The 72,089-nt window shown below is 34.8% G+C and overlaps 3 protein-coding genes and 2 long non-coding RNA genes across 9 annotated transcripts; all 5 read right to left on the bottom strand.

Moving 5' to 3' along the window:
* Positions 1-15,294: 15,294 nt before the first annotated feature.
* LOC147537616 (putative myosin-binding protein 5) lies at positions 15,295-18,406 on the bottom strand. The gene is made up of 2 exons (XM_086644623.1): positions 16,999-18,406; positions 15,295-15,537 (listed from the first exon to the last, which is right to left on the bottom strand). Exons 1-2 carry the CDS (start codon positions 17,781-17,783, stop codon positions 15,534-15,536), a joined length of 789 nt encoding a protein of 262 aa, XP_086500749.1. The 5' UTR covers positions 17,784-18,406; the 3' UTR covers positions 15,295-15,533.
* A 5,283-nt stretch (positions 18,407-23,689) lies between these two features.
* LOC147537615 (uncharacterized) lies at positions 23,690-24,565 on the bottom strand. The gene is made up of 2 exons (XR_015226313.1): positions 24,327-24,565; positions 23,690-24,005 (listed from the first exon to the last, which is right to left on the bottom strand). It is a non-coding gene; the product is annotated as an uncharacterized LOC147537615 (long non-coding RNA).
* A 2,802-nt stretch (positions 24,566-27,367) lies between these two features.
* On the bottom strand, positions 27,368-32,202 carry LOC147537614 (uncharacterized). Of its 3 annotated transcripts, none has more exons than XR_015226310.1 (6): positions 32,101-32,202; positions 31,948-32,009; positions 29,261-29,350; positions 28,207-28,330; positions 27,920-28,007; positions 27,368-27,764 (listed from the first exon to the last, which is right to left on the bottom strand). It is a non-coding gene; the product is annotated as an uncharacterized LOC147537614 (long non-coding RNA). The 3 variants fall into 3 exon arrangements; XR_015226312.1 differs by having other exon boundaries at positions 31,948-32,024; positions 32,101-32,198; XR_015226311.1 differs by lacking the exon at positions 28,207-28,330.
* Positions 32,203-42,224: 10,022 nt separating this feature from the next.
* PWD (phosphoglucan, water dikinase) lies at positions 42,225-57,470 on the bottom strand. Of its 3 annotated transcripts, none has more exons than XM_086643320.1 (32): positions 57,057-57,392; positions 56,083-56,173; positions 55,899-56,008; positions 55,730-55,808; positions 55,529-55,620; positions 55,262-55,415; positions 54,428-54,751; positions 53,977-54,087; positions 53,795-53,890; positions 53,586-53,720; positions 53,053-53,141; positions 52,738-52,872; positions 51,977-52,139; positions 51,803-51,892; positions 51,542-51,727; positions 51,343-51,405; positions 51,205-51,267; positions 51,000-51,059; positions 50,763-50,915; positions 50,574-50,657; positions 49,993-50,169; positions 49,773-49,879; positions 49,407-49,620; positions 49,233-49,336; positions 49,010-49,139; positions 48,177-48,302; positions 47,884-47,994; positions 47,460-47,558; positions 43,930-44,103; positions 43,751-43,843; positions 43,037-43,152; positions 42,225-42,557 (listed from the first exon to the last, which is right to left on the bottom strand). In XM_086643320.1, the coding sequence occupies exons 1-32, from the start codon at positions 57,086-57,088 to the stop codon at positions 42,353-42,355; spliced, it is 3,966 nt and encodes a 1,321-aa protein (XP_086499446.1). In that variant the 5' UTR covers positions 57,089-57,392; the 3' UTR covers positions 42,225-42,352. The 3 variants fall into 3 exon arrangements, with proteins under 3 accessions (XP_086499446.1, XP_086499448.1, XP_086499449.1); XM_086643322.1 differs by having other exon boundaries at positions 56,083-56,480; positions 56,603-57,378; XM_086643323.1 differs by lacking the exon at positions 56,083-56,173 and having other exon boundaries at positions 57,057-57,470.
* An 8,436-nt stretch (positions 57,471-65,906) lies between these two features.
* LOC147537612 (putative mannitol dehydrogenase) lies at positions 65,907-70,218 on the bottom strand. The gene is made up of 5 exons (XM_086643841.1): positions 69,874-70,218; positions 68,272-68,385; positions 67,063-67,576; positions 66,828-66,981; positions 65,907-66,281 (listed from the first exon to the last, which is right to left on the bottom strand). The coding sequence occupies exons 1-5, from the start codon at positions 69,969-69,971 to the stop codon at positions 66,076-66,078; spliced, it is 1,086 nt and encodes a 361-aa protein (XP_086499967.1). The 5' UTR covers positions 69,972-70,218; the 3' UTR covers positions 65,907-66,075.
* Positions 70,219-72,089: the final 1,871 nt, after the last annotated feature.

Below are 72,089 nucleotides of genomic sequence, written 5' to 3'. Positions count from 1 at the left end.
AGATTTTCTGTTTTTTCCTTTAACAAAAAACATGTTGGCTGAATGGTCTGGATTCCTGAATGGGTTGAATAAAGGCAGCTCTTGTTTCAGACTTTAAAACAAGTCTAAAAGAGAAGGCCAACATCAGAAATGTTGCAAATGACAATTTTACTCTCATAAAACCTAGAAAAATGCTTATCTACCTTTTCTTTTGTTCGCTTCACCACTACCGACCACTACACCACAGCACCACCCCGCCCACATCGCACCACCACCATGGCACCATAGGTTATTCCTTCTAGTTCTCTTGCAAGATTTGGAGAGGGTATAAGTAACAAATACTTGAGGATTTTTCTTTTAGGTTTAGTATTTGACTGTGGTGAAGTATTTTTTTTGAACCCTTCACCAGGACCCCTTAAGGTTATGGTTTTCTACTTGTAAAGTTGGAGAACAAAGTAATATCGAAACCCTAGACATTGGTCATAAACTAATCGAAGATCATTGACAAAAAAGAATACGATATAATCTGTCTGCATGAATTCTGTACTTGTAAGTTTAGAAAAGAAACGGACCATAAACAAGAAAAGTACACATTTTTCTTGGATCGAATTGTCTAAAGATAATGAATAGGGACTCCAAATATATGTATATCCCAACTCCACCATAGTTCCATAAATTCTGTCCATCAAGGAGAGAGAAAGGAGATAGAAGATAGAACATGATATAAGAGATAGAGAAAAGATGAATATGATAAAAAAAAAGAGAAGGACCAAAAGAGTCATTCACTTGTGAGCAAGAGTCATACTTTCTGACTTGTACTCTTGCTCATAAGTCAGAAAGTATCCTCCCAGTTGGGAGAGTTACCAGAGATTGCTTTCAGATCATATCCTCTCAGATTAGAGAGAGATAGAGATCAGAGAGATGAGAACAGAAAAAGGTCAGAGAAAGAGAGATTTCTGAAGTGGTTCTTTCAAGAGAGATTGAAATAGAAGAATATTGGTTTGAAGAAAAGAAGATTGTTAATCTTGTGAAGCCATTTAGTTTGTGGTTATCTTCTTCAGCCTTTGGTAATCTAGGATTTGTTCAAATCCTAAGGAGTAAGAGATTTCTATTTCTTTGTTTCTTTGTTCAGTTTATCCACCATAGTTTTGGTGAAGAGTTGTTATCCAAGAGTGTTTCTACACATCTTGAAGAATTTGTTAACCCCCTGTTGTTTTAGGGAAGAATTGTGTAACCCATTATTATCATATTATTGTTAGGAAAAATAACCTAATTAACTTGTTCAAGAATATGAAGATAAAAGATGCGAAAGTAAAAGTAGAGACACCAAGATTATTTAACGCGGCAAAAAACCCCTCTAAACTAGAAGGTAAAAAACCACGGGATCTAGTCCAGAAATCTTCCACTATAATTAAATAATGGGTTACACAATTCTTCAATATGTGTAGAAACACTCTTGGACAACTCTTCACCAAACTTATGGTGGATAAACTGAACAAAGAAACAAAGAAATAAAAATCTCTTACTCCTTAGGATTTGAACAAATCCTAGATTCCTAAAGGTTGAAGAAGATAACCACAAACTAAATTGCTTCACAAGATTAATAATCTTCTTTTCTTCAAACCAATATTCTTCTCTTTCAATCTCTCTTGAAAGAAATACTTCAGAAATCTCTCTTTCTCTGACTTCTCTTTGTTCTGGAAGTTGTTGTGTATAATCTCTTCCCTTTCATTCCCTTTTATAATGATAAATAGGGAGGTTTACCAATAGAAATAGGAATTCCTTTTTAGGCTTGAAAAAAATAGAAACTTCTATTTTTTTCCCCAAACAAGGAATAAGGGAAATCCTATTCCAACTAAGAGTCCTTTTATTATAAGGAGGGACCCCAACAAACTCTCCCTCCCGACTTATGAAGAGGGACCTACCATCCCCAAACCTGCAACACTGCTACATAGCTCATGTTTGCCTTTGGGTTATGGTTTTGTCATCATATCTGAACCATTGTCGTCAGTATGGATTTTCTCGATCTTCAACACCTTTTCTTCAAGAACATCTTGGATCCACTGGTATCTCACATTTATATGCTTGGACTTGGAATGAAAACTAGAATTCTTACTGAGGTGGATGGCACTTTGACTGTCGCAATGAATAACATAATTATCTTGTTTCATACCAAGTTCTTCTAACAGTCTCTTCATCCATAACATCTCCTTGCAACATTCTGTAATGGCAATATATTCTGCCTCTGTAGTAGATAAAGCTACACACTTTTGTAATTTAGATTGCCATGACACTGCTCCCCCTGAAAATGTAAATAAGTAGCCTGATGTGGACCTTTTAGAGTCTACATCTCCTGCCATGTCTGCATCTGTGTAACCGACTAATACTGGCTTATCATTACCAAAACATATATGAGCTTTAGACGTACCTCAAAGATACTTCAGAATCCACTTCACTGCTAACCAATGCTCTTTGCCTGGATTAGCAAGAAATCTGCTTACTACTCCAACTGCAAATGCAATGTCCGGTCTTGTACACACCATTGCATACATCAAGCTTCCTACAGCTGAAGCATAAGGAATTTTCTCCATTTCTTCTTTCTCACTTCTAGTTGATGGACACTGATCACGAGTCAACTTGAAGTGACTGGCTAATGGACAACTCACTGGTTTTGTCTTGTCCATATTGAACCTTTCTAGAACCTTCTCAATGTATCTTTCTTGTGATAGCCAAAGTTTTCCAGCTTTTCTATCACGAGAGATATGCATGCCAAGAATTTGTTTTGCTGGACCCAAGTCTTTCATATCGAAATACTTGTTTAGTTCCTTCTTTAACCTGCTAATTTTATTAGCATCCTGACCAACAATCAACATATCATCAACATAAAGTAGAAGTATAATCAAATCTCCATCAGGAAATTTATGAACGAAAACACAATGATCTGAAGCCGTCCTGTGATACCCTTGATCCTTCATGAATGATTCAAACTTTTTGTACCACTGTCTTGGTGCTTGTTTCAGCCCATATAAACTCTTCTCTAACTTACAAACCAAGTTTTCCTTACCTTTAACTTCAAACCCTGTTGGTTGTTCCATATACACATCTTCCTCCAAGTCACCATGAAGGAAAGCGGTCTTGACATCTAGTTGTTCAATTTCTAGGTTCATACTTGCAGCCAATCCCAATACTAACCGTATAGAGGACATCTTCACCACTGGAGAGAAAATCTCATCAAAATCAATACCCTTCTTCTGCCCAAATCCTTTCACCACTAGGCGTGCCTTATACCGTGGTTGTGAATTTCTTTCTTCGGTTTTGATTTTGAATATCCACTTATTTTTAAGAATTTTTATATTCTTAGGTTTTTCAACCAACTTAAAAGTGTTGTTCTTATGCAATGATTTAATCTCATCTTGCATAGCTTTCAACCACTCCTTCTTGTGTTCATCATCTATGGCTTCTTCATAACACTGTGGTTCTCCACTATCTGTAACCATCACATACTCGTGTGGAGGATACTTGGTAGATGGTGCTCTCTCTCTAGTCGATCTTCTCAATTCAGCTGGTGGTTCATGTTGAACTTCCATTCCTTGCTCAACATCATCACCCATAGGAACATCTTCATGAGCTTCATCTTCATGATTTTGTTCTTCACCTGCATTATCATGCATAACCTTAGAAGAGATATGTGGATCTAGATCAATGAGATCATTACTATGATTCTCATGCTTCTCAACTTTCCCGAAGTCCTCAATAGTTTGATTTTCAAGAAAGACCACATCTCTACTTCTAATAATCTTCTTATCGAATGGATCCCATAACCTGTATCCGAATTTCTCATCTGCATACCCTAAAAAGATGCATTGCTTGGCTTTATCATCAAGCTTTGCTCTTTGACCTTTAGGTATATGCACAAAAGCCCTGCAACCAAGCACCCTTAAGTGTTCATAACTGACTTCTTTCCCAACCCACACTCTCTCAGCTACATCTCCATCTAATGGTGCTGAAGGTGATAAATTGATCAGATAACATGCAGTACGCATTGCCTCACCCCAGAAGCTTTTAGGCAGCTTTGCTTCTGAGAGCATACATCTGATCCTCTCCACAATAGTGTGGTTCATGCGTTCTGCTACACCATTTTGTTGTGGAGTTTTAGGAACTGTCTGTTCATGTCGAGTACCATGGGTTTTGCAATACTCTTCAAATGACCCGATCGATGTATTCTCCTCCATTGTCAGTGCGAATGCACATCAATGATTTTCCTGTCTCCCGTTCTACCATGTTGTGGAAATTCTTGAAAACTGCAAGTACCTGATCTTTGGTTTTTATGGCATATACCCAAACTTTCCTGGAAGCATCATCTATAAAAGTAACGAAATACAAAGCACCACCAAGTGTTTTGACCTTTAAAGGTCCACAAACGTCAGAATAAACGAACTCCAAAACACTGGATTTTCTTTCAGATGCATTCCTTTGAAAGGAAACTCTATGTTGCTTTCCTACTAAACAATGAGAACAAGTGTTTAAATTTATACCTTTTATGTTCGGTAAGTCTTGTCGTTTAGCAAGGATTTGAAGTCCCTTCTCGCTCATGTGCCCGAGTCTTCTATGCCAAAGATCAGTGGAAGAATCTTTTTCAACTGCATTCAATTCTCTTTTACACAGTTTTACTTGAGTCCTGTATAAAGTACAACACTTCTTCCCCCTTGCTATCACCATTGACCCTTTTGTGAGCTTCCACTTTCCATCACCAAAGTGACTGTGGTACCCTTCATCATCTAATACTCCGGTAGAGATTAGGTTATATCGAAGATCTGGTATATGCCTCACATTCTTCAGAATCAATGTACTCCCTGTGCTCGTCTCAATTTTCACTTCTCCAATTCCTACGATTTTTGAGAAACCTAAGTTTCCCATCCTGACTTTGCCAAAGTCACCAGTTCTGTAAGAGTTAAAGAAATCCTTACAAGGAATAACATGATACGAAGCACCTGAGTCAACCAACCATGTTGTTTCTGGTTCTGACTCAGTCATACTTAAGCAAGTGTCTCCACAACCTGAGAGTAAGATAATGTCATCACCTGAGGCAACTGCCGCAACATTATCTTGTTTTTCATCATCCTTTTTATTTTCCTTCTTTGGTTTCCTGCAATCACTCTTGTAATGACCCATTTTTCCACAACCAAAACATCTAACTTCTTTCTTTGGTTTTGATCTTCCCCTTGACTTATCACGGTTATGAGGTTTTCTACTTTTACCTCTTCCCCGTCTTTCTGTAACAAGTGCCTCTGAATGAGACTCGTCTGACGATGATTTCCTTCTTGTTTCTTCATTCAACAAACTACCTGTTACGTGATTCATACGCATTATGCCATCAGGAGCAGAATTGCTAAGAGACACCACCAATGTCTCCCAACTATCTGGTAAAGAATTTAGAAGAAGTAAGGCCTGCAACTCATCATCCAAAACTAACTTCATTGCAGAAACCTGGTTTACTAGACTTTTCATCTCATTCAAGTGTTGAGCAATTAAGGTTCCTTCTTTATATTGTAACTAGGCTATAGCCCGTGCCTTCGGCACGGAGCCTTTTGTGGAGCATTTACCAAGTTGCTACCATTTCTTTAAATAAAATCAACAAAACAGTAACTTACATGACCAAGAAAATAGAAAGGTATTACAACAAAAATGTAGATTTCAAATTTTCTCTTGTTTAAACACGAAATAAAACAATACAATGGGGATGTCAAATGAGGGATGATGGTTATTTCTTGTAGATATAAATAAAACAATAAAATGTAGATGTTAAATTCAAAATGACCAATCGCTGGTGAATGTTAGGTGGTACCATGGTAACGACGGTTGACGGGTGCGTTGAGGTGCTCAAGTAGAAAGATGTTTGACAAAACACATAGAGCTTATATATCTCCGTTAAGAGTCCTGTGCCAACACACTCTTACAACCAGCATTAGTCAACCAAACTACCATAGCCATTGCCTTCAGTGGGACGCCTTTAGAAGCACCCCAAGTTCGTACTAATTGTTTCTCATTTTCCTTTTCATCTAAAAGAATAACCTTTACCAAGATTAACGGAAACCACAAGTTATACGCATACGTAGCGGAAAGCAATGTATTTTATTAAAAGATAAAGGTGAAGTACTTGGATTAAAAAAGATCAGAACATCAAACCAGATGGCTATGTCAAATCCACAATTGGAAGATAGTTTGACACAAGTTCTTTGGATCAACAAACACAAACACCATATTTTTTTCAGGAAGGCCCACTAACCTCTATTTGTTAAGCTAATAGCCTAGAATATAAAGGGCTAGTAGTTCAAACATTAGGGGGTGGCCAGAGATCTTTCCAAACAACTCCTCAAGCCGCTTTGTTTGATTAACATACCCATCCAGACCAGAAGGCAGGAGTTCTTCGGCTGTTGGTTCCATAGTTGCTGCAAACTTCAACTGGTCCCACTTCACAAGCTGTAAAACAGATGAGCAAAAATTGCCCAAAAGTAAAACAATTATCAAACACAATTATGGTGTTATTTTTCTTTCTTTGTTTGAAGCTAAATTGCTTGAGACAGACTTGTTGCAGGGTCACAATAATCAGTTGAGTTTATTATAAACTTATTTTAGGTCTGAACCAGTGAACTAAAATCAGACTAGCGAGCCAGATATCCATCTATATTTTGAAATATGATTTGAGCAGAGAGGTTCCAAGATTTAATTCAACAAAAGACTAACACCACTAAGACTTAGTTTGCAAATTTCATAGAATTCAGCAAAAGAAGATGAAGTATGCTGCGTTTGAAACCAACCTTATAATGTAATCAACCCTGTAAATATAATAAAAAGGATCTCAGTCATGTTAAATCAAGTAACCAACTGGTCCCAAGGAGATATCGAAGGTCTTATCTTACCCCAGAACGCTGAAGGAGTCCTGCTTGTTTAGAACAGTTGTTGCCATTAACTTCGACTTATGCCCATATTTTTTAATGTAATGTAATTGTACCCCTTCGTGACCTGCAAATATTATGTAATTAAGCTCCATGACGGAAAGAGCAAAAGTGTCGCTTAGTAGGAAGTGCACACACGGAGGAGGAAAACAATCTGAAGTCCTCAACTACGTCTCTATCCTATGTCTTAAATCCATCTAAACAGAAAACTTAAATTCTATAATTTTTTTCCCTGAAGTATAATGAAGTTCTATCTGAGCAATGATATGTGAAAGTCAAGCATAAAAATGCAGCTACCAAAGCCAACCCAGGATCTTCTTCTCTTTCACAAGCAGCTTCTATCTCAACATCACCAGTGTGATTGCGAGCCTGGTCCCGAAAAACATTGTTGCTAATAAATTATTTCTTCAACCAAAACTGCATACATGTGAAATATGACGTGGCATGTTTTTAAATCGAAGGTCTTGTGCTAAAGTTCAGCCGGCGGAACACCAATAGCAACAAAATTAATGGAATAAATAAATTTATACAAATTTAATGTCTTATAAGGAAAAGCTATGCAATGTGCAAAACTTTGATCTTTGATGCGTAACATAGCATAATTACATAAATGATGAAAACAACAAAAGGGAAAAGAAGAAAGATTATAGAGAAGAATCGAAGAAAAAGAGAGGGCTTAAAGCATAAATGATTTTAACTATTAAGGAAGAGATTTAGGTTTCCAGAAACAAATTAGACAAAGAAGTAAAAGAACTGAAACAAAAGGAGCTTGATTGTGGAGATATTGAATTACATCATTCCACTCAGAAGGATGAAAGTGATTTTTAGAGAAAAATATTAAAAAAATAATCAAATGAAGACAGGAAAAAAAATCTCGCTCGTGAAGTCGTCCAGATAAACCAAATGAGGGTTTCATCTGTTTGGGTATCACCAGAGCATATTTAAATGCAATTTAGAGACGAGTTTCAATGAGGATACAGATATAGTAACTAAATAAATAAAACCATTGAGGGAAAACAATTTATGGTAACATGTATTATTTTATCTATTTAATAAAACCTAAAGGTTGATATTAGTTCTGATCTGGGACGGACGACCAGATTTATCTCTATGTTTATACTACGTTTATATAATATTCCTGTGTATTGTAGCAGAAAAATCTTCTAAACTTAAACATGTGTGACCTCCCTCCATTTCTCTAACTGTTATTAAGGTCTAGGACTGACACGGCTATTTCACTTTGAGAAAGATTGTTATGGTTGCTCATCTATCATCCAATTAAGTTATGAACGGATCCGTTACGTAACTTTAATCACTACTATAGTACAGTGTTATAGTAAGCTTGCTTCTATCTATCAAACTATGTAATGCCTTATCTTGCAGCTATATTGGTGTTCGAAAAAGATAAGTCTGAACTGCTGTGAAACCTTTGTTTGTGGAGTGTATGATTAAGGTGCATTTTTTCTATTAGACATTTCATCAAACACTTACATGACAACATTAAACAAATTTCTACTGAATCATAATAACCATCAGATATATATGCAAAAATGGCCTTAGCATCCATAGAATTTATGAAAGTTGAGTACCAAAGGAGCAACCAGTAGGAGCAAACAGAATCAAAGGAGTAAAAAAATTATCCAAAAGAACTTCGCAAATCCGTGGACTTGTTCTGCCAAAGTAATGAAGATGATTTTACTACTCAAAGCAAATTCAAAATATGTAAAGGAAACAGTGAAGTACTATTTTATCTCCTTGAAGTTATATGGATAACTTTAAGGAAAACAACCGTTGTTGTGCCATTAGCCTGCTTGGATAAGTTTATGTGTAATTTATGTGGAATCGAAGATGTCCGTTAATAAGAAATTAGTCTCAAACTGCAAGTCAAGAAAAAATCATTCTCATAGGGAAAAATCATATTCCTAGCTAATTAAACATGAAAATGGATCAAGAAACTCATCATAAGAACTAATAATATGAACCGAAAAGAGTTCAAGTTATAAATCTGAGCGTCAAACGCAAAATTTATAAGCCCAATAAGATTGAGTAATTGACGTTATCGACTCAACTTATAGTCAATCACATCAAGAAAAAAAAAGCAGAATGTAAAATCATAATAATCAGACATCCCCCACTTAGAGGCACCAACTATAAGAGAGAAACAAAGAGTTATACCTTTCAAAGAGGAAGCAATGCCAAGAGTCGGACAAAACCTACGATTCAGAATACTACATTAGCTTAACAATAATGAAGACATAATAATGTGGAAGTGTTACTCACATTAGAGTTACACCAATTAAGATCTAAGGCATCACTTGTATGGCTATGGAAGTCTTGTATAGGTGATTCTTTGATACTGAAAGAAGACGTCACTGACTCGGTGCAGCTAACTCATTAGTGGACTCCTCAATTCTTATTGGTCAAGTTAAAAACATGATCGATTTTTCATTTTTACCTTGACATTAATTCAAACTTTTTTCAACCAACAATAACAAAAATCATGAAGAACTTTACTATGTGACACAATTTGAACTTCACTTTCAAATTTGTTCAAACAATTTTCTAAGAAAATATTAGGTTAGAGATAAAAGGAGAAAGCAATTTAACTAAAAAACTTAGATCAAAGGATAATTGGAAATGGTTTACCATTGAGAAGCCAGCAGAACAAATAGAGATTGTTGATAGTTGCAGCCAACCTGAAATGCAAAAGAAGAATTACCACGAATTCCTTCGAGAAGGGAAGAAGAAGTATGGTGTCTATGTTTGAAATAAATAACCATTTATGTTTACGACTCTTCGAAGTCAAGGTACATATGTATACTAACAGGAACCTCAAAATTTGATTGCATACTCTAGATTACACTCTACCCATCTTACAACCAATTAGATAAACCTGCAACTTTATCCATCATGTACTCCACAAAAACGTGTTTTCCCCAACAATTTGTCAATTGATAAACAAAATGAACAAAAAACACAACATTCTGTGATACAACAACAGATTGGCTAGGGATGGTGAAGTTTAGTACTCTAACTTCCCCGTCACAAGGCTTAATAACAAAAATACTGAAGTCGACCGTTACACTGTTCATGTGGATTGACATTCTTTCTTCTTATTAATGTATGCCTTCAAAATTTTAAAGAAAGTTGATATACATCCCAAATATGATTTAATCATAATAGATAATTAAAATTTCATTTACGAACCTTATAGCTTTCAGCAGCAACATAAACTGGTTTATTCATGCTGTGAGCCACTAATGAAATTTGGTATGTTACCATCAAGTTAATAATAAGCCACTGCAGAATCCATAAGAAGCTTCACAAGTATTTTTCTTGAAAAATAAGCTTCACAAGTATTCAATATCAAGAAATTCAAACAAAAGGTAAAACAACTTGATATCCTGGAAGACACCAATTAGAACATTTTATCGAACAACTGGAAGTCGCACTATATTGAGTTCCACGCTTTCGATTTTGGGACAATGTCTATGCAGCGGGGGCAATAAGGGCCCTATAAACAGGGATTGGTGGTGTGGTTCTGGCGTGCATATTTGGTACAGAAGCATCACATGATGATGGCGAAGAACGAGTGACAGATTGCGAAGACCACCAAATCCGAAAACTACCAAAACCTCTAGAAGACATCACTACTATTACCTGTATAATCAAATAGTCATTCAGGCTAAACCCAATTTCTCACAACAGCTCATGAATCGAAAACCTCATATGTATTTCTTAGAACGCCTCTTTGCCTACGAATGAGATGATGATAATAGTGATGTTCCATAAAAAAGACACATAAATGACATCGTGGCGTCTCCGATTAATAGTTGAAACTTGATACGGAGATAACTTTGCATGACCATCAAGTAAACCCCTCATGATGCTATACAACTTCTATAAGAATGTCGTATATTTCGTTAATTTATTCTAGCAAATGCTTTACCCTTCTTGGGTTAGATTTTTGGTTATCGTTATATATACCTGTATAGTAAGATATGCAGACTGAAAAAACAAAATCAACTACCAATGTACATGATTAATGATATTCAAATACATGGAAGTGGTGGAACATTGGAACTGGAAAATCTAACAAACATTTATATTATCCTTTAACCATGTAAAGAAGCAAAATCACTCACATTTCAGCCAAGCATTAGAATGTTACCTGGGTCTGTTTACGAAATTCAATCATTCATCTGTTATTCTCCCTCTGCATATGGAATGTTAACCAATACACAAATTAACTTTTAACAAATTCCCTCACAGACATTTTCTCAAACACCTTAGGTGTATTCAGTTACTTCTCAGGAAATTCTCATTATAAAGGAAGTTGGACAAAAATAAGAACGAAATTCAAAACCATAATCAAATTCCTTCACTAACTACTCAGTAAAACCTTGAAGAAGATTGTTTGTGGAGTCACCTACCAAATCAAAATTAAGATATTCAAACCTCAATCGATGTTGTGAAAAAGACACGCACTAATTCTGAGTCTGACCATAAAAAAACGCCCTAGCCCTCAGCTCTACTTGAGAGGAATAGGTAATGATAAAGGGGCTGAGGATTGAGGAATAGGTATTTTGATCATTTGAGCCATTGTTAACTTTGTTTCATTAATCTTCGTCATTGAAACACCTCTGATGGAAGACTAAAAAAAGGAAGGAGGGGGATAAATTGAGAAATGAGAAGATGTGTTGATTGAGAACGGAGAAGATGTATTGGTTGAGAAAGGAGGGGAGGAAGTAGAGTTTTACTGAATCCGACCGTTTAGAGAAATGAGAAGATGTGTTGATTGAGAACGGAGAAGATGTATTGGTTGAGAAATGATGGGAGGAAGTAGAGTTTTACTGAATCCGACCGTTTAAACCAACGCTGATGTGGATCGGACGGCTGGATTTATCCAAGGGTTTGTCCCAGTCGGCACACATCCACCTATTTTATTATATAGATTTTCCCAGCTTTCTGAACAAGTAAGCCTTTTTGGCAGTTGTCTTTTGATCATACAATTCTTTTAATTTCCTCCATAGACTAAAAGCGGAAGTCTCCGTCGATACATGATGAAAAATACTGGGTTCTACCCATTGTCGAATAAATCCAACAACCTTACGATCTAATACCTTCCAGTCTTCTTCATCTATCTTCATCGGTTTTGTACCGTGATTTTCAATGGGTGCAGCTAGGTCTTTGCAGTATAACAAATCTTCCATTTTTGCTTTCCACATCAAGTAGTTTTCTCCATCTAAACTAATCATTCGATTAGTATTCACTTCCATATTTCTGAACAATAAATCAAACCTTAGCTCTGGTACCACTTGTTAGGAAAAATAACCTAATTAACTTGTTCAGGAATATGAAGATAAACGATGTGAAAGTAAAAGTAGAGACACCAAGATTATTTAACGTGGCAAAAAACCCCTCCAAACTAGAAGGTAAAAAACCACGGGACCTAGTCCAGAAATCTTCCACTATAATTAAATAATGGGTTACACAATTCTTCAAGATGTGTCGAAACACTCTTGGACAACTCTTCACCAAACCTATGGTGGATAAACTGAACAAATAAACAAAGAAATAAAAATCTCTTACTCTTTAGGATTTGAACAAATCCTAGATTCCTAAAGGTTGAAGAAGATAACCACAAACTAAATTGCTTCACAAGATTAATAATCTTCTTTTCTTCAAACCAATATTCTTCTCTTTCAATCTCTCTAGAAAGAACTACTTCAGAAATCTCTCTTTCTCTGACTTCTCTTTGTTCTGGAAGTTGTTGTGTATAATATCTTCCCTTTCATCCCCTTTTGTAATGATAAATAGGGATGTTTACCAATAGAAATAGGAATTCCTTTTTAGGCTTGAAAAAATAGAAACTTCTATTTTTTCCCCAAACAAGGAATAAGGGAAATCCTATTCCAACTAGGAGTCCTTTTATTATAAGGAGGGACCCCAACAATTATTATCATTATAGTGGAAGATTTCTGGACTAGGTCCCGTGATTTTTTACCTTCTATCTTGGATGGTTTTTTGTCACGTTAAATAATCTTGGTGTCTCTGCTTTTACTCACATTGTTTATCTTCATATTCCTGGACAAGTTAATTAGATTACTTTCTTAACAATAGGGACTCCGAATATATGTATATCTCAACTCGACCATAGTTCCATGAATTCTGTCCATCAACGAGAGAGAAAGGAGATAGAAGATAGAAGATAGAAGATAGAACATGATATAAGTGAGAAAGAAAAGATGAATATGACGGAAAAGAGAGAAGGGCCAAAAGAGTTCATTCACTTGTGAGTGTTAAATTCACGATTATATAAATAATCGGAGGTATGAACATGAAGTAAAAGACACGATAATTTAACGTGGCTCGGTCGAATACTCAAGACCTACATCCACGGAGAACAACTTCTTTATTATAATTTACCACATACAATTGTATGTGGGTTTGATCGGTTACATTGGTCAGACATAACTCGATGAGTTTGAATCCTAGAACCCTCTCCTATTTATAGATGACTTAGGGTTTAGGGTTTCCTAGTTTCTGATTACTAAACTAGGAAATAATACAAAATCTATCTAATATTACCATTAGATAGTTACAAGAGATATTCTGAATATATTATACTAATATTACATATCTTCACTTATCTTCCAATATCTTCACGTATCTTCAAATATATTCTGAATTCTTCTTGATCGTCGGATCTCGTCTTCTTGATCCGTCACGTACATACACGTGTTACACATGTATATTATTTCTGCAACTTATCTTGACCGCCTCTTTTCGACTCTGACTCTCCCACTCCAGTTGACACATAGGTAGTAGAAGGATATCAGTTCTAACAAGCTTGGGCTTTCGCGCAGCTGGTTCAAGTCCCGGATCTCCTATTTTCGATCCTCCTTATGTAACGTATCCTATTAGTGAGCAAGAGTACAAGTGTCACAAAGAAAATTTTAGAAACACTTAGAATACTTTTTTCTTTAATTTAATTTTTCAGTGTGAAGTTTGACTTGGCTCCAATAACCACCAGGCCAATCTATTATAAGCGGGCGGGCATGTTATTGACTCGGGTCAATGACCATTTACCCGAACTCTCTATAAGTACTCGATCAACTAACCTTTGTGAAGTTCACCTTCATCTTCTTCTTCCAAAACAAAATTCATTTTTCTTCCAAAACAAGACCCTAAGTAAGAATGCATTACTACCGACAATTTTCGGCAACTGCGCCAACTCAAATAAATGGATTATATAGTTCGGTACAAAAAAAAGTTCACTAAAAGAAAATCAAATTTGTGTTTTTTAACTAACACTAAAATTTGGGTATTACAAGCACCAACAAAACATTAAGTTCCAATCAAACCCTAAACTCTCGATTAAATCCACTAAATTTTTTGCATAGAATTCAATACCCAAGCCAGGTATAAGAAAAGAAAAGAAGATTAGGTGGTGTCAATTTCATTGTATGTGATTTGGATAAAAGATTAATAATATTAGAAAGTGAATTACCTTCTTTCTTTCTATGTCTCTGTTTTTATGAATCAAAGACAGACTTGTTTGGCATAGTAAAAGAAAGCAGTAGAACAAAGAATGGTAGCTGGAAAAGCAAAGATTCCAGCTACCATTAAATCATCAATGTTTGTTAAAGATTTGAGAGAAATGAGTGAGATGCGGTCACAGAGAGACCGTTCAGTGAGGGTGAGTTCTGTTTGAGAGAGAGTGGGACAGATGTTTTTTACACCGGGAGTGCTAGAATCACAAAAAAAATTGACAAAAGAAGTTAACAAATTTATGTGACGGTTGTGATTTTCATCTCTCAACGATTGAGATTTAGTCAAACTTTCAAACCACAAGTCCATAACCACCACGTCAGCTAGGTACCTTCTTTTGTCAAAATCATTTGTGATTTTAGCTTTTCCTTTTTTACACATTTGAGTCATTGAGTGAAGGAAAAGCCGCCTGCTTAAAGAGCCGCCTGCCAACAACAGTTTGCGGCATGGTGCTTTAGCAGAACCCTTCAGATTTATGCTAATTCTTTTGACAAAGGTTGTGTTTGTTATCTATGTGTCTGAATTTAAATTGTCTGAAGTGAATTGATTGAATCTAAATTTACTGAATCATTTTGAAGTATCCATTATTTAACGAGTTAGGTGTTTGCTTTCTAAATCAGAAATATTAAATCTTCATTAAAATTTTGATATTTATATCCTCTCTCATCTATTTAGTCCAAAAAATCCTTTTTTTTTCTTCTCTTTCCCGCTCCTGCCCCCACCCCCCTATCTGCTGCCTGTCATCTCTTTCTCTTTACAAATAAATAAATACACACACATATATATATATATGGGAGATTATAAAGGCAATGCCCAAAGCTGTTAAAGGCAGTCTCGCTAAAAGCAATATCGAGTTTGGTTAAAGACAATGTGTGTTTAAAAGGCAATGCCTCAACAAATGTTTGACCTAACAACCTCATCGTCCGACCACCGATCTTGACTGTTTGTTATTCTTTCTTCATCTTTTTTTTTTGTTCACATCTTTCTCTAATCGCCCGACGACAAGGTATTGTTAAATTGGATACTCCAACCTCAAGCCACACTTCACCTACATATCAATGATATTGTTGTTCACGTTGATAAGCTAATAAAAAAGTTCAACAATTAAAAAGTTCTCTTTCCATATATAAATATGCTTTGTTGTACTTATTAGTTTTCTAATATGTTTTTGTTAAACTTTTCTTTCATTTAATCTAGTTTGTATTTACAGCAAATACGAATATGGTGTGTACCTCAAATACACTTTCTCTCCATGTTGTTCCTTCTTTGGAGTTTAGTTTTCTAATAGATAGAGATGAGAGGGAACAAGAACAAGGAAGATGAGGAGAAGAAGATGAAGGAGGAACGAAAAAGATGAAGGAGGTACGAAAAAGATGAAGAAGGAAGAAGAGAGAAAAAAAAATCAGCCCTAAAAATAGCATTGCCTTTAACCAAAATTGATCATTGTGAATTGACTAAGTCAATTTTGCAAAATACATTGCCTTACGCAATAAAGGGCATTGCCTACAAAATTTCCCTATATATATATATATACTAAACTCTACTTTAGGATTGATATTTATATCCTCTCTCATCTATATATATATATATATATACATGTATATAAACATATATCTGATTTATACTAAAATCTACTTTAGGATTGTTCTAGAGGACAAAAGGTAAATCATATGCACATGGAGAAGATGGAAGTCAGAGTTTAGATAATGCAATCAAACACTGACATTATTAGCATAAAATAGGTATTTTTCCCTTTTGAAAAAAACCGATTTTCCCTTGCAGTTCGTATTCTCAAGGTTTATTTATCGTTTCTGAAATTCCAAACAATGCTTTGTTAAAGTAAAAACTTCAATCAATGAGAAGTTTTGCTCGCAAAAATGTTAAGCCATCCGTATGGCAAAGTTGTAGATATCTTAGATTCATCCATGATTTTGGTATCGCTTTCGTAGTTAAATTAGCCGAGACAGAGCAATACGAAGCCCACAGCTCAATAGAAACAGAACCAAAGGCGACCTTGATGGGGGGTGAAATTAGCGACAAGGGATGAATCTGAACAATGTGATCATTGAATGTGATGCAATAAACGTCACACAAGCGTGTACTACGAATACAATTCAACCCAGCATGGAGAATAATGAAGGAAATTAAGGAAATATCTCAGGATATTGTACGATTGTAATGAGCCGAAATCTAACATATCTCAAGAAAAGTGATGCGGCTGCTCATATTCTATTCCGACAGGCTCTCTTCCTAGCAATATATAAAAACGATGGGAGGAAAGTGAACCTCTATCTCCATTAGACTAACCACATCACTCTTGGGAGAGCTTGGTTTTCAGAACAAATCAAGACCAAACAGAACATATTCATTGAACTTTTAGGGAATCAACATTTCAAGATTTCTAATTTTAGTTTATATTTGGTTTTAATCATTTATCTATCACATATATGCACGAAAAAAGTTTACGAATCCAAGTGAAACATTGAAGAAAGGAAGCATTAGAACTTACATAAGTGAGAAATCCTCCATGTCAAAAGAACTCATTAATCCATCTGTAAGATCATCATTTTCTTCAATAGTAGAACAATAACTATTCATAATCTGATCAAGTTCTTCAAGTACTTGTTCTCCTTCATCATTCTTGAAATGAATTTGTAACTTTTGTCTACACAATTTCAATTGACTCTCTAAAATTCTTCTTTCCGATTCTTGTTTCGAAATAATCCAACGAAGATATCGAATTACTTCTTGATCATATTGTTGCTTTTCTTCAACCAATCTTCTGTATTGATTTGCTTCAATCTCTATTGAACTCTTTTCATTTTGTAATCTCGAAATCATTGCCATTGTTTCATTAGCTGCAAATATAGCTGATTTTCTCTCTTCTTCAAGTTCTAAGTAAGCCGCATTAGTTCGTTGTTTTTCGATCTTAATTGCTTTTCTTAATGCCTCTATATCCATTTCTTCATCTCCTTCATCATTTTCATCTTCTTCTTCATCATCTTCTACTTGTGAAGATTCATTCAACAGCTCATGATTAAAACTATCAAAATCACTAGTAACATTTCCCTCAATATTCTTCAATTCTGATGAACTAGGACTAAAATTACTTTTAGGGAATCTAGAAATACCAACCATGCAAGATAAGATCTTTGAATAAAAGATAGCACAAACATCAAAACCCATAAAAAACCCATTCTTAAAATCACTTGATTTACTTCTATAACCAAGAAATTTTAAAAACCCCTTGAAATGAAAACCTAATTGTATAGCTTTAAACCCTAGAAAAAACATAATAAACAGCAAAATTACATGACTAATCACAGTACAAAAAGATGAAATTTTCAAAAAGATGAAATTTTCAAATATGAAAAAAGATGAAATTTTCAAAAAGATGAAATTTTCAAATTTTCAAAAAGATGAAAAAACATAAAAACCTAATTATATAGCTTTAAACCCCTTGAAATGAAAACCCCAAAACCCACATCTTAAATCCTTACAAAAAGATGAAATTTTCAAATATGAAGCTAAATCCATCATCAAAATACTAGAACTTCGTTTTAAACATCTATTAAGGAAGAAAACAACATTACCCAAAATCTGCATGTGTGAAATTTCAATGTGAAGAGTTGAATCAAGTTTATAGAGCAACAATAAGAACTGATGATTATCCCAATGGTAGAGATAGAAAGAAAGAGAGATAGGGTTGTTTTAATGGGGTTTCCTTTAGAGAGAGATAGTAAGTTATTATGTCTTTGAAGAAGATAATTGGAAAGCGGAAAAAACGAGCATAAATTGAGGCTATAATTAATTAATTAATAAAAGAAGAATTTCACATTTCCAATGATGGCTAGATAAACTGAAACGATTTCTGCAACACTCTCTCACTCATCTATCTTCTCTAGTCTCACAGACTCGCAGTACACAGTATGAGAATTTCCAGTACATTTTTATCTCTAACGTTTTCTACACCAAGCTAATAATAATTTGACAAGTGGAATGAAGTTTTGTTTTTAAGTGAAAATGAAGAACTCTGAGATTTATTTTAGATTGTTGGATGTTTGATACTCGTTTGGGTTTGGGTTTGGGTTTGGGTTTCAGTACCATTGGAAGATTAGAAAGTATCTACCAAAAAAACAAATCTAAATTATTTATTTGTTTTGTAACTGTCACATGACAAAATATCCAAGGTTTAGTATGTTTCTAAATATTGAAAACATAAAATACTAAATAGTAAATGTATTTCTTCAAAAGGTGCTTCCAAAGTTACCTGACCAAATGGCTGTAAACGAGCGGCTCTATCAACACCAGACTCAACATCTATTTTCTCTATTGGCATCGGCAAATCTGTAAGCACCCGACCCCAACCAGACATAACCCCACTAGAACTACTTTTAGTTCATTTACCCAAATACAAAGGTTATTTGCTTCCAGACATAATATGATTTTTTTATGAGATAGTATTCATTTTGACTCAATTAGGGAAGTTTTATGGGAGATTTTATAGGCAATGCCCAAATATGTTAAAAGCAATCTGGCTAAAGATAATTCCAATTTTGGTTAAAGGCAATGGGAGTTTAATAGGCAATGCCTCTCCCAAAGTTTGACTCGTGATGGCAGAGGGCGTTCACCACAAAATCTTACTGGTAGACTGGAATTTAGGATTACAATTGCCAAACAAACCAAGCAATTGAAGTTCATACAATCATACTTTGCCAAAATCAAACCATTGGTGATTTGTAATGGTGAACATGGCTTATAATTTGTGCGCTCGGTTATATATATATATATATATATATATATATATATATATATATATATATATATATATATACTAGTTATAACCCGTGCCCTTAGGGCACGGACAATTGTGTCTTGCAAATCATAGAAAGTCAATGATTTTCGACCTATGTTACGAAGTACATCACATTTACAATAAGACACAAAAAACATTGGCGAACATAAGATCATAAATTAAAAATTAAAAATAAGTTAATAGTGTTTAATTCAAAAAAGTCTGAAATCGATAATTAGTTTTGGAAACAGCATAAAAATTAACAGAAGTTTTGAGGTCGTATAATGAAGATAAAAATTCATTTGACTTTTATAAGAGGTAATTCGAATTGTTCAAAAGAATTGATAAACAATTCATTTTTATTGAAATCTAAAGAAGAAATCAAGAGAAAATTTATAACAAAGAAAATCCTGTTAAAAAATTACTGGCAAAGATATATATATATATATATATATATATATATATGCGTATCTATCTGTTTACATAATTTGTAAAGTCTTGTTTAAAGATTATAAGACTACCACCTAATTGGCTCTTACTCATCTCAATTTTTTTTGAAAAGTAAAAAAGATAATAGATTTAAATTGTAAAATCAGAGAAAGAATAACAACTAACTCTTCAAAATAGATGATTTTCAAATCTAGTAGAAACGATACAAAAAGATTGAAAATCAAAACTTTAATAAAAAAAAAATTAATTCTTCACTTTAGAAAGATTAACATAGAAATCGAAAATAAAGTAGATCGATAGAGAAAGAGATACATGTAGAGAGAATGAGATTTACCATACAACAATTGTATTTACAATTAAATATTTCAGTAAGCTTATGGAGAATACACAATATTAATAAAAGATCTATATATACTGAATTTTATATATTAATCATACATTACTAATTACATATTAACAAAATTAAGAAAAGCTAATACTAAATCAACTAAGAAAAACTAATGTTGAACCATCGACAAAAATTTCTTCTACTTACAAATGAGAAATGTGGTAAGAAAGAGGGAGATAGAAGTGTAAGAAAGAAAGACAGTAGGAGGAAAGTATATATAGAGAAAAGATTGGGAGATAAAATTCATTAATCTTCTTTTATAACTGAAAGACAATTATTTTTTGGAAACTTATGGGGATAGAGAGGTTATGAGGGAGAAATCAAGGGTTAAGATTTAAGGAGATTTTAGGATTAAGATCTAAGGGTTATGTTTTCATAACCTAAAATACAATTAATATTGAAAAAGTTATGGAGATAATAAATTGTGATAATGGTCATTAGTATAAAATTAATCTGTCATTAATTTTATGATGGTGGTTATAATTTGAGATAAGAATTAAGGGTTGAGATTTAACTGTGGGAATTGAACGGTTAAAATTTATCATTGGTTTGTATGATAGATTTAGTGAGTGGGTGAATGAATTGTATTTTTTTTAGGTAGGTAAAAGATCTAATGGCTAATATCTGAGAAAAAACACAGCAGACGGTTAGATTTATCTTTTGGTTTGTCTCAGTCAGCAAAAAACATTGCGTTTTATATAATAGACTAGATATAACCCGTGCCCCCGGCACGGACACTCGCCCTGAGCATTTTAAACGTCACAATGCACCGTTCGTTAAGCATGATAAGTTTTGTGTGTGTGTGTGTGTGTGTGTGTTCAATTAAATAATTAAGAAGTTGAATCTCTGAAATTATGTAATTAATCAAATCATGAAATATTTATTGAATTAGTTGGGTAGAAAACCAACCAATTATGCTACTTTTAACAATAAAACTATCGTTATGTGATCGAAAAATATTTTCTTTATAGACAAAGCCATCAAGAACTTCTCAAGAAGTTAAAGATGTAAGAATTCTACAATTCCGCATCAGTTAGACAATTCTCGTATTATGAGGTTAAACTAAGCAACATAATTTATCTTGTAACAGAAATCCCAGTTGGTGATTTATATTAGAAAAATACGATTTCCAACATATCAACCAAGAAGATGAACTGATCTGACATATAAAACTATAACCATCGACAATGCTATGAACCTAATGTGCATTTCCTATGTCAAAAAAGCAGCGCCAATGTTAACTTTTTTGTATTGATTAACAAAGCCTAGGAATACAAAAAAAAATATTCCAAAATACACCGCCTCTAAAAATAGTGTACCCAAGAGCTATAACTCTTGCGTATCGGATACTCACGTGATATATTATAGCGCAAAGTACCTATACAACGTATGTGATGTGCTATTTAAGTAGCATTGAATAAAATTATATGATTCGCAAGTATTTGTGTGATTCTAGATGGTGTAGAATCCTTAGCACAACAAAAGAGAAAAAAAAAACGTTTGCAAGTTGTAGCGCAGATGAAAGGAAAAGACAATAAGCCTGAACAAAAAATTTAAAAGCATAAGTAAACTTTAAAAGGAATATAATTGAGACTCAAAACAGTAAATCAAAGCATGAATAACCCACTTAGACACAAATTTTAGTATTAAGAACACAAATTACTATTAATCAAGCCTAATTTAAAAGCGGATCACAAACAAACAATTCTTGAAATTTGTCAGTTATGATCAGACTAAAGCATAAAGAGAACACAAACTACTGTTAATCAAGCCTAAACCCCTAATAACCCAAACAAAAATCATTTGGTACGATACAACAGTAATTTTGCCAGTTATGTAGTAAAATACTTATACTTAAATGTATATTTATCTTATTTGACGCAAGTAGTTAGAATCTCAATTGATTACTTACATGCAGTAATTTTACTGTACAAAATTACACTTAAGAAAAATAATAATCATAAAAAACGTATTTCAAAGATAGATACCTCAATTGATTCTTCCTAGCTGACCACTTCGGAATACTGATTTAATGGCTCCATTCCCGACTACAAATAATAACATAAAAAAGATTAGATTATTAGTTTGGGCACAGTTTAAGACTATATAAACGTTCAACATAAATTGCAGCAAAGGAGCAGGGGAAATCATAAATCAAAATACCAAACAGAAAAAGTATTCAAGCAATCAGTGATGGAATCCGAATAGGTAAAGTTTTCCATTTCAAATCAATGAGTTGGTTTATCAATTACCTCCTATAAAATGAATTTCATCTAAGAATATGATTGAAATATCGGAGAAGGAAAACAAACAACCTAGAAAAACATAATCAGCCCCAAAGGTGATGGTTGTCCATTTGAGATTCTTGGAGAACCTGCAATCCAGATCAATTAACAACCATAACATCTTATCTTAGACTAACTGTATATTCTCAAAATCTATTCCAGACTTAGAAGCAAGAGAAAAACCAAAGATCTTCTCGGCTGGAATTGTTACAAACTTAGAGTTTACACATAAAGTTCATGCCGGAAACACCAATACAGTTCTTATTTGATGTGTTTCCATCTTACAAGAGCATCAAATATGATACACATTTCTTGCTTTTCATCTAGAATCAAGTCAAAGTTCATATTCTATAAAGTCTCTCTAAGAAAGGAGATTTACTTCTACAGGAAAAATAAATCCCACTGAAAAATGATCAACACACTAATTAATTTAATTCATCTCAGCATCAAATAAATCATTTTACCTCTTTAGGAAGAGATTTAGGTATTCAGAAACACATTGGCAAAAAGAAAAAGAACTGAATAAAAGAGGGCTAGATATACCTGTAAGAAACTCGATTTGTAGAGAAACATCACAAAACTGTTCCATCTAAGAAGGATAACGAAGTAAATATTTAAGTAAAATGTGAGAAAAAATCAAATGAAGACAGGGTAAAACCCTAGCTTGTGATTTCGGCCACATAAACCAAATGGGAGTTTGGAGAATATTTCAATGAAGATGAAGATGGAGGGATAGAGGCGTTAAGGATATGGCTATGGTAAGTGAAAAATTGAATAAAATTAAAGATGAAGATGGAGGGATAGAAGCGTTAAGGGGTTCGGGGAAAGAAGATGAAGATGAAGATGCATTTAGAGTTTACACATAAAGTTCGGCGTTAAGGCGTTGTGCTTTATTTTGGGGCGCTAGTAGCACTGCCCATTGAGGAATTGAATGAATTGAGGGATTTTTTTTTTGTTGAGAGTATTGAGGGAAATTAAGACCAATGGGGATTTTGCATTAAAAGCACTTAATGACCAATAGAGTTACGTACCGATAATGGAAGGCCATGATTTATCATGACATAAATGAAAGGCTAAGATTTATCATGGGTTTGTCCCAGTCAGCACTCTTCAACCTGTTTTATTATATACTAGGTATTAACCCGTGCCTTCGGCACGGGCGCTTTCGTTAAGCATTATATACAATATAAAGTTGTTGACCGCGTATTATCAAAAGAGCTCCAGTCTGCAAAAATTGACTTTTTGTTATCATAATTATCAGAATCGAACCAAAGTTCATGAATATTGAAATTGACTAAATCTTATATTTGACTGCAATTATTTTACAGTTTGCAAAAATAATGTGTAACTTTCAACAAAGAGAGCAATCCTATTGAAAAACAAAGTATTAGAAAAGAACATCATATTGCAACAAAAAGCTTTCGGAAACTTGCTACACAAAAATAGCTTTGAACGAAACACTGCTTCAACGCTTGCTGAAACATGACCACCATATCTAGAGTTGGTCCACGATAGTGATTATCTAGCGTCCAAAGATCAGTAATATCCAACTGGGGCACCATATTGGCCTTCTTATCTGTTTCCCTTGACCCAATATACTGTAGAAGATATTAAAAATTTAATAGTAAATACATTACAAACCAAGAACATGTTATGGAATTTTAAACACCAACTAACATGGCACTGTGTTCAATCTTCTAAAATTACTAAACAGCCAAAATATTCAATGCATCTAGAAAACTAACTCAAAAAGGAAGAATCAAAAGTGTAAGCGTAGTTACAGAATGTCCTAATCCAGATTGACTAATCAAAACGCCCTTAACAGAACCGGGTGCATCAAAACTTGGTCAAGTCTGGATTAGATATCCAACCTACGCATGTGCAGGAAACAATAAGTAGAATTAAAGAGAAGAACTTACGGATAAGTTGAAATCCCACGCAAATTATGGAAACTGAAAAGATGAATACCTCCTCTGAAAGTTCAAATGGTACTGTGTTAGTGCCTCTAAAATACTATGTCTTTGGAGTTTCCAACTTTAGTTGGTCTTTCTGTGACATCACCATTAAAACTGGACTCCATGGCTCTGAAAGTATAGGGTTTTGAGATGTTATGGCTTGAATTTTTGAGATATTGAAGTATCTATCATCATTGAACAGCCTGTTAAAAGAAACAAAAGAAGACTGTAAGAGCTAATCATCATTGATTATATCTTAGGGAAGTTGAACAACTTTTGTGAATGAATGCAGGTAGGTATAATGCAGTTGACTTCTAGCTCATAAAGCTGCCACAAAATTTTGATATCTCTCAACTTTGCGAAAGAGAATTTATTACTTTCTCCAGGCTATCAACTGGTAATGTGGGTCAGTATTATGCATTTTGGATATTTAGATTATGAGTTCCAGAAGATCCATGGTCGTGAGGAACAATTTTATGTATCCTAGAATGCCTAACTGTTACATGAACCTGTACATACATGATTCACAAAGACAAAGTAAATTAGCCATCATTACAGAAATTATGCAGCGAAAAATGCTATACTAATGAACACGACAGAGCCTGGACCAATGTTTCTCCCATCAAGAGTTAATCTAATAGTTTGGGCCTGTAAATAGACAAAGTCACAGACAGAGAAACAACCTAAAACAGATTTATGCGAACCTGCCTAAGGCGTCATATGGTGATGACTCAGATTAACTTGGCCATGCAATTACGAACATGAGGGTGAGTTGTAATGCTTGTCCAACAACATGCATAAGCATAGCATTTTAAATGAATTCATTTGACATGGAAATTATTTTAAAAAAGATTGATGTGAAGATGACTTACAAACACAAATCAAACATGAGAAGACAAAACACAACAAAATACTGACCTTGCCTGCTTACTCCCCATTTTAGAGATAATCTGAGGTGGGAATTCCGTGATCAATGGCAACAACTATGAGATTATCCCCAGTAACTTGACTGAAAATCTGTTTATGAAATAAATTAAGCAATGAGGGTGTAAGGAAGGCTATAGGCGTTCAGGCGCCGAGCAAACATATATTGCTTTATAAAAAGGTTGGAATCTACGCAGAGTTGGAGTTCAACTTGAGGTCCTTAAAGGCCTTGCAGGATCATGTTGCCTTTGTTCTTTTCGATCGAATAATTTTGATCCGTAAAATAAACCAAATGCATCATCGGTTTACATCCACTCTACACTGTGAAAAGGATAAGGCAAATAAGTGAGTTTTTCATCCTAAAGAACTGTACCTGAAAAGTCTTATCGCCAAACCGGACGAATTTTTTTTATTGTCGAACTACATGAAAAGTTGCTATCGACTAACTAAACGAAAAATTCTCATTTTGGCTGACAAGGGTGGGAAACTAAGTTGCATGGACTCACAAAATGGGTAATAAGCCATCAGCAATGGAGCATGTGAACTCTAGAATTCAAAACAACAACAGTACTAATTTCTATCAACTCACATAGAGTAACTTTGAAGTGTGAGAGACATTTTATCAAATACTTTGAGAGCATATGAACTCTATACAGCCAAATACTAATTTCTATCAACTCACATAGATGGTTCCAAGTTCCAACAACATAGATGTGAACTATATACAACCAAATACTAATTTCTATCAACTCACATAGATAGTTCCAAGTTCCAACAACATAGAAACAAAATTTTATCATCTATATAATAACATAGAAACAGTATTTGGTTACAAAGTTTGAGACATTTAATCCTATATGAAATATATGCAACTAAATACTAATTTGTATCATGGAAAACAGAAGTACGATAAATTGGATTTTAAATTGTTTGAGACATTTTATCAAACACTTTGTGAGCGTATAAAGTCTATACAACTAAATACCAATTTCTATCAACTCACATAGATGATTCCAAAAATGATTGAAACCGATTTTTATCATCTAAAACAAAAGTAACATATGATTTCCATGCAACTAAATAATAATTCCTATGCAACTAAATACTAATTCTCACATAGATGAACACATATGTTTGATTTCAATTAAATAGATTAATAGATGAACAGATAGGCTTTAGTAACAAATATCCATACTCAGGTGGAAGTGAACAGATAGGCTTTATTAACAAATATATAGTGAACCAACGGTATCATTTTATTAAGTGGGTAAGAATTATACCACATGATGCGAAGACGACTTATATTTGTCTATGAGACATTTAATCAAACACTTAGTCAGCATATAAACACAGTCAATACTAACCAAGAGCAGTAAAAATAGATGAACCAATATGATTTCATTTTGATTTCAGAAAACACAATCAATACTAACCGATATGATCTCATTTTGATTTCAGAAAACACAATCAATACTAACCAATAGCAGTAAAATATAGATGACTTAAACCTTAAACACAAGAACAGTAAAATCAAATAAATGAATGACAAAGGAAAAAAAATAGATGTGAAGACGACAAACGAAAAAAAACTACTAACCTTGGCGGCAACGAAGCAAAAAATTTCTCTGACAAAGGGAAGCAAAAAATTTCTCAACATGAGAAGCCATGGTTTTAATAGAGCAAAGAAATGAATGAAAGAGATGCATCTGTCCAGTGAGAAAGAGATGTGTCTGTCCAGTAAGAAAGAGATGTGTCCGTCCAGTGAACAACTCACACGTGGGTGAATCCAATGGTTGCTGATGGTGGTGATGTGAGACGGACGACCAGATTTATCCAGGTGTTTGTCCCAGTCAGCACACATCCACCTATTTTATTATATAGACTAGGTATATAACCCGTGCCTCCGGCACGGGCGCTCATGTTGAACATTTTTAATGTAGGCACGAGGCGCTGATGTTGAACATTTTTAGTGTTATAACATGTTGAATCTCCTCTAATCAAAAATAAATTCGCTTAGTGCAAATATAACTTATTTATGCTTTTCTTTTCTATTGTTTGATGGTCTTAAATTGATGAAAATCTGAGAACAAAGAAGACAATAATCAAGATTTAGAAACAAAAAACCGATTACATTCTAGGAAAAATATTTGAGTCATATATGATAATGACTCAGAACAGATTGCAAATTCATTTTGAACCGACTTAAAAAGAAGCAAGTGTACAAAATAAACATGAGAAATGGTATTGAACCAACCGTTGACGAATTTGGTTGTGGACAAAAAATATTATATAGCCGTTATAGAATCCAATAAAAACATAACCACAAATATTCTTCATTACAATTCAAGATCGCAATTTCCCGCTTCGCAATTCGCTCTCTCTATATGAAGCGGTCATTTTCACCTGAGTATAGGAACCCTTTATGATCCACAGAGCTAAGAACGTTTGCCAGTTCTCCTAGTTCAACAAACTTCTTACCTTTGAATAAAAATTGTTTCATGTGAATAAAAGCAAGAAAAGAAACTCGTGCCTCAATGATAGACATTAGAAACCACAAATGAGTTTAAGAGGTTATAGATATAATCAAAGAATTGAGTTAGGAGTGAGTGCAAGGAAAAAGAAAACAAACTAACCTGATATCTGATGTCTACTTTCCCGTCTTAGGTTCCTGTCACGCTGTTTCTACTTTAACTTTTCAATGTTCTCTTTTTCAATATATGCCTACATAAATAACATTCCATATCAGTAACTTAGTATTGTCAAAAGGAACTGGAAGTGTTATCATTTTAATGAAGCCAAATGCAAAAGCAAATATTTCCACAATCAATTGCACACGAGTTGCAAAGAAACATCTTCAGTTTGCGTGGTGGCAGGAAAAAAACTGATTGGGCATGCAAAGTATGACCACAAACTAAGGCACCTTGTGTTTGGTCGTGATTAGGACACCAAATATAAGCCACATAATCCCAATCAACCCCTAAGTAAACAACAAAGGTAACAACTCAAGGATCTCCGCTATTCCTGGCTCCTTGACAGTGCAACCCCTACAAAAACCACACATATGCATGAGAGGAGTGAAACCTTATCGATTTTATATTCTCTCACCCTCTGGCATATACCACTATTATATGCCCAACAAGCATTCAATTATTTGTATTGTATATGCTTTTTAAAAAGGTACATCATCATTACTATATAACTGGCCAGAAAGACACCAAAGCCAAAATAAAAAGTTATAATGCCTGCACCATAGTTTCCCCATCTATAAAACAATATCAAGGTAAGAGAATTATGTGCTAGAATTTCTTCTATATTAATATAAATGGAACAATACATGAATCCAAATATTCATCATAATCGAATAAAAGAGCCTATGCAATATAATTTCCAACTTTACAGTTTGACAATAAATTCTCATCTTACTGCTTCGACAATAGGAAAAAGATGAAGGAAAACAGTAAGGCCACTTAACCCGTCGACAGTTGTAAAAAGGAGAAAGATGAAGGAAGTTAGCCAAATATGGCCAAAGCGAAGCCCAGTGAAAGAAAATGAAGGGAAGTGATTGACTAATGTTTCATGATACTAAGAGTAAGTAATTGAATTCTTCTCTTCAATTTCAAGACCTTTAAAGGAGAGCCTAAACAATAACTTTTCAAAAAAAAAAAAAAATTGAGACTCAAGCAAATATGAATTTTAGGCCCCTTATTAGAGAAATAATCCCAAAATAAAAACATTAATTCTAATTTAAATTCTAGAAGTAGTAAACTATGAAAGGAGAAAATAACGAAGATGATGATGGGTTTCATTAGAACAAAAATTCAGATATGCACTAAAATGAACGACTTGTGAACTAAAAAAAACTTATGAAAAGAAAACAATTAAGGAACTATTTAAAACTTATATAGATTATTCAATCATTTACTCTAACATACGCATCAAAGCGAAAATTAGTAAAAAGGATATTGATCCCATACCTAAACACTTTTGAATAGAGATATGTAGTGAAACAATTGTTCCAATTACCATCATCAACCTCACATCTTCTATCCTACAACTTTAGTCCACTACAAAAGCAAAAACACTTAAGGCATAAATAAGTAACATAAATAGTTGGTTGATACTACATCTATATTATTAGCTGAAGCAAGATTTGCATGCTTCAGCTGTAGTTGGCCGAATAGTATTAGCTCATATATAAATCATGAGTAACATCAAGTATCTGTATGGAACCACTAACAAAGATAAATTATTGTCGCACTTGCCTCCAGAAAACCATATTAACGTTCATGGTTTTGTATGTCACATGTCCTTTTTCTGTGTTAAGTCTAAACTAAGAGGTCTTAAACATTAGTTCGTTACATCGGATTTGAGTTATACTATTGATCTCATGGTCCAACTACTCTACTACTACTACTACTACTACTTTTTTTCCTGTGTGGGGTTTAAACTAAGAGTTTTTTTTTACATCATTTCGGTACATAGGAGACGTATTTTTCTCGCAATGAGTAGTATTGTTTATCACACCGTCCAACTACTCTACTACTACCACTCCTTTTTTGTGTTGGGTCTAAACTAAGAGGTCTTAAACATTAGTTCGTTCCATCGGAGACGTATTTTTCTCATACTGAGTTATACTATTGATCTCATGGTCCAACTACTCTAGTACTACTACTGCTTTTTTTTTCTGTGTGGGGTCTAAACTAAGAGGTTTTTTACATCATTTCGGTACATAGGAGACGTATTTTTCTCGCAGTGAGTAGTACTGTTTATCACACCGTTCAACTACTCTACTATTACCACTCCTTTTTTGTGTTGGGTCTAAACTACGAGTGATGCTACATTGTTTCGGTAGGTCGCAGACGTATTGTTGTCAATAATGAGTACTATTGATCACACTGTCCACCTACTCTGCCAATACTACTCTTATTTCATCCTATTTAGGTCTATAACCTGATTTTTAGTTCAATGCACTAAATCGAGTTGCTTCCTACCATTAAAAAAATTATAGATATCTCAATGTTTTTTGTTGGGTCTAAACTGAGGTCTGCTACACTATTTCACAAGAAAAAGAGAAAAAACTCAGATTTTGGTCTTTTTTAGACATCATGTATAAAGTTTTTTTCTTTTTGAAGCGATAATGTTAAATATGAATCCAGTGCTAACAAAATCATGAAAGGAAAGAGAAACATCCACCCAATTCTAAGGAGAACTGCATATAGGAAAGACAATTAACAACCAAATTCTAAGGAAAACTGCATATAAGCAGCTATATTCTCCCAAGTGTTCAGAAAAAAAAAGACAAAGAAATACTCTTAAAAACGATTATTCTTGTCTAAGGAAACACTCCACTAAACTGCACATGAAGTGTGAAATCTAATGATAAGAAAAAAAAAACTAATTTTCACAATTGTGTTAGTTAGATTTTCCTGTTTAACACTGACCAAAATGTGAAGCAAGTAATGAAGATTACTGTTTATAGTGATTGGTCGGGACCGCTAAGTAGTACAACCCGTGGAGTACGACCAAGAAGGAAACTACAATCTGTTCTTTCATCTAAGACTCATCCCCATTTCTGAACTACTAACTAATAGAGTTTGTGATCTTCTACATGGTTATGTGAAAGAACTAATTCCTAAATTCTTCTACATGCTCGAGTTTCTAGAAATATTGTTTAATGTCGTCTTGCGAGATAACCAATCTCTGAAAAAGGTTTGTGATCTAAACTATCTTTGATTGGTCTCTATATATTATAGTTCTTTCATCTAAGACTCATCCCCATTGCTGAACTACTAACTAATAGAATTTGTGATATTCTACATGGTTATGTGAAAGAACTAATTCCCGAATTCTTCTACATGCTCGAGTTTCTAGAAATTTGTTTAATGTCGTCTTGCGAGATAACCAATCTCTAAAAAAGGTTTGTGATCTAAACAATCTTTGATTGGTCTCTATATATTATAGTTGTTCCTCACCAAACAGAAAAAACTATATAGTATTGTTTGGTCTGTTAACACAATGGCAAATTCTTAAGTAAAGACATGCAAGTATTGTAACCACATGACTATGAGTACACCTACCAAATTCTTGTCAATCTGAATTAATAGAATCAATGTACTAACAAAATCAATGTACTAACAAAACCCAATATACGATTACCCGTAATTAATCTACTTGTAAGAAGATACCTATTGTACTGCCTAAGGGAAATAGCTTGAATGTTGCGGAATGTGTCAAAGAAATGGAAGCGAAAAGTAATGGGATGTTTGTAACTACTTATGCTGTTGCCCGATGATAAAAAAAATTCAGGGAGTTAATAAGGCATCATCTGCATTATATAGAACGAAGCCGTTCATGTAGGGATAAATCATTATATCAGTAAAGCACTTTCAAGTACATGAAAGTAAGCATAAAGGGTCATAATATATCACTGGAAGTTTTGGGATCAATAATCAACTTCTTAACTGAAGACATGCAAGTAATTTAACCACATGACTATGAGTACACCTACCAAATTCTATAATACAATCTATAATCTGAAAAAATCACACAAACATTTCACCAAACATGTAGTGTACAGAAACATTGCATCATTTAATTAATCAATCGAAACTCAAGATCAGAAGAATGAATGATTCAGACAATCAAAAATCTAAAAACTAACCTTGTCGACGACGACTCAATCCCCAAACGTAGAAGCACAAACAGATTCGGTGAAGTGATCGACTGAAAACCAAAAATCTAAAAATTCAGAAAACCAAAAATCAAATCCAAAGAATATAACAAAGAACAAAAAATTCAAATCACAAACACTGACCTTGCCTGCGGCTACTATCAAATTCTGGTCCAATCGTTTTTATGGAGAAATTCTCTCTCACGATGGTTTTTATGGAGAGAAATGAGAAGAGGCATGTCGGAGAGTTGTGTCTGTCCAAAGGTGGAGAGGCTGAAAAGATGCATTGCTACAGGCGCCCGGGTGTAATGAGTCACTCAATCCAAAGGTGGAGAGGAATGCTGATGTGGGACGGACGACCGGATTTATCCCAGGGTTTGTCCCAGTCAGCACTTTTCAACCTATTTTATTATTATATATATATATATATATATATATATATATATATAGAGAGAGAGAGAAAGAGAAGACTCAAGTATGTTATAAGGCGATTGGTAAAGGGAGCTGGAAGTTGTTGTTGGGGAGCTATTATGGGTGGGGAGCTATTATGGGTGGGGAGCTATAAAGATTAGTAAGGGGAGATAAGACTTTTAGATTATTATTTTAAAGACCTTTAATGTTACGGATTTTAAATGGTAAACTCATAATTTGAAGGACTCAAGTGTAATATAGTCAAATATCTCAGAAATAACAAAAAGAAAAACGCTTTCTTCCTCTTTCACTCGTTCTCTCTTCTGAATTCGAATCTCCTAAATATCCTTCTTGCAATCTTTTTCCTTCATCAACTACAAATTTACGGCGACTTCTACCCAAGTATTTTCCCCAATGAAGAAGACATCAACCAAAATCGAGAAACTATTTTACTTTTTTCTAAATAGAGAAATTTCACAAATAGATAAACTATTTGATTTTTTTCCCCTAACCTGGGGGGAAATTTTACAAAAATTTCCCTAGGGAAATTGTTGAACGAACAGAAATAGTTTGCCTCTTTTTGGGCAAATTTTTAAAGTTGAAGGAAAAAAGAGAAATAAAATTTAACCGAAAATATTTGTCTTGCGAATTCCTTACATCTTGAGAGAGATCTTCATCTATACTAACACTGTTTGATTGGGTTGGTGGTTGGTGATTCGATTGAAAAATATATTTTTCCTCCATTAAAGAAGCAACATCATAAATATCTTGCGATAGTGGTAATGGTTGTTTTGTATCTTGATTGTGGAGAAGAAAAGAGAGGTATTGTTGTTGAAATATTTAGGGTTTAAGAAAAAATAGGAAAGAAAAGAAAAATTACTATTACAATTTTTTAGTTGTAACTATTTTTTTTAATCCCTCTCTAATTCATTATTTAATTTCAAATCCGGAAAAATAGCTCCTAATACTAAATTGGTATGGGGAGCTGTAATACAAAAAACTGATTTTGTACTACAGCTCCCCAACAACAATTTCCAGCTCCCCTTACCAATCGCCATGTTATAATCGTGACTTGGGTTCTTTCACATAAGACTTCAACAAAGGGAGTTAATTTACTAAAGAAGATCAGGCAAAACCTCAAATAATGATGACATATATATGTGAACTATTATTAAGAATACAAGAATCATTAAACCCTCAAACTGGGAGTACTTAAATTAACAAGCCAAGGAAATTGCTCAATTAGGTTCTTGATAAGACGAGATAACTTCAATTAGGGTTTTTGAGATGAAAATTTTAATCTCCAACAGTGTATAATCAATAGATCCAAGAAGATGTTCCTTCCATCCCCAAGTCCTTCCATTTGCCGAGAGACGAGAGGAAAAAGAGAGACGAGAGGAAGGAAGATCAAGAAGAAGATGAAGATTCTTTTTTCTTGAGGTCGTGGCTTGACTTTTTGGCCTGTGAGTGAAATTAACGGAGCATTGCCTTTAACCAAACTTAGTCATAATAAATTGACCAAGTCAAATTAGCAAAATACATTGCCTTTAACAATAACGAACATTGCCTATAAAATTACCCTTTATATAGGATCATTATCCACTAGGTGTTTGTCAAAATAGCTAACTAAACAAAATACACATCAACAACTAATTCTTTGATCACAAGGTCTGAAGGTCCAACATTCAGGTCCCATGGTCTTTTTTCTTCTTAAGTTTAGCACTAGCTATTAGATGTAGTTAATGTCCACACTTTCATTCAGAATTCCATGTTTAATCTCCAATAGAACAGTTAATTTAAGAAATTAGCAGACCAAAACTGAAAAATAAACAAGCAAATTGAACAACCTAATACAGGTCAATTCAGTGAGAACATTCAGAAAATGTAAGGAATTGTTGTTATATTAGAAATGTAATCAGAGTTAACATAACAGGAAGCATATATAAGTGTGTAGGCAACCTGTGCCGCAAGATGTTTTTTTTTTTCAAATTGATGTCATCTAAACGAGGTACCCAACTATTGATTTTAGAGTTTGGGCATCAGATACCTCCGGCAATACCAAACCCTAGCATTCAAGTCCAAACTATGCCATCTAAACGACATACCCATCTATTGATTTGAGTTGCCGCCATTAAGTGTCGGTGTTGTTGCCGGTGCTGGAGAATGGCGTCAGTAGTACGCACTTACCTAGGATTTTGTATTGGAAGAAGGTAGAAGAAAAAAAAGGAGGTGAACTTCACCCAGGTTAGTTGACTGGGTGGTTATAGAGAACTCGGGTCAATGGTCGTTGACCCGAGGTCATGAAATGACCGCCCGCTTATATCCATTTGGCCCGGTGCCAATAGAAGCGCCCTTCTTTAAATTATATATCTTTGTTTATGGTTAAATATTTTGTGTTAATGAAGATTCCACCAATTCATGTGCAATCGTATTGCAAAAGCATAAGCAGAAAAGAAAAGTGGACCAAGAAAGAAGATAATAGATGTAATCATACAAGCATTAAACAAAAATTATATACAATATGCCTTGATTAAAACTATGAAATCTAGACATGTTCTCCGTGGGATTCAAAGGGATGAATATAAACACGAAAGCATACCTTGATCTATAGTAGTGGTTAACTTGATTAGGATTTTCCTCTTGGTTCTTTCACCTCCTTTTCTGTCATTTTGATAATGGGATTCAATTTATATAATGTTAGAGAATCGGAGTGGGAGCCCAAATAGCACATAAGCCATATATATAGGTGCACTATTCATTTTATTTCTAATTTATTCACTCGTCAAATTAGAACGGTGGCCGATACGTGGACAATCAGTTTTCTTACATGGACAGCTATTTTTGGATTGTGCAAGTCATCAAACTTTGACTTAATTGACTTTGATTTAATAAAGGGACAACCTTATAAGGAATTTAATATTAATTTAATACTAATTAATCTGAGGACCATTGAGAAACAGAGAAGCGGATGATGATGAGATAAAAGACCCATTTCTTATTTTCTTTTAGGGTTTAGAGGGAGATAGAGAAATTTTCAACTTGAAGATGAAATACCCATCTCGACTACAACACATTCTTGTTTCCCTCTTCACAATTACGCCATAAACCTAACCACAATCACGCACACTCTCTCTTATAACTCTAATTCATTTTTCTCTCTCAACTTCACTAAATCTTTCTCTCTCAACTTCTATAAATCTTTCTCTCTCTAGAATTGGTTCAAGCTAATAGAGGTGTTGTGGCATAGATTTTCATTGGTGTTGTTTTATTCTCAGTAAATGCAGTAACAACACAAACTGAAATTACACCATCCCCGTAGATGGCTTCCTTTCAAGTAAGATTTCATTAATGGTGCTGGAAGGAGAATTTCCAACATCACCAAGAAGAAAATCAATTTCGACATTACCAAGAGATAGGTTTGATCTTGTCTGATACTTGAGAGTTTAAACTCAATTTCGTTTTTTGCAATAGACAATTTCAAGTCTTTCTTGATTTGGATTATGAGATTAGGTTTATATTAGCTAATTCTGAATCGGAAGAACTTCAGAAGTGGCAGGTAGTTCCAAGTTGTGTACAATGCTCTGTACATCTTAAACCCCAATGTATGCTCATACACCGAGTCACTAGTTCAGTTACTGGATCAACTATGTCTCTGCCAAAGTTTATTTCTCTACAAATTTGTGGGTGACAAAGAACAAGTAAAATAAAATCTAGGGTTTATGGAAGAAAAGAGGAGGGATTTAAATTAAAACCTCTGATTCTTAGAGGACATGAGTGAAAAATAATAGAGTAATGCCCCCTTAAAAGTTGTTGTCCGTATAAATTTTTTAGTTGTCCATATAAAATAGTGGTCCATATAGAAAAATTTGTTGTCCATATATTGGCCACCATTAGAACTCGCCTAATAGTTTCTACACATTTATTCCATGGCCCTTAGATACAATGGCCAAGTCAATCTTTATTAGACCATATTATGACTTGAGTATGTACTAAGATATTCATACAAATAACTTCACATGACAACATTCTTCCACTTAGGCCAAATATGCTATCTAGAAATGCTTACATTCTTGCGAGCTCAAATTCGTTATCATATATCAGGTATCTCAAACAATCTGGTCAAATTGTACTTATATGGGATTAAAGAGACATCCGCAACATTTAATCTAACTACCTTCACCAATAGTTACACATACCAATACAATCAAACGACATAGATTAATCATATACACGTCGAATGAAAATTAAATGTAATTTGATCTTATAGTGCTTATTTGCAACTGGTCTCACGATAACTTTATTACGATTCATATTTAACATAACAAAACAGAGTAGTTCATACTTAATCATTAATTTTTATAGAAAATTTTCAGATATACTAATGTTATCTAAAATACAAAATGGAGTAAAATCTAAATCACATCAAATCAGAAATTAAAAACTCCCACTAAATTGTAGTATCCTTATATGGTGTAATACTATGGGAGCGACATGCACCTATAAATATTAATGAGTTATTTTTTTCTAATACTGATTTTGTATCGCCTTGAACATATCCTGAGTAAGAGTATGTTCTTTCATTTCTTCTTTGCCTTGTCATGGCATCTTTTTCTACTCTATTAAAGATTCGTCACACTCTAGGATTTGATATTTATTTTGTTATTTTCACCCCTTGGCTAGACTCTACCCTTCAGAGACATCACAGCCTCTGCAATCCAACAGTTAATCCTGCCATTAGAGACGATACTATCTAAGCACTTGCATATTAAGAACTGGTAGGGGATCAGTAGCTCACCAACACGAGTTAAGCTGGTAAAGGAGTCCAAAACAAAACAATGCTAAAATCTGTTTTGCAAATAAAACATGCATATATATATATATATATCAATCCTACACTAGCAGACTTAAATGGCCACCCATAATTTACTCCCACTCGACAGAGAGTTACCTAGAAAACTTTATAGTACTTTGACTAATACCGTCCCATACCAGTACTAACATTCTCTCGAGAAGTGTTTTACTCATAGGTAGGTAAGCCACTCTCCCACTAAGAAACTCGACAGTTATTGAAAAGGTACTGTGATAAGTGTATACCTAATAACTTAAGTAGATACGTTTTAGCTTCATCAAATTCAAATAGTCAGGGTATCCCTGTAATATTCGTGTTAGGACAAAATGCATAGTCTAATTGGTACCCTACTTTGTGTGGTTTTATTATATGAAAAGCAGAAATATTACTCTTTTCTTGTAAGAAACATCATTCCTTAACAATCTCTGAAGATTCAGAACTCACTCGTCCGCTCTCGACTGAGATTGGACTTTTTAATACTTACTTATCTTATAAAACACAGGAGTGGACCAATAAAGAGTCGCGTCATACAATGCAGAGGGATCCCAATCAGTTTTAAAACCAGTCGAGCGGTCCGAGTTTTACAACTTCTGAGCCCCGAGGGTAGGAATAAAATAGGCTTACAAGCCAGTTGAGCCACGTCAAAAGAGAACCAGTCAAAATCCAATGTGAATCGTCTTTCGACCTGTGGTCAACCTCATTTTTCGAGTCATTTGACATTAGCATTGTTTTTAAGCAAAAATAAAGTAGAAAGTTATTTTAGATTGTTGGATGATTTGTATTCGTTTGGATTTCAGTGTCGTTGGAAGATTAGAGTTTACATACCTAAAAGAAAAATCAAAATTGTTTATATGTTTTGTAACTCTCACATGACAAAATATCCATGGTTTAGTATCTTTGTGAATATTGAAAACATAAAGAAATAATAATGTATTTCTTCAAATTATATATTTTTCGTTGTGGTTAGATATTTCATGTTATTCAAAAAAAAATAACTGATATTAAATAATGGTAAACATTTGAAGTTTTAGTTGTTGCTGAGACAGTTGAAATCGTGAATGTAGTCTCTTGTAGTTACGACTTCGATTCTTACATTATTCAGTGTCTTCAGTGACATAACGATATAATGATACTTAAAAAGTATATATGACATACTAAAACTAAATGTTTTAAAAAAAAATATTTTTGGCTAAGTTATGAAATATTAAAGTGGATTACTACTTCTGCATGTAGAATTCGATCTATTATTGTTTGTTTTTTATAAGAAACTTAGATTGACAATTAATTATTATTAAAGTTCATGCAATTTTTACTGTTAAATATAATACTCCTATAACCCAAAGTGTCACGTGTTAACGAAAATTCTAGCAATTAATGTACAACTGTACTGCAAGAGCATAGGCAGCAAAGAAATAAAATAGATAAAAGAAAGAAGATAATACATGTAATTGTACAAGTATAAAATATAGAGTAATGCTACAAGAGGCTACAGGTGGAAGCCTGTTTCAGACTTACACAAAATCAACAATCTCCATTTTCGAGTCAACCCTTTTACTTTCTTGATGGACTTTTTCACTCTATATAGACAATTGATTCCTGTTCAAGTTTAAGGTAGGTCTACTTTTGTAGTCTCTTTTATTATTTTTCAATATTAAAAGGAACTGCAACACAATTTGCTTTAATTAAATCTGTACATGCTATCCATTAGATTGAAAGAGATGAAATCAAATGTGGTAAGCATACCTTAGCCCATAACTAGTGGTTAACTTGATTCGGTTGATCTTCCACTTGGTTTTCTACCCCATTCTTACTCGCATTTCGATTAATGAATTCAGTTTAATATTAAAGAATTGGAGTTGAGCCCGAAAAGGACCATAAGTCGTATATATAGTTTGAAGTGTTCCTTTTATTTCTATTTTAATCTCTCATCAAATAAGAAATCACCTAATAGTCTCTACACATTTCTTCTATAACCCTTTTGATATAATGGTCGAGTCAATCCTTATTAAACCACATTAGACTTGACTATGTACTATGATACCATATTGACTTCACATGCGTGATCCCACACATGTGTTATCAAGAAATATGTACATTCTTATAAATTTAAAATGCGCTATCGTATATCAGGTATCCCAAACAGCTTAGCCCATAAGTTGTACTAGTATGGGATTAAAGGGACTTTCTCAACATTTAATGTAACTAAATGCAGCAATAGTTAAACATAGTAATGCAACCAAATGATATAGATCAATCATATTTGCAAAACATATAAATGAAATGAAATGTGATCTTACCATGCTTATTTTCAACTGGTCCCGCGATAACTTTATCGAGATTCATATTTAACATAACAAAATAGAGTAAAATATATTTAATACTTTATTTCTGCAGAAAATCTTCAGATAAGCAAATGTTATCTGAAATACAAAATGGAACAAAAGTTAATTCACAACAAACTAGATGTTACAAACCCCCATTAAAGTGTAGTACCCTTAAGTGGTATAACACACATGTGAGCAACATACACCTTGAATATTAATGGGTTGCAATTTCCCTGTATTGATTTTTGTGATGCCTTGAATATTTCTTCTGAGTATAAGTACGTAATTTCATTTCCTTTTGCCTTGTTATGGCATCTTTTTCTACTATATTGGGATCCTTCACTATTTGGAATTGGATATTTGTTTTATCATTTTTACTCTTTGGGTGGACTGTGGCCTTCGATTAAAGCGTCTAGAGACTTATATTTTGGGGTCTAGGCAAGTGTATCGGCTTTTCGGCTTTGCGGTATGGGTGATCCCTATTTTTTCGAGATAAGGATTGAACCAGAAGTTACATTTTTATTAAAGCACATTCAGAATACTCAGTGAGTCATGTTCACTGCCATAGAATATCTACTGAAACTCCTAGGGGACCCCTATACTGTTTGATGTGTTCTTTCTATTGTGCGATGTGTTAGTCATAGAGGAACCACTGTCGTCACCATAGTATGTCTATATTGATTTGTGTGATTGTTATATAATCAATACTTAACTAATGAAAGGGTTAATTTCGTTTTTGGCCCTAATGGTGTTTCCGGAAAAAAAATTAAATTGTTTTGACCTTTGGGGGTCAAATCAAACTACCGAATACGTATAGGGGCCAAAACGATGAGTTGGTTACAAGTTGGTGGCCAATACGGAATTAACCCCATACTTAAAATTAATTTTTTTTATTAGTCAATGCTTTACTTCCCTATCTCTTAATCTTTTCCTTTATTTTACGCAATCTGACTTTGTGTTGAACTTTTCTGCTCTAATTGTTCACAATTTTGTATTGGAATTTCTCTCTGATCTTCGACATAAGCTTTGATTTCTTTCACTTCTGATAAAAAATCGAGCCCTGACTAGGATCTGCTTTGGCTTCCGCTAGCTTTGCATTAGGCTCGCCTATTTTTATCTACGACAACGCCTCATGCACTGCCATCACATCTTATGTAACTTGGTTCCAATTGACGTTAGCCATGCAAAACTTCTGGTGGTTCTCTTGCGTCTTTAGGGGAGTAAGGCTACAAGGTCAAGCTCGCTAACGCCTTTGTTGAGCACTTTGTGCTTGTGAATCTTTCGGCGGATTCAAACATCCTTGTCGACGCATCGGGTCTCTCACGTTTTATCCTAGACGGGTTGATTCTCCATCTTGGACATGGTAACGGTGAGTTCGAGCATTTCAGATGCTTTTAATATTGCTGGATTTGTTGGAACGATTATACAAGGTTACTGAAGTGACTCTGTTGCTACTTCGTGCCGCTAGTGGGGAGATGAGGGGGGGGGGGGGGGGGGGGGGGGGGGAGTGTGGTACCTGCAAAGATAACCCGAGGCTCAAGTTAGTTTTGTGTTATAGGTTGGAAAGTTAAGCAATCGAATGGTAAAGATGTGATCCCTTTTCAGTGCAAACCTATGTAGTCATATGGGCTTGCGTGGCGATGGTAAATTACTAGCTTAATGGAGGCCATGTGACATGACCGTTCATAAAAAATTTCAATTGTAGCAGAATCGATCGTATTTCGAGATAAGACAAACGAATATTCCGTGTTACCTAGCCTTTCGCGTAACCGACCTTTCTTTCAGGCAGAGCAGAGCTCAGCTTGCCGAACATACTTTTGCAGACCTCTCATGTTAGGGCTCAGGTACAGAGCTTGACTCAGATCAACCCTTTTGTTAGCCTTTAAATGATGACAGAGCACAAGACGCCTAGAAGACTCGTGGTGACCACCTCACTTGTCAGGCCTCACATGACAGAGTTCTTGCAAGTCGCCCTCTTTGTCAGTTTCGGTAAAGTCTCATTCGTGCATATTCGAGGATTCGACATGTGCCGTCCAAGTCCATTAATTGACATTTTTTACTAGTTTTTTTTATACAACATTTTTTACTAGTTAAGACTGACCAACATTTGACTCAACATAAATTTTTTACATAAAAAAATCTTTTTTATACGTTATTAATTATACATATCTTTCCATTTCCTAATTCGATTGTTAAGCAAAAAAAAAAGACGTGGATAAATAGAAGGCTTCCAGAAAGGGTTTGCAGTTTAAAGTAATAGTAATCTAATACTTCAAACGGTAGTAGAAAATATTATTCTCCATACCACCTCGATAAGACAAGTTCCTCTTCTAAAACAAAGTTATCTGAGATTTTCCTCTCTAGTTCTTACTTCCAACATTAAGTAGTTGCAAGAAATTCAGTGCTTCATGAAGCACGAGAAAAGAAATTCTTTTAAGGTTAACTTCTTGCTCAAAGTTTACATTCTTTATTCAATAATTAATGCATGAGAATATTTGGTGAATACACTGTTTCTCCTCATTCTTCTTTTTTTGTGTTTTAATTACAAGGGATAACCATATGAACCTAGATTTGGTCAACACTCTCCTCATCCTTTATTGTGACCTAGATTCAGATGAATCAGGTTAGTGGAGTCAAAACCATATGAACCAGATTTAGATATGAAAGCAAAAAATACAAATCCCTAAAAGCATTAAACCAACGGCCTTATTAGAGATGATAATATCATGATATTGTAGTAAGTTTCACTGCTTTAATGTTTATTATGCCCGTACCGATCCTTGGGGCTAAAAGCATAGTAATATTTAAGATGTTACATTTGAGGCCTGGTTTGAACCACATAAATCTCGCCATTTTTCACTACCCCTTCGATGTCCTGAGCGGAAGAGTACATGCTCTCAATGATCTTCCCTGCCTCTGCAATTTTCGAAAATATTGAACGTTGAAAGCCTTTATCGACTACCAAACGATCACACGAATAATCCAATATGATCTCATCCTCTTTATCCATGGGGACACTGCCATAATAAACACACAAAATCTAGATGTTATAGAATCCATAGATGAGGTAATATGCATTCCCTAATAAAATTTCCGTCCAGATGGTCAAAAGATGTCTGACCTAGGGGAAGGTCGTAATTTTGAATCCTTGGACCTCCCTCTTTAAGTTAGGTCTTTCTGTGAGAATTTCTTTTTCTAAAAGAAAAATGGTGACGGAGAGGAACATATAAAGGAAGACATATTGATGGAAGACCAACAGAGTGTTACGGCGTCTTGGCTATTTGATATTCAATCTCTTCCGGTTTTCAATATCCATATAGCAAAGCAGTTTGGGGTGGGATGGGACTGGGTTAACCCCTGATTTCGATCTTGATCTCAACGTTACTCAGATCGTCCAACCCAACTACTTACCCTGATAGTCAAGTCATCTTGACATTTAGCGTGAATAGATTGTCGTTGGTGACGAAAGCAAACAGAATATAGCAAAACTGGTTACCTGTCATATAGGCCTGCACCTGCATATCCTTCCAAGTCCTCACCGTTGGAATCTGATCTAAATATAAGGGATTTCTTAATGAACAATCCAATTTGTTTGCTCGGATAACCAAGAATCTGCAAGTGAACATCAATTGAAACCCTCATCCATAATCAAAATATGCTCTATGATAGGTTAATTTCCTTGATGAGGCAATGGATGACAATTCTAACCAACATTTGAAAATATAAGTATATCAGTAGAGCAAAGGTCCAATCTTACCACTACAACAGAAATTTTCCGTTATAACGACATAATCAACGTAACAGGTGCCATTTAGTTTTGAAAAACAAGCAAATGGATATAGCAGTAACAAGAAAGAAAAAAGAACGCTCTTCTGGCATTGTCTCTACAAAACATGATTTTTTAGAACAATTATAAACGGAACGATATTCGTTATAACAATGTGGCAAAACTCTAGGTTTTCCTAAAGAACATAAATGAACAGAAAGGATTTTTATTGGTGCCCAACCATTGCCATAAAACAGACACTATTTCCGTTGTTAGCAACTATTTCTAACAAAGGTCTGAAGTAACTAGGAAAGAAAGTAATTGAAGTTCCTGAATTTCTTAATTTGGATAGCGACTTGGGTGTCTGACGGGCTTGCTGCTACAGAACATATGTACATGTAAATGCAAAAAACCAAAAGGAATCTGCACGAGGTAGTATCTTACTATTGGAGAGTTCAGATCAGATTTTTTGGTGATGAAGCCCATCGCTCTTCCAGGATAGGCACCTACCAAAGTTTCTCCCAAGCCCTTGACAATCTGTTGGTACCAAATGGGTGATTAGTTTAGACCAGTCTGAAAATGACTTGTCAATCTTACCTATGAAATAATCTGGTCAAGCTTACCTCGGTATATATCTCCAAGGAATTTCCTGATAAGGGATTTCTTGTATGGATAACAAAAGCATAGTCCGCATCAATTACTTCTTGTACTAAGACAGCCATGCAGAGGTTGTCATGATTTAGATTAGCTTTTCTGCAACTAACATATGCCCTTTCGTTCCACTTTGACGCCCACACCTATGTGAACCGAATAAATGAGATAATAATCACGAATACATGAAATTGGGCCAAAAGCCCAATTTCCTAGTTTCTTTGGTTGAAAAGAGAACCGAAATTAAAAAATTAATGCAACCCATCGCAATGCACATTATTATACCCTAAATTCGATGCAACCTAATGCAACCCCACTGCACTACAAACCCATTACAAGCCCAGCACAATGCAATGCAACCTAGTCCAAGTCCACTATAACCCCAATGCAGTCGATTGCAAACTAATGCAAACCCAAAGCTACCCACTTTTTAAATTTATGAAATTGACTATTATACCCCCAGTAGAAAACTAATGCACCCCCACGACACTGCAACCCAATTCAACCAAACTGCAACTCAATGAAACCTAATGCAACTCCACAACAACCCTTTGCAAACCCAATACAACAGTTGATAGTCGATCGAAACATTTCCAAACCAGTTTTATGCAAAAAATGAAATGTCGGTTTCGGTGGAAATTTTGGTCGATCCAAAAGTGGCAACGTTTCGGTCTGCGTGGAAATTTATTTCAAATTCACTAAAATGATAGAAATATGATGCAACCCTAAAACAATTAGATTGGGGGTCTAATATGCAATAAAATATTTATGTCAGGGGTTTAACACTAATAACCCTAAAATAGTTAGGTTAGGTGCTAATCTACAATAAAAATGTTAGTTTAGGGGCTAACTTGAATGATTTATCAAATGTAACCCTAAAACAGTTAGATTGGGGGTCTAAGCTGCAGTAGAATAGTTAAGTTAGGGGGTGAAATTGACTTAATTAACATTCATGACCCTACAACAGTTAAGTTAGATGCTAATTTGCAATAATGTAGTTAAGTTAGGGGCTAAATCAGAAATAAAACCTAAGATACCTGTTTAGTAGTAAGCATTGTCTCCCCCTTAAAGTAACCCTTTTATCTTAAAATCTCAAAATTTTTGAGCCGAAACAAAAAACCCGACCGTTCCTTCTTTTCTCTCTAGATTTTCTTAATAAATCCCAAACTAAAACCCTAAATCGATAAGTGAAGTTAAAGATCAATTGAAGAAGAGATGAAACCCTTGAAAAAGAGAAGAATTAATCAAGAAAGATTGAACAAATAAAGAGAAGATACAAACATATGATTTGAATTTTCTCGAAGTCCAACACAATTTCCTATCTTCCGAAAACCTTAACTTTTTTTTTTTCGAAATTTCGTGTCAGATTTAGCCCCCTAAGAGCATCTCCAATGCAACACTCAACTTGAAAAACTCAATTTGACACATAGTATTACTTCATTTTTTAACAAAAAACACTCTCCACTGCAACACTCAACTAAAATCTCAATATGATGTGGCAACAATAAATATTGAGATACTCAAAAGAAAACTCAATTGTTGAGTTTTCTTTTGAATATCTCAACATTTATTGTTGTATCTCAATTGGTCCACATCATCATTTTATATATTAAAAGAGAAATGCTATGTTTACAACTAAAAATCTGGAAAAAGTAATCTTGATCTAGTTGGCATCCTACATGGACTCTTTTACAAATTACTACTATAATTCTTTTTGAAAACAAGGAACGAAATTAATTATAGAAGAATGCTATTAATGGTATTTGACTTTTGGTCTTCTTAAATAAGTCATGAATCTATTTCATAAAATATTACTTACTTTTTAAGAAAGAAACTCTAAATTTGTCCATTAAAACTATTTCTTTCCTAACAAAACCAAAACAAAACAAGTAATTAGTGGGAAGAAAAATGAAAGAAAATTTTATTTTATTTTATGGATATATAACTTAGATGATGTTTTTGTAACAAAATAAATATTACAACCATGGTCACACATTGAAGCACAAGCTTAAATCTTTTAGTGTTTCTATAATATTTAAATCTCAAATTCATTTTTACATGCTAATATAAAATTTAATTCCTCAAAATTAAATTGTGAAATTGTTCCAAAGTCTCTTTTTTTCAAGATGAAAATTTAACTAATCAATAAAGTAAAATTTCCTTTCATCGTTCTTCTCACTAAGATAAGCCATTAATCATATTGCTTGTTTTGCTTTGGTTTTGTCTGAAAAGAAACAATGTTTAAATAGCAAATCTAGAGTATCTTCCATAAAAATAAGTAATACTTTATAAAATTAATTTGGATAAAACAGCTAAATTTAATATTTCAGAATGATTATAAGAGAATAATTTAATTAAATTGATCATGAAAAAGTGATATTATGAAATAACAATTCAATAAAACTGTTACAATGAAAAGAATGTAGATATTAAGATTAACATAAATAGATTCATTAATTATTATTGATTAACTTAAGAAGACCAAAAGTCAAACACCAATAATAGTATTTTTCTATAATTAATTTCCTTCCTTATTTTTTGGTGTCAAAATCAATTGTAACTTCCAAAAGAATGCCAACTAGATCTGGATTACTTTTTCCAAATTTTTAGTTGTAAATATAGAATTTCTCATATTAAAATAAGAAACAAGAGTAAAGCTAAAGTGAATGTTAAGTCTTTTTGAGTGTTGCAGTGGAGAAGTATTTTGAATTGAGGATCTCAATTGTGCCAACTATGAAAGAGAATCTCAATTCATACTTGACACATTGGATTAATTGAGTTTTGTTGAGTGTTGCATTGGAGATGCTCTAACTTAACAAAGGTTAGGGGAAAATAGTGGTTTTGATGGAAGGTACAAAAAGTGTGGTTTTTCTGGGTGTAAAAAACTAAGGCTATGGTGCTTACTACCTATTGTCATCAACATATTCCTTCGGATTCAAAACAAGAAGAAGATAAGAGGTGAAGAAGAAAAAGGGAAAAATTAAAGTAGCTGACAGAATTCTAGTCATTGACTTTTTGCCGGAAGAAGAGAAAAGGAAGCGGTGGGTGATAAACACCTTCAAAGTTGGGCATTGCCTCTAACCATACCTGGTAAACTTGTTTTGACTAAGTTTTGGTAAAACACACATTGCATTTAACATGTATGGGCATTGCCTATACAACTTCCCATCTATTTTTAACCATCAAAAAGGTTAGAAAACCCTGGGACCAAAACTGAGCGATGAAGTTAAGCTACAAAAGCAACTTCATAATAGCACCAGATGCGCTCCCTAATTTCAAATATCATGCTTAAGAACTACATGGTAAACCAGAAGATAGCTTTTCCATTGCCTTCTCTAGTTGGGTCTAACAGTTATGGTATAAGAAGCATATAAACTTTGTCACACATCACAACGCATTTAAATCCTGGTGACATTACTCGAATGGGAAAAAAAATGTACGAAAAGAAAAAGATATGAAAAGGTAAAACTACTATAGTAGGGGCTGTTAATGAATAACAAACCTTTTTTATTGCCTCCCAAGCTTGTTTCCATCTCTCCTCACCTTCATCACCAGGAAAGGGTATCCTTGAACTTTTCATTTTGATCTTTAATTCATTGATCTACCATAAAGATAAAAAGAAAAGAAGAGGAAATATTTCAGAATACAAGTAATGGTTAACTTGAGAAGATGCTAGACGTTGAACGTGCAGGGCCTCTGTCGGATACAGGCAGTTAACGATAATCTAATTCTGTAAACTTAATATAATATCAAATTATCTAAAAAAATTTATGTGCAGAAGATTCTACCAAGAGCTGTAGGTAATAGAAGAGAGAGCCTAAATAGGACAGGTAGAAATTGAACTTCGACACACTTAGCTTGTTTTCTTAAGTTATTTACCACTGTAAATAGAAAAGAATGGAATCAAATAGGTTAATAAAAGTTACCAATTGAGAAGGAGCTCTCATTTGTAGTATAGTTTCTCGAATTGCTCGTAGTTTGGACAGATCACCTCCACCTACTAATTTACCAAAAGAAGAAACTTTGTTTGCCAGATCCTGTTAGGAACAAAGTTAACTATCTATGAGCGAAAAAGAATATTCAACAATATAATAGTAGAAATATGATTCTAGGATCCGTGACCAATCGCGTGGCCGGAGAAGTATAGACAAAAAAAAAAAAAATACATGAATAGAAAACTTAAATGAGTTCAAGTACATCATTTTTTCTATCCGTATACCTTGTTTAAATCAGATAACAGAACAGTCTCAAAGACTCCAAATGGTAAGGCGACTGATGCTGGAATCTTTATCCATGATGGTACCCTGCCTCTCAAAAACTGTATGTTACGAGATTTTGCACCAACCTAATTGATTAAACCTTGTCAGCATGCTATGAATGATTCTATTTGCTTTTACTAAGCCAGATATTAACAAGAAAATCATCCTGATCTTTTTCATATTTAGTGTCACAGACAACTATACCACAATATTGGTTTTTCACATCGGTATGAGGTGCCGGATACGTCAACCAGCAAAATCTATAAAAGGGATACAGTTGTACACCACAGACTGAAACACACACGCACACACACACGTTTCCATCTTAGTAATTAAGTCCTTTGTTTGTTATTTTTTCGTTTTCGGGTTAATCTAACTTAAATTGTACAGATGACGTTAACCTAGAGTAGAACTTTATGGACCTAACACGATTTTCTGCAAGTACAGAGTATATACATGCAAATCTCATATTGCACCCATTGAAGTAACTATGGTCTATGAGTTCCAACAGTTGACCAGGCAAATAAATATTAAAAAGGGCCCAGGAAGTATCAACGTATCATAGTTCTAGATTGAGAAAATTGGAAGCAAATGCATGATGAATTAACTAAATAATTATACGACGGCAAGACCAAAGAACACTAGAGAAAACCCTTATTGGTCGAGGACATAACTTTGATATGCAGTATTTTCACATTTGCCATAACTCATAAAATACCTCAAAAACAAAGTAAACAAACCAAACATGTTACCCCTGCAGAGAACAAGTAAAACAAGAAGCAACTTAACCTACCATCTCAGTTGTGAACTCCTCAGAAGAAACAGCATATTTGCCAGAAAAAGATTTTCTTTTTAAGGTAAGTCCTCGAGGAATGGAGGATACAATGATGGTACCATTGGATAAGTCTGAGCTACTTATGTCACTGGAGATAGAGACGAACCCACCAAATTGACAGAAGTGTCAATAAATTAATCCATAGAAGTACATAGCTTTAGCAACTACTTGTGGATCATACCTGATTACAAGACTTGTTGATTTCACTTGTATAGACACAGCTTTACCTTCCTTCAGTTTGAGCGCTCCAAGGATACTTTGTTCAAAGCATGTAGCAAAGCACACCTGTAGATGCCAAAGGGTTGATTTAAGCTGAATATTGGGCTTCTGGTAAAGAAACATGAACATATCTTACCTTACTATTTCTTGCTCTAACTGCAACATGTGATAGTACATCAGGCATATCAGGTGTCAACACAGCAACAGCTCCATCGGGAATTTCTTCCTCTCCAGTTACTTTATTTGCAACAATAACTGTTGGTCTTCCATAAACTTTGTTCTGAACAGCAATCAGTTCATTTACAGTGGTTACAAAACCACGTACTTCGACAGCACTAATAATCTGCCAACTGGCATAAAAAAATGTGCATCAGTTTTGAGTAAAAATTGTTAAAATGGGGCCATGAAAAATCATGGATTTATTGACCATACATACAACGAAAAAAGGGAAGAGAAAGAAGCTACGATAAATTAAATAAGTTGGTCCAGTTAGAACCTTTACCAGCCCAGATTTGCAATTTTCCGGAGAACGGGATCTAGACGATTGACAAGTGTTGAGAGACTTGTTGTCGACCCTGCCCTTATTAACTCCTCCGTGAAAATGTCGATCTGATAAGAAAGTAGATTATCGTTTTCTAAAGCCTAATTTAAAATCCTCAAGAAACATATAATAATATTAACAAGATCAGTACAAAGATGGAGAACTCCAGTTAATAACATACAACCCATTTCTCCACCCTTAGCAGATTCCCCAAATATTGTGCACTAGGCTGGATAATGTCTTGGTAGAATTGAGCCTTATCAGAGAGTACGAGCCTCACTCGGTCGATAACAGCCTTCGCTTGTAGTGCCCACTGCTCATCATTGGGTCTATATGATTCACAGACTCGGTACCAGTCCTTCAGAATCAAGCATAACACAAGAATATGGAAACAGAGTTTAGTACAAGATTTTAACTATCACGGGAAACATCTTCGAAGTAAACTCAAGGAAAAAAACCTTGCCACACAAGTATATGGGTAACAAATTGAAAACATTCATTAGGAACGAAATCCACATTTGATAACATGGATAATCAAACTATAGTAGCCTATTGTAATTATATAATAAAAAAAACTTCGGTTCGCAAATGGAGTGTTGGTATTTGTCATAACTGTCGACTATGATGCTACAAGAAATGTCTACAGGTACAGAGAAACAAACAGCAACCATCTAAGACCTAAAGAAAGGGAAACTAGACAGTCAAATCAACTTGCATATTTAAGTGAATCCAAACAGTTTATTAATACATTACAGTAAGTACCTTGGTGCAATAAATGAGTTCTTCATTGTTGACTGTTGATAGACATACATTTTCGAGCATCAACGAAATGAAAAAAAAGATAGCCTGTCAAGCAACAAGAAGCCTAGGATGAATTTGAAGTCTACAACTCCACCCTAGAGAGCACTTATCTGAAATAGAATTAATCCACAGTTAAGGGAGAGGAAATACTGGAAGATTCACATCACGAAGCTCCTTACACCCCCTCTCGATGGTTGTTTTAACTGCAGAATCTAGAGCAAGATCCAGAAAAATCAAGTCTTTCAACCTCTCATGCGACGTGAGTAGAATTGGACGAAGTTCAATACGGCATTCCAATAATTTCTGGTAAAAGAATTTCCAGATTTAAAAAGAGTCTTTTAGGATCATGATAAAAAAATAAGACAAATCGTATCTTCCAAGACAAACCTCCATGAGTGGACCAATATTTGTATCTTCAATGTGCAGTTTGACAAAGTTCAAGGATTCCTGCAATTGACAGTGACTAAGTATGTCAGTTTAGGAAGCAAATATATGAACTGATTATTAGATGACGCCGGAGTGTCTATGAGTGTGGAATAAGAAAAGGAAACTTCAGCAAGAAATTGCATTGTCCAGGGGAAGATCTAATAACCTGCAATTTCGAAGATAAGCCACCAACCGGACGAACTTGGACTCCACCCATGAAACCATTACCCTGTAACACAAGATTGAGAAGACAATTTCATGGTCTCAGTTCCGAAAAAAGTGGGGGGCCAACAGCAGGAATTACCTTAGCAGAATAACCCAAACAAGTATCAATAGCAGATTCAAGGTCAGCACCTGAATGAACAGCCTGCATCAATGATATGGAATCAATTCCAGAGAACAGTAAATTGTGTAGTTGAAGTATATTCTCATACTTTAAAGCTTACTAATGTACTACTGCTACAAAAGGTGCTATATATGTAATTTTAGCATTTTTTCTAAACCTTTAGCGTCTTTAAGTATGACGTCAGGTCGCGAATAAGTCCAGCTTTGGTATCCACCCTCAAACGAGGCTCCGAAACAATTGGACGATCATAACTTCGTAATCTGTCTTTTGTAATACCATTTGCTTTTAGCGTATTCCAGTAAACATCAATCTTGAAATCACTTCTAACATAATCCAAGAGTGCCTGTTCCAAATGTAACTATACAATATCCGGATTCATAAATTTATTTAAAGTAAGAATAAGTGCAGACCAACTTACCTGACAAATAATCACGTCGTCTGGACTGCTGTTGTTGTGCAACTTTTGGTGCCACTCCTCCATCATTCCACCCTTGCAGTCATTATTTCTCTGATATTTTTGAACCATGTCAAATAATTATATTCATAACATGAAGTATGTTATTACTTATTATAGAAGATAAACGAAACATACCTGAAGTACTAAAATCTCATCACGAATTCTCTGACCTACATCACCTTGACCTCCTCGGCCAATAGTTGCCATAATTAGTCTCAAGAATTCTCTATCATTTGGTTGACTGGAATATTTTCTTTGTAATAGATTAGTGAAAGCATCTTGAGCTGCACTAATCTCACTGAAGCAACAGTATAATACAAAATTTTGTAAGTAAATATGGCATATCAACAATAAATTTTTCCAGCCATATCCAGAGGTGGGATGGGTGGTGAAGAAAAAAAGTAAATATTTTATTAAAGGTGGTTATTACACTAAGATTTATGTCTGTGACTCACAGAAAGCACAAAACTTACAATAAAGTATGTTAACAGTTGCTATTTGGAACCTTCTCCAAGTACATGTTCATTTTTCACAGATCAAGCTTATGTACATATATTAAAGCTTTTAAGAATTCTATTAATATCTCTCAACAAAGAAACTCAGATGGAAACCTTATCACATGGAGAAGGACCTTGAAACTTCAATGTGATAGGTGAGGGTGCTTGGTTACTTTTAGGAGTAAGGGTTTTGCCTAAGAAAAACCTATACAAACTCTTCATGTATTTAGAATGCTAAACAACATTAAATTATTAATATTTCTACTTGGAAGAAAGAAATAACTGAAGCTAAAGAGAAAAGAACAATGAATCATAAATAGAGTTCAAGTTCGTATCACAGTAGATAATGATAGAGAAATATAACACTCATAATAGAAAAGGGAGAGAAAAGCCTGATACCGAGGTTTAACATTATAATTCTTATTCCATGTAAGTTGTCTGCATGCCATGAACCTCAACCACACCAATATACCAATAAGCCCCAACTGCCCCTCACTTTCACAACGTTCAGTTAACTCTTTGGCAATATTAAACCTGTTTCAGATGAGAGAAGACGGTTACTTACCAATTCAATTACATTTACATGATAATACTTACAATGTATATTTGATAGAGCAGAACTTTTGTAATTCTCCATCTCGAGGGATTTGTAGTAAAGTCTTGCATTTTAGATGTAAAGACCTCATTTCCTCAATCACTGTGTTTTGCACTCACCTATGCATTAATGACCTCTCAGCATCTTTTTCTTTTTGAAATATTTCGTCAAGTAACCATTTTGCCATCTGTTTCCTGTCACCCTCTTCCTACAGAGATGATCATTCGTCAGACAACCAAACAACAAAAGTTCAATAGATGGATCTGGAACTATATAATAAAAAACTAAGGTTAGAGAGTTTGCTGCCTTCCGTAATGAGCACCAACTTAGAAAAGCAAGATTAGTAAATGCATGTATTCAATTTTATTATGCAACAACAAATCCAATTATTCCGTGCAAAACTTCAAACAATTGAGGCCTTGATTAAACTTAATAAGGCCCCTTATAACAATTTTATGAGAGATCCGATTCATAACCTCATCACCTTCTAGTAACCGTTAACTAATCAAGAAGTAAGTTAATCAATCCTTAATAATATGTTGTTTGTGTATTTGAAAAGCATTTGTTTACCATAAACAAATTTGGACACCTGATGAGAATGCATGGCAAGGAAACATAAGGTAAGAATTTGTTAAGGACAAAATACGATAACCTGATCGCGTTTATGATTTGGTGGTTTCAGATCCACACTGAAATTCGTCCCGTTATTCTTTATCCAAGAACTACCAGACCAGAGTATAAACTGGATTCCCGTAAAATTGCTTTGATGCAGGTTGATATCCACAAACTGCATAATATTCCAAAAGTTTATTTACCAAAAAGATAAGAGGGTAGTATTTGTAACTTGTAAGAAATCATTACCTGATACCCTCCTCCAGATGACATGTCCTTAAAATAAGTCTGGCATGCCCCATTAATCAACTTTGACCTTTCAGGTAAAATCTCTTGTGGAGGGACCTTCAGTATGGAAAAATTTATACTAAAGTTGAGCAAAAATTTAGCAGGCGTCTTACTTTGTCACATAGTCAGCAAATAATACTCACCAACCATTCTGCAGAAGAAAGCTTTGATACACCCCAGTGAAGAACCAAAGAACCTTTCATGTTCACAGCAACCAACAAGTGACGGTCACCTCTGACAGTCTTCAGAAGAATCTGTATTCGGAAATTGTTAAGATGAACATTTACCATTATATGAAATTTAGATTTTGAAAGAACTAAATGTAGTCAGCTTAACATGGAAAAGATCATAGAAGCATTGTCAACACTAATTCCGGGTGTGTTGAACCAAAACATGCAGAAATACTACAATTAACTGTCAGCAATGAAAGATATGGTATTACAAAACTATCAGTAATAGCTCAACAAACAACTAAAATGAAGTCAAGTATTTCCTTTTGTAGGTTATTCTTTTGTCCCAATAGCCACAAGAATAGTCTCTTCTTTTTGTATTTGCTGGTTGTAGAATATACATTATTTTTCTAAGGAAGCTTACAACTATTTCATTGTTGCCAACTTGAAATTTCTGCTGCAGGATTAGGTTATCTCCGCCAATATATTTCTCGACTACACTCATAAAAGCAGATGCTGGAAACGTCTTGCCATTGGTCCGTGACATAGAATGCTTGTGTAACCACTGGCCCACATCATGCCTCCTGTGATAATTGAATGTGGATGCACTACTAATAAGTGCAGGTCGGACTGTAACATCCGCAGTCCTTTTTGTAGTTGTTGCCTGAATCCCATTTTTCAGGTCATCCAAGGAAATTCCCTTATGCAACTGGATTTGAAGCTCTCTATATGCAGCGTCATAGTCTTCCTGCACCAATTTATCAAAATATCATTTCTTTAAATTGACACCGAGCGGATGATAGTCACAAAAAGATGGAATTTTAGGCTGCTGGCAAATACATTAGCCAGCAGATGCGTGTCACAATAAGGGCATAAAACCGTGAATACGCCCACTGGGAAATGCTAATAGCCTAATACACAGCCTTTCATTTCATACGTTTAAAGAACGATCGTGTTGGTACCAAGTGACATACGTTAAAAATCATTAGAATCATAGGTAAGAATCTGAAGAAAAGAAATGAATAAATGAAGATTCATGACAGGGAGGTCTACTAAGGTACATGATGAGATGCCTTAAGGCACCTCCCAACATGGAAGGTTGTCATAAATCAATCTGTCCAATGCATAATCGGTCTTATGCATTCAAGGTTGGGCTTCATTTGCATCAAATACGTACAATGCTCATTGTGTATTACAAGAATTGTCATTTGGGATTAGTTTAAGAAGTTTCACTAACTCAGGGGGGAAGTAGACCAACCTGTTGCTGCTGAGGCGAGTTTCTCGGCCGGCCCTTACTTTCCCAGAGAGAATAAGCTTTACTTTCAACCAAATCCTTTGGTATAAATGAAGAAGAAGCAGTTGCAACATCTTCAGGTATCTCAACTCGAAAATTACTTTGGTTCAGTTTTACCCTGCAAAAATAACCCATGCAACTCTCAATAGAATTTGTGAGAATTAATTCATCATATTTAATTGTAACAAGATACTCAAGAGAGTAAAAGAGCAGCTTCAAAGAAAGACCAACCATTTATTCAGTCTGTCATCTTTCAAAACAAATTCAATAGCATGAATCTTGGGGTCTCGCAAGTCTATACTGACACAATAGGACTCTCCGTTCTGCAGCTCAAAATAGGACACGCAAGACGTTGGAATTCCATAAAGAGTTGCTTACGATTCCCGAATCTACAGAACTATTAAAATATAAAATTAATGAAAAAGATAAAACCTTGATAAATGGAGTTTGTAATGCCTTTTGCTCAAAGCTTCTTGTTCCAGGTGGGGGACAAGCAGGAAGAACCCATTTCCTGAAAGACAAACCAAATCTCAAAGTTTCTTGTAAAGAAACAAGACTAGCAACATAGCCTGAAAGAAATAGATTGTAGCTGAAATCTTACATCTGCCCACGGTAAATTCCACCCCAATGAAGAATCCAGGAGTTTGAACAATTTCTAAGTTGAAGCTCAATTTTCGCATTGTTTCCCTTGGAAGATCCATAAACTTTAACCTACAGAGTAGAAAGAAATTGAAGTTGCATTCAGTCGCTGAAACTATGAGCCTTAACCAAGCAAGAGATGTTACCTGCAGTTGCATCCCATCGCTGAATTCAAAATTATGAACTAAAGGAATTTGTGAGTAGTTAGTAGACTTTGCTGATGCCATTACTACGTTACTTCAATACCACAACAAAATTGCTATCTAGTTATTAAACCATTGGAAAAAGGTAAAACATTGCAAACAATTCGGCAAGCCCATTTATAACAGCTCATTTCTTTATTATAAGTGTTTAATTGAAATATCTTTATCAAAGTGGAATCAAGTTCATGACTTTTTCATAAAGTTCTAACTTTTGGTTTTGGAGTTCGGATCATTTAGGTTCCGTGATACCTTGAGTTGCGCACGTTAGACTGTATGTGCCACAAAAGGGAGATGGAAGTTGATAAAGTCGACCATGTCAATGGAAGTTGAATTGAATTTGACTAATACAACGTGAATAGGAAACAGACACTGGCCATTATTAAAGCGATTCTGAAAGCAAGACAGTGGGCGTAAAATACAGAGAATTAAAACAAATTGGTCCTTAGACTTAATAGATTCTGACCATTTTGTAAAAATTCCAAGATTGTATTATTAGGTTAATTCAATAATCAGAATCACATTGGATCTCCATTGATTAGGAATTTGGTTACTTGGTAATTAATACTCAAACACAAACTTAAACATTGAAAGAACAAACATTAAAGAAGACAAAGCAACAGATTAACAAAGTAGGATGAATCATTTAACCCATTAAAACAAGAAAGAAAGCTTATTAGGGTTTTTCTTTTTGTAACTAGATGTAGAAACTAGAAAGAGAATCAATCACGTTAAATGAAAGAAAGAACATCTCCAAGTTGAATTCTTTCTTGATTCTTTTTTAAAAAGGTGGAAAAAAAGGAAGAAATGGTATCAAATAATCTTGAATGAAATAAAGATCGTTCGTTCATTTTATAATGGAGTTCAAGTGTTAGAATCGAATGAAGCAATTGGAGAAGAAAAAAAGAAGTTATTCTTACGGATTAAAAAGCAAAGGTTCCGAAATCTCCATGGCGACAAGGACTGTTCAAGAGACTTAGACATTGGGAATTTTTAGGGTTTACTTCCAAAGGGCTCTGAAAATCGTTTCTTGAGTGATGAAGAAACTTAGACATTGGGAATTTTCCGTCGAAGGTTAGTGAAATGAGAATGAACGCTTATAGCCGTTGGTAGTGAGTCATTAAAGTGAGTGACTCGGTCCGGTTCGAATGGATGTTGGAGAAGTTTGGAAGGAGATCTCTTCCCATTCCAAGAACTACTTTCAAACGGTAAACTGTCGTAATTTTTGAAGGCAGTTGGATTGTCAAGCGAACCACGAACCGACACTCTTTTGTTTTTGGAGTTTACGTCAACACTATCAACCACTCGGACAACTAAATGTTGACGGTAGTCATGGAAGGGTTTTATTTTTCATATCTGATTTATTTTTCAATATAAGTTCCTTTCCATTGCCTTTAACAAAAAAAAAAAATTCCTTTCCATTTTCATAAAGGGTGCCTCTATAGGCGCCTCTCCGAATTGCTATAGGGGCCTCTTAAAGGGGGTTTGACCGTAGTCAAACGCCTGACCACTGTAGGCGCCTCCCACCGGACTGGGCAAGTCCGAGTCTTTGTCTTGGCCCACGGATGACCCAGTCCGAGAGGCTACGGACTAGACAGTCCGTGAATCTTGAAGCTTGAAATAGGATGATGTGTTCATGGAAAGGGGCAGTCTGTGGAAGGAATTAATGGAGTATGATTTTCCTTGGTCAAGATAGCAACATCAATCTAATACTACTACTAATTTCATTGATTTGTCTCTTAAGTTTTCTTCTTAGATAGATCACTAGAAAGAGGAGTTTAGCTTTTTCTCTCCCTCTCTCTCTCTAAACTCCCTCTCTAGTCAGTATGTTGTTCTTCTACATTCTTGATCTTGTTAGTGTGTGTTGAATGAATAGAAACAAATCAAAGAATCACTTGTAAGAATTGGTAGAGCATCAATGCTTTCCATAGCTGATTCTAGGTTTTTAACAAATATTTTATATCCTTAAATGATGGATCAATCAATTAATCGAATCTAACCAAACCCCTCACTTCAACTTTGTTTGATCTTTGCTTCAAGAACAATAAGCTTTTTAGATGAATCTGCCATTTCTTCAAGTAGAGAGAGAAAGAATAGTGTGAAAGAAGAAAAGAAAAAGAGGCGTGGGAGGTTCTGCAGGAGGCGCTAACAGATGGAGGCTCCTATAGCAGTTTGGGGAGGCGCCTATAGAGGCACCCTTTCATAAATCCTACATTTTTTTTACTTTTTTAATTACCAACTCCTTCAACAAAAAAAAAATTACCAACTCTTTATTTTTTACATTTTTTTCATATCTCATTCTTTTTCCAAAGTGGTATCAGAGCAGTTCCCCCGATTTCAACAAACGCGCACACCTGTATCTGATTGAATTTTAGCATCTTTTCATCTTGAAGGTGGTGCATAATATTGATACCAGTTATTTAAGAAGGAAGGACATGATATTTCTTGGGGAGGAGTTTAAGGACGAAAGGCTACCACGGTTTGGACCAATCCAATTTCATAATTACTTTAGAATTTAGGGTATGTTTGTTAGTGGGGAAGTCAACTAGGAAATTCGATTTCCGTATGAAAATTGATTTTCTGCTGTTTGATAAAGTCAAAAACGTGGGAAAGTCAATTTCTCATGGTAAAAAAAAGTGGGAAAATAGCTTCATAATTTTTCCCCTAAAAAAGGTGAGAAATCAAATTTCCCACCCTCTAGAAGTCGCGATATCTCTCCTAGTGTCTCAAAGTTTCTCTCTCTAAACTCCCTGTATTCTCTCGTATCCATCTCTTCCTCCATAAACTAATTCCATTTTAGCAAGAAGATAACAGTTAGGTCTCTCTAAACAAGATTCGAAATCCATGAACTATATCTCTTCCTCCACGAAGAAAACAATTTCAGCAAGAAAACAATTAGGTCCCTTTTGGAGTCATCTTTCAACATAGAAGCCACGCGTTCTTCAAAAACATCCTCCTCACTTTTTTAGATACAAAAATACTAACTATGCGTTCACGTTCCAAGTATTCTATCATATCTTGTTCAATTGATAACATAACTACTCCATATAATATCTCTAATGACATTATAGAACGAAGGTTAAGACTTGATCAACTTCAATTTAGAATAACTTTTCTTAAGACTCTTAGTAGTCCTCTTTCAACTAAAATATCTCTTTTACATTAATCAAGTTTTGTCCAACTACCAGGAGCACTGACATCATTGTTTTTTTTTGGATAACATCACAACTTCACATGAAGCCAAAAGGTAATGTAAATTACATCATGAAGTTTGAAGAGAAATATAACAAGGGAATAACCCAAACAGAAAGAGTTAAGTAGGAGTGCCTAAAATCGAGTGTGTCAATTCGTGGGCCTCCGAGTTGCCATCTCTGTAACAAAAGGAGAGTGTCCATAGTGGATTGTTCGTAAGTCCAGTCCGTATATCACTGAGGTAGGGGTTGAGTCTCTAGTTGATTGAATCTTGGTCGTCCACCAGATTGTCTATAAGTAGCTTGCAGTCGCCCTCTATTATCACATTCTGATACCCTAATTCACCTCTAACCTCCATAGCTAGAATGAGAGCAAGCACCTCACTTTGTAAACTCGACCCCACTTCCACTTTAGCCACTTTTTCTGTTATTATATGACCTTCACCGTTCTTAACTACTACTGCGATGGAGGATCCATTGTTGGTGAAAGCACCTTCATAGTGTATCTTGATGTTGTGTTGTGGTGAAGGAAACCAAATGTTTAGTCGATGCACATTACCTGGTTTATCAGATCTATTCGAATACTTTTCTGCTTGAATCCTAGCCTGGTGTATTATTCCATTCAGATCCAGTGGTTTGTGCTTGACAGTAACAGTGTTTCGACCTTTTAATTAGATCTCTAGGATCCCAAGTCTGATGAATAGGATATATATTGTTTGAGAGTGGTAGGAGAGTCTGAAAGATCACACACTCACCAAAGAGATGTTGGGTGATCTCGATAGCTTGATGGAAGAGCATGCATGTGGGGTCGATAAAGTGGTTGCCTCTGATGATGTTGCCTAAGACTGGTAAGCCATTGTTTATCCTCTTCTATATGAATAAGTGAACTTTTGGTTCCAATAAATTGATCTTCCAAAACTTTGACCGCTGAAATGTTGAACCTGCTCTGTTACTTTGTTGATGACAACTTATCTCCTTGTAGTAAGATTTGGTTGAAAACGTTCCATTGGTGTTTGGTGTCCAGATCATGAGATCCTGATGAGTTGTGTTAGGTAAGGGAATTTTTAGAATTTCCTCAGCTGAATCTGACTGAAATAGATCTCTAAGTAAACCCTCATTCCATTTGTTGTTCCTGATTAGATATGAAACAAACGTATGATTTTCATGTATTGTATATTTGATCTCTGGTTTTAACTCTTCCATTGAAGGTACCCAAGGGTCTATTCTGGTTCGGATTGAGGATCATCTCCCACTTGCCAGCAATATTTGGTTTTGAGCACATCTCTGACTTGAAGTAAGGAAGACCATATTGGTGATGCGTTTTGTTGTTTACTGACCATGGACTCGAAGGTGGTGAGGCTACGCAACTAAAGGCAAAAGGCCATAAAGAGGTTAAAATTGCACCTGTGAAGTGCTTCAACTGTGGAAATAAGGGTCATTTCGCTCGAGACTGCTTAGAGCCGAAAAAGGTATCTTATTATATTATTACTCATGAAACTTATGTTTGTTCCCACGCATTAGTTGCTAATCACCTTCCTAATGGGATTGTAGATACGGGAGCCAGCAAGCATGTAGTTCATGATCGAGCTGGGTTTGTGGAATACCACCGTGGGCCGTGGTTTCACAGATTGTTATGTTGGGCAACGAAACCAAAAAAGATGTTCTTGGAATTGGTACATACAAGCTCAAGTTACGAGGAGGCAAAACGTTGGTTCTTCATGATACTCTTTATGCACCTAGGGTTCAATGTTGCTTAGTTTCTATTGTTTCTTTGTTAAAACTTGGGTTTTCCTTTTATTTTCAACTAAACCTTTTGGATATTATGTATCATGGCGATTTGTTCGGCCATGGGTGCATGAAAGATAGTTTCTTTGTACTTGATTTGGATTATGATTCTGATAATAATTCTATGCTTGCGGTTGCTTCTAACTTTGATATTCATTCAGAATCTGTTAAATGACATGCTAGACTTGGTCACATTGGACAAGATAGGATGAGTATACTTGTAAAAGGTGGTCTCTTAGACCAGCTCACTAAGGTTAAACTACCTAGGTGTGAGTCTTGCTTAGCTGGTAAAGCTACTAAGAAACCTTTTGGCAAGGCAATGAGGGTGTCGGTTCCTCTTGAGTTAATTCATTGTGATATTTGTGGGCCTGTTAATGTTAAGGCAAGTCATGACGCTGTTTATTTTCTCACTTTTATAGATGACTACTCACGATATGGGTATGTGTATCTATTATCGCATCGCCACGAAGCTCTTAATATGTTTAAGCGTTTTGTAGTGAAAGTAGAGACCAAATTAGATCGAAAAGTAAAGACACTTCGAATTGATCGTGGTCGTGAATACCTTTCTGATATGTTTAAAGGGTTTTGTGAGGAAAAAGGTATTCAAAGACAACTCACAATTCCTTACACTCCGCAACAAAACGGTGTAGCGGAAAGGATAAATCGTACGTTACTGGACATGGTTAGGTCAATGATGGCGCAAGGCAATCTTTCTATTAGGTTTTGGGGAGATGCTTTGCTTACAGCAACTTATATTCTTAACCGTGTGCCAAGGAAGAGTGTGTGTACCACTCCATATGAGTTATGGAATGGAAGAGTGCCTTCATTGGATCATTTACAACCTTAGGGTTCGACTGGCTACGAGCACAACCAAAATCACAAGTTTGGTAAACTTGGTCCAAGAGCGACTAAGATGGTGTTCATAAGGTATTCTGAACATTCTAAAGGTTATGTAATGTTCGGTGAACAACCAAACAGTAGCTTGACAGAAGTTGACATCCGCAATGTTGATTTTCTTCAGGATGAGTTCCCAAGTATTGGTGAAATTAAAAAGAATCTCGAGTTGTATGAGTTACAAAGTGACTTGGAACTATCTCTTGGTGAGTGGGAGAAATTAGGTTCTAACCAAGGCACCAAGGATAGTGATGTTCCACCAAATGACCGAAATAGTGGGGGCAATCCTATAATTCCAGATGAAGGACGTTTGTCTGCTTTAGATAATCAACCAGAGATCGGGGTAGACCCTGTATCTCAGGTAGAACAAGAGGTGTGTCCTCAAGTTCCTAAACATACTAATCTTAGTGATAGTGGGAGAGATCTATCTAGCAGTCAGATAGTCACTCAAGATCTTACAGTACGAAGAAGTGAGCGTGGAAAAATACCTCGTCCATATTTTCAGATCGAAGAGGGAGCATTCCTTTGCACTACTTTGGAAGTTGAGGAACCCACTTCTTTTACTGAGGCTTTAGATTCATAAAATCACAAAGAATTGATGGATGCCATGAGAGAAGAAATGGACTCTATGGCAAAGAACCATGTCTGGGAAATAGTTCAACTCCATACTCATCGTAAATCTATTGGAAGCAAGTGGGTTTTCAAGATCAAGAGAAAAGTTGATGGGTCAATTGATAAGTTTAAGGATCGATTAGTGGCGAAAGGTTTTACCCAGATTGCTGGTATAGACTTTGATGAGACATCTCCTATGGCGAGATTTGCCTCTATTCGCCTGCTTCTAGCTCTGGTTGCTCACTTGGACTTAAAGTTGGTTCAAATGGACGTAAAAACTGCTTTCCTTAATGGTACACTTGAGGAAAAAATATATATGGATCAACCTATTGGGTTTGTCATGAAAGGTCAGGAAGACAAAGTGTGTCGACTTAAACGATCTATATATGGTCGTAAGCAGTCATCCAGGCAACGGTACTTCAGATTCCATGAAGCCACTAATTCGTTTGGTTTCCCGATGGTTGATGAAGATCATTGTGTGTATGTTCAGAAAACATCAGAAGGAATCATGATTCTTTATTTGTATGTCGATGACATACTATTGGTTGGAAATAACATGGAGATGATCAAAACCACTAAAGAGTGGTTATCTTCTGTCTTTAAGATGGAGGACTTGGGTGAAGCAAGGTATGTCCTTGGCGTGGAAATTATAAGAAATCGTTCTAAGAGACTTTTGAGATAACTCAAAAAGTCTTACACTGGGAATGTCTTGGAACGATTTCCAATGCATAACTCCAAACCTGTTAATACTACTGTCGAGAAGGGTCTAATTTTGAGTCTTGATCAGTGCCTGAAAACAAATGAAGAAAGAAAAGAAATGAGCAAAGTTGCTTATGCTAGTGCAATAGGGAGCTTAATGTATGCCATGTTATGTACAAGGCCAGATATTTGTTTTGCGGTTGTCTTGGTAAGTCGTTACCAAAGTAATCCAGGACCTGCTCATTGGCAAGTAGTCAAGAGAATCTTGCGTTATCTTCGTGGTACAAGTGATCATGTTCTATGTTTCCAAGGTGGAAATATGAGGTTACAAGGATACTTAGACGCAGATTTCTGTGGCGATTTGGATGAGTCTAAATCGACTTGCGGATATGCTTTATCCTTGGTGGAGGTGCTATATCTTGGTGTAGGTGCTATATCTTGGTGTAGTAAGAAGCAAAATTGTGTTGTTTTATCTACAATGGAAGCAGAGTAAGTTGCATGTTGCCTAGCTGTGCAACAAGCTATTTGGTTGAAGAGTTTCCTATAGGATCTCAACATCACTCCTAAGGTTGATGAACATGTACACATGCATTGTGATAATACTTCTTTTATACAGTTCGTTAAAGATCCGAAGTTTCATAAAAAATCCAAGCATATTAGGAGATGCTTTCCTTTTGTTAGAGAGGCTATCAGAAAGAAAGATGTTGTCATTAATTATATACCCACCAAGCATGATGATTGTTGATCCCTTGACTAAGCCAATTCCTAAGAATGCTTTTGTAGCCCATGTGAAGAACTTAGGATTGCGTAGGTTGTAGTCGTTGTTTATGTAAGGGGATTTATTTGTAATGGACATGTGTTGAGCATTAATGAAATAAAGTTGTTTGTTTCCTGGAAATTTTCAATTGTTTAATTAGGTACTTGAAAATGTCACCAGGTTTTATGATCGACCTATTTACACAGGTGATCGCCCTAACACTTGTATAGTGTGCAGGATGAGATCGTATTGGCACTGTGTGTGCAGTATGGGTTGTCATCATACATATGTCGTATGAGTGATCATTAGAATTGATAGTCGCCTTAGTATGTTCAAGATGAGAATCAGCGGGAGTCGAATATGAAATTTTCCGCTTTCACATTAAACCTTAAAGCCGAATAAATGAGTGTCAGATCGTAAATGTGTATGTAGATCGAGTGGCTCAAGTGAGACACTTTTGTAGTATCTAGACTTAATATTCGCATACAAAGAAGAGTGACATGCCATCTAAGTGGGAGCTATGTTGTGGCATACATATCATAGTGTATGTGCTTTATGACGACCAATAGGGAGTGAAAAACGAATCCCTACTTTGTCATTGTGTGAAACCTATACTAGGCGATGCACGTTGACTTAGAACTATGTTTTGAAGTTGAGGTTCGATGATGCTACTTTAGCATGTCTCCAAAGGGTCACAAAATATCGACTCGGCGGCACATGTCAGGAAAGCAGTCAAGCTAAGATGGATTAACATGAGTGTCTAAGGGAGAATGATTCTTATATCACCACCATTACCTGGCCAGGGGTTATACTATGTGTATAACTAAATAAGACATTATTGCGTATAGGGACTATGTATGCAATCGGTGATGGTCAGATAATTCGGGGTACCGAAAAGCGTGAAAGTTTTATGCTAGTTAGATGGTTGCTTAACATAATATTTCTTGTTACTTTGTGGCCGCACGCCTCATTTCCTGTATAAAATGTGTGATACGCTCTTGTATAGAGTGAATGAGTACAGTATGTGTGACCAAGAATGAGAACTGTCTTTCTGATCTAGTTGATGTGTATGACTTGTGTGGCCGAGTGAGAGTTATTAATCATTTTGTAATGGTCACATTCATGGAAAATGAAACCGTTTTGTAACGGCCACATTCATGGAATGAAACGACCGCAATTAACTCGCTATTTAGTATAACGGTTACAATGGATTAATTGCTGGCTATTAATCTCTGTGATTAATTGTAGCTATGAGAAATCATATATATATATATATATATATATATATATATATATATTTCTCATTTGTGTTCTTGAGAAATACACAAAAGAACAAGAACACAACACACACCTTGAAGCTCATTCAGAATACTCTAGTATTACACGGTCTAACCATCGATAGATGAGGATATAAGGGGTGGATATTCCGATTTCTCTAGTAGTTATTTGGACACATACATCGTAGCAAGTCGACGATGATTGTGGGCAGATTAGCGGCAATTGGACGATCAACCGCTTCCACACTAAGGTACGAATTAACTGATTACGACCAACAAATTTAAACAAAAAAAAATATTAGTTGAACCTGAATAATTAAAAAGTATTTAAATTGGTGATTTGAATTATAATGATAGTGTAAAATTTAGTATAAGTAATAGGGAAAAAGGATATTTAAAAGTGAAGCACAAAGTGAAATCAAATAGATAGTGTATAGTTGGATTAAAATTATTTTTGAGAAGGGGAACAGTAAAGATTGCTCCAAGAAAGTCAATCAAAAAAGTAAAACTTCTTATTTAGAATTTGCTTCAAGAAAACCAATCAAAAAGTAAAACTTTGAAGCTCAAACAGTACTCTTATTTATCTCATCAATTATACTACTCACACAATTTTCAATATGTATTATAACAACACATATCACTGATAAGAAAACCTCAAACAATAGAGTGTAGATAAAGTAATAACCCACTGAATTTTCTGAAATCTCAGCAGATAAATGGCCAATTAAGTAGTTTTTGGTAAGGTATTGCCAATGTCAATGACGAAACGATATCTAACATCAGCCTTAGCAAGACGTTCCATTGCCGTGTTAACGTAGTCCATGGGAATAACCTCAATATCGGCAGTTATGTTATGTTTCGCAGCAAAATCTATCATCTCTTGGGTTTCTTTCATTCCTCCTATTCCACTTCCTGCTACAATCTTCCTCCCTGTGATGAATGAAAGGAATTATAATTTCCTAAATTATACAACTTCTTTTTACCCATAGAGTAGACTTCTATCAGGTTCATCTCAATGATAGTAATAACAAGATATTAATACTTATACATATTTGTAAGGGATGATGGGAGAGTAAATGAATGTGATTCAAATTACAACCAACTTTTATTGGATATAACTATGGTATGAGAAATATCTAAACTTCTCCTTAATGGAGGAGATAAACGAGATTTTCGTTAAGAAATTATAATGAATTCGAAGATTCTAAAAGAAGGAGTCATCTATATGGTGGATGGGAAAGAAAATGAATTTAAAACGTTACGAAACCACGAGTAAGGTAGAAAAGACGTTTTTGTCTTATCACCTTATTTGGTTCATTGATGGTTCATTTTCTCGTGGGAGATTGACCCTTCACATATTTTGTTATTCTTCGAATGTCATTACTTAATTTTTAGTTTTTGAATTGTACGTCAAAGTAAGCCAACAACTAGCCTAGTTGTACTTTTTTTTTCTTTAAATTTAGTAGTATATCTTACCCATGAGCAAGGGAAAAATGGGCAACTCGAGTGGCTTTTCTGGTGCACCCACCATAACCAACTTCCCTTGAGGTTTTAGTAGATTGATCAATGGCAAGAGAGGATGTTGGGCAGAAACTGTATCGATTATACCGTCCATTGTACCCATTGCAGCCTACACAAACAAATTTATCGAACAATATAAAGATTATATTGAAAGTAAAAGTACAAAGAGATATTATTAGGGTTTTTTTACCTTCATTTGTTCCTCATTACGACTAACAAGGAATAAGTCTGCTCCAAGATGTTCAATTGCTTCTTTCTCCTTGGCAGGTGAAGTACTTATCACAGTTACCTTCATCCCAAAAGCCTTAGCGAACTTCACAGCAACGTGACCAAGACCGCCAAGCCCGACGATACCCAAGTGTTTACCGGGCTCGCTAAGCCCAAAATATTTCATTGGACTATAAACAGTAATACCCGCACAAAGTAGAGGGGCACCTGCATCAAGTGGCAAACTATTTGGGAATCGGATCACATAGTGCTCGTCAGCGACCATGATGTCAGAGTACCCTCCATAAGTTATGGAGCCATCGTGGTAAGTGGTACTATAAGTCAATATCGATTTTGCGCAGTAATTTTCGAGGTCCGACGTGCAACTATCGCAAGAATGGCAAGCTCCAACTAAGCACCCAACACCAACTTTATCTCCGACTTTGAATTTTGACACCATAGATCCCACCTCTGTTACAATACCCACAATCTCGTGTCTGCATTTAAAGTAGAAATGCAGTTTTTCATTTTATTACGGCCGGTGACATCATATTAAAAACTGAACGTAAGAATTGATGAATAAATGACATTATGGAGGCGTTCCCTCTTTTCTTGAAAATACAAAGTTTCCATGGGTTTAGTTTGTTTTTGTTGAAATTAATCCCATATTGGTTGTACAGGGGACAGTGTTACTTTATTAGGAAAAGCATCAACTCTTAAGATAATTTCGGAACGCCACTTGGATGCAAGCAAAAACCAACCACAACCACAACTATTACGAAGGCTACGGCTAACATCGAAAGCACTTCAATAATGGTGGCCATTAATCGAACTAAAAGAGTCCTTAAGAATATCGGAAAACGAAATAATGTTTCCCAATGACAAATAATATTTAATCATTTTCCATGTCCTATGGTAACGTTATGATTGAATAACCAGCAAAAAGAAAAAGTTATCCTAGTTTAACTACAAGAAATATTCGAAAAAGCATAGTATGTGATGTGAGTTTTTAGAAAAGTAACATCCAAATTGCATAAAGCTCAAAATACAATAACAACTACAATTAAATAAACATGAAAATCATAGAGGATATAATAAAATAAGTTAAAGCATTCTTTAAGTAATCACTAAGCTAAAGTATTAGGACATAATTATGTGAATTTTAAAATGGAAAGAGAGAAATTATATATACCCAGGAACCAAGGGAAAAGTGGAAATGCCCCATTCATTCTTAATGAAGTGGAGATCAGAGTGGCAGATCCCACAATGAAGCACTTTAAATGTCACATCCTTCTCTCCTGTGGCCCTAAAACAATTCAAAAAGAAATTAGGTTGTATGTTCATCAATTCTTCCCCATTAATTCCAATTTGGGTTTCCATTATTCATATGGCAAATAACCAAACACAACTTAAACCATATCTACATTATGTATAGTTGATGATTTACCATATTATTCAGACCTATGTATTATCATTTCTACAAAGTTATGATAAGTTCTTTAAAATAGATTACATATATAAAGGCATTAATAGCATTAAAAGTTACAAGAAGTGATAAGTAATGTTATTTTTTCGAGAATATAGGATTGATCACAGGATGCATGCTAATGTGACCAGCCTCTATTGGTCAGACCATTTCTCTCTATACATGATTTGTCCAGTGTAAGCGGACCACATAAACCTTATGCTTGTGGTCGGCTCTATTTTTCGGGCCAACTCGCATTTTTGAGCTGTTATTATCTTGTCTTTCTTTTATCGTGTCACATAAGTAAATAGTTTATTGCATATATAATATTGATTTTAGATTCATGAGTTTCTTTTGAAATTACTTAAGTTTTTGTATATCCACTTATGTTTGTTAGCGTTTATTAGTTACTAAGATGCAATAATGTTATAACATTTTCAGTAGGTAAAATTTAAATAGGTTACATGTCAAGTCATGAATGTATATTTTTACTTAAAGTTGAAGCTCCTTATCGGCTTTATGGGTTTTGATATTACTATGTTAAAAATAATTTTTTTTGTGTTTTAACATTTGGAGAACCTATTTTAATGTAATAGGTAGTACTAGTACAAGGGAAATGCATACCACATCATTCTAGCAGTAAGTATTTTCATATTATAAATCGACTTAAAGAAAATTCTAAGGAACAAGAAAAACCAAATGGATTTTGGACATAAATTTGAAGTAGATAATTGTGGTTTGTTCTTCTAATGATTTTGATATATTTTACCGTGAAGTATGACTAGATATATGAAATTTCTACGTAGAGTCTGTCTAGCTTTTCTTGTTCACTACGATCTCCTCTAGGCATAACCGGAGCGTCATAAATCGTGGCTATGACATGGGTAATTTGATCCTATAGGATCTAACGCGAATCCAGATTCAAAATAAATATGTGTGCCTGAGATTTATCCAGAAAACTGAGATTCAAAATAATAAAAAGATGATAATGAAGAATTATCTGGATTATAACCTAGAAATTATCTTCTTTTAGGTTATATTGTTATTTTTGTTGACTAGTAATACATATGTTTCACCACCTAAGAGACTCTTTAATAGAATAAGACAGAAGAATCTTGTGAGAGATTCTTTGTCAAGAATCTTGTCAAAGATTCTTTGTAGATTTCGCATTTCCGGAGATTGAATTGCATATGAATTGTTATAAAGATAATGAATAAGAAACGAGATAGAGTATGGACAATCTACAATTAGGAAAAAGAGAAATTAGAATCAAAACAGAATGAGAATAGGAAGAAGGATATTTATTAATGGAAGGTGAATAATATATACCTCCTAGAAAAGTTGAAAGGAGAGAGATGACCAGAATCATCTCGAGCAGCCCATCCATATGCTTTCTGTGGGAACTCATCCTCAGGTGATTTACTCATTCTCTTCTCTCTCTCTTTCTCTCTCTCTCTCTCTAGCTGCCTCCGATCTCTTTGTAACAGTAATGAGTTGGAGTGTTTATGTTTGGAGTTTACAATGTCTCTTTATATATATAGTAATGTAGAAGAAGATGAGTGCGTATGGGGTGACGAGTTAAGTCAAGCGGAAAGACAACGGAAACAGGGGCAGTAGTTCTAGATTACTTCCGATTTGGCCCCAATTTGCGATCAATGTTTCAATTCGACCTCCAAAACCATGATTCCGTTAGTCAAACTTAAAAGTAACAAATTTATTTCTCTTTTACCCTTCAATTTCAAAAGTAACTCTGTCCTCTTTATGGTATCTCTCTATTGGCGGAATATCAGTTGCCGCCAACTTGTTTCACAAATTTTCTTGTTCTTCTTCTTCTACCCTTTCTCCTTGCACCACCACCATCATAGAGTGTGCACTACCACCATCAATTTTGTTTCTTTTCTTCTCTCTCTTTCTCACCTTTTCTCATTCTGCCGACAAAAACTCCAAACAACTTTGGTGTTTCAGCTGTTTGAAACTCTTGGGGTTTCTAATGTTTGAATTGACTGAACACAAAAGATTTAAGTCGATTGAAACCTAATGTTACAATCGATTGACAGAGAGAGAGAGAGAAGGTAATGATGGTGGTTAGACTTTGGTTATGGTGGCAGGAGAAGAGGGAAGGAAGAATAATTTTTCTTTTTTTTTGTGTTACTAATGGCAACGATTAGTTTGCTGCCAGAAAAGAGAGAAAATAAAGATACGACACTCCTTCTGAAATCAAGGGTGAAATGGGTATAAAACTAGAGGAGTGGTGCAAAACGACTAAAATGGGCCCAAGTATAAGAACCCAACCCCCACCCGAGAAACAATACGATGCAGGTCTATGCGTCAGGCTTCCAAATCAAAAACCGAGAACGACCTTGGTTCTTTCAGTAATCACGAAAATGCCATGAAAAAGAATTTGACGCCCCTCCCATCAAAATCTTGTACTTCCCACGAATTCACGGAATTGCCATTGCAAAATTTATCGACTTGCCTTTACAAACTTTCTCTCTCTACTCTTTCACTTTCTCTCTCTAATTCTCTTTCCAGATTTTTTTATACAAACTTGCCATTTACAAATTTTCACTCTATACTTTTGTTATTTTCTCCTACCATATTTTCTCTCTCCAATCTCAACAGATTTCTTTTTTTTTCTCTCAAATTTTCTCCTTTTTTAATCTATACTTTCCTCATTTTTGGTAGTTTTCCATCGATTTGTTTCATGATTACTCCATTGATTTGTTTCCTTGTTTATAAAGAACGAAAAATAAATCTTTTACACAATTTTTAGTGGAATTGTTTCATGCTCCATATTTTTTTTTCTTTTTAAACATATTTTCTCTCTCCAATCTGAACTACTTTCCTTCTCTCAAGCATTCTCTCCTTATCTGATGGATATTTAAGGACATCCCTTCCAAAACGTAAATTATTTTCAATAAATATTTATAGGAGATTTTGTTATTTACTGTATAAAAAAGTATAAGAAATTTTGTTATGTACATTGCATAATAAAATTTCCTATACATTTGTTCCAAAAGGTAAACTATTTCAATGGAAATTCAAAGGACATTTTGTTATGTACTGGACATTTTTTAATGTAATGGACATTTTGTTATTTACATGACACTTTTTGAATAAAAGGTATAGGAAATTTTTCTATGTACAATACATAATCCAATGTCCAGTACTGAACATTACATTTCAAAAAAAAAAATTCATTGCAAATTCAGGGAAACTAAATATGATAAAGCAGATTAAATTTTTTTCATAAAACATAGTGAAATAGATCTAATTTCTTTCATAGTTTGAGGGATCTAAAAAATTGTAGATTTCATTCACACAACTCTTAATTAGAGATTGAAAAACCCCAATAAAAAGATCATAAATCATCAACGATCCTTGATTTTCTGAACCGTATGAAGCCGATTTTTTATCTTCTTTTGAAGAGGGAAAGAAACCCAAAATAGCGATCCTGAAAAAGAAACATTAAAGGAAATTCGATCTAGTTTGGCAAAAATCCAGATTTGTTGATATCCAATTTGATTTTTAAGAAACTCTAAATC

The sequence above is a fragment of the Eschscholzia californica genome, unplaced genomic scaffold, assembly GCF_041429995.1.
Source record: "Eschscholzia californica isolate CP2 unplaced genomic scaffold, dmEscCali1.0.p SCAF_5, whole genome shotgun sequence".
NCBI lineage: Eukaryota > Viridiplantae > Streptophyta > Magnoliopsida > Ranunculales > Papaveraceae > Eschscholzia > Eschscholzia californica.
The sequence above is the reverse complement of the archived record's forward strand: the minus strand, read 5'-3'. Positions and strand labels throughout refer to the sequence as shown.

Bases quoted from the DNA above. Each gene is read 5' to 3' on its own strand.
- LOC147537616 (XM_086644623.1), bottom strand. From the start codon at position 17,783: ATGTTTTTTCTAGGGTTTAAAGCTATACAATTAGGTTTTCATTTCAAG.
- PWD (XM_086643320.1), bottom strand. From the start codon at position 57,088: ATGGAGATTTCGGAACCTTTGCTTTTTAATCC. The intron at 51,406-51,541 runs GTTTAGAAAAAA...TCATTGATGCAG, and splicing joins CATACTTAAAGACGCTAAAG to GCTGTTCATTCAGGTGCTGA. The intron at 48,303-49,009 runs GTAGGTTAAGTT...TTAATCAATTAG, and splicing joins AGGAGTTCACAACTGAGATG to GTTGGTGCAAAATCTCGTAA.
- LOC147537612 (XM_086643841.1), bottom strand. From the start codon at position 69,971: ATGAGTAAATCACCTGAGGATGAGTTCCCACAGAAAGCATATGGATGG. The intron at 68,386-69,873 runs GTATATATTATT...GAATTGTTTTAG, and splicing joins CCTTTCAACTTTTCTAGGAG to GGCCACAGGAGAGAAGGATG. The intron at 67,577-68,271 runs GTATATATAATT...CTTTAAATGCAG, and splicing joins ACTTTTCCCTTGGTTCCTGG to ACACGAGATTGTGGGTATTG.